Source organism: Onychostoma macrolepis, chromosome 23, assembly GCF_012432095.1.
Source record: "Onychostoma macrolepis isolate SWU-2019 chromosome 23, ASM1243209v1, whole genome shotgun sequence".
NCBI lineage: Eukaryota > Metazoa > Chordata > Actinopteri > Cypriniformes > Cyprinidae > Onychostoma > Onychostoma macrolepis.
In genome coordinates, this window is record NC_081177.1 from 9,180,098 (window position 1) to 9,252,186 (window position 72,089).

Consider the following 72,089-nt stretch of genomic DNA (forward strand, 5'->3'; position numbering starts at 1 on the left):
GAGAGAGAGAGAGAGAGAGACAGAGAGAAGAGCTGGAAGAATGAAGCCATCACTCAGATGCTAGCAGCATGGTGATGCTCAAATGTAAGAGTGAAAAGAGGTGTGAGAGAGAAAGATAGAGTGTGTGTTGGGAGTGCATGGACAGAATGGTAAATAAGCAAAGTCTGTGTGGCAGACACACACACACAAAGGCACAGATGGCTTGGGTAGTCCCTCTGAAAGAGCTCTCAAAACCAGTGCTGGAGGTCCACAATAATATAAAAAAAGAAAGAAAAAAAAAGAAAGAAGAAAAAAAAAAAAACAGCACCGTGGAAGTGAACAGACTGACAAAAACAATAGCCTCAAAATACTGAATGCTAGTTACATATTCATCTCCTTTTTTGGCCTATTTATAAGAAAAATCTCAAGCAGGTGTGTGGATGATATGTGTATGATATTCTTTTCATTTTACTGCACTCTGAGGACATCTGATATTGTCATGTAGATGAATATGAACAGTCACTGGGGTAATAGTTTCAAACAAAACTAGACTTTATCCTCAGCATGTCTTTGAAAAGAACCGCAGAACGTTATTACATCCCAACAGTTTCCAACGAGCAGTCTTAGAACTAAAGTTACCTGTCTGGCTAAGCGTTTACTTGTAAACCGCTAAGCTTATGAGCTTAAGCTTATACTTATACAGTACCTATGCTTTTCTGACTCAAATATACACATAAACTACATACATCTACATATACAATACAAAATACATATAGGCTAATAATTTACAGATGCCATTTAGTAAGAAAAGTTAAATCAATTTTATTTGTATAGTGCTTTTCACATTACGTATTGTTTCAAAGCAGCTTTACAGAAAGTCATGATATTAATGTTATAATGTCCTAATTGATATGCATTTAGCAGATTAGAGCTGGGCGATAGTTCACATTATGCAACTGATATTGAGATTTGCCGTATAGGACTACTACATTGATTTACATGAGTACTACATTTATTTGGTTATATATACACAGTGTATACACACACACACACACATATATGTATATACATATATATATACACATATACATACATATATATATATATATATATATATATATATATATATACACATATATACACACAGTATATATACACTGAACAAAATTATAAACGCAACACTTTTGTTTTTGCCCCCAATTTTCATGAGCTGAACTAAAAAAATTTAAGACTTTTTCCATGTACACAAAAGGCCTATTTCTCTCAAATATTGTTCACAAAACTGTCTAAATCTGTGTTAGTGAGCACTTCTCCTTTGCCGAAATACTCCATCCACCTCACAGGTGTGGTATATCAAGATGCTGATTAGGCAGCATGATTATTGCACAGGTGTGCCTTAGGCTGGCCACAATAAAAGGCCACTCTAAAAAGACCACCATTTGCCTCATGCAGTGCAACACATCTCCTTCACATAGAGTTGATCAGGTTGTTGATTGTGGCCTGTGGAATGTTGGTCCACTCCTCTTCAATGGCTGTGCGAAGTTGCTGGATATTGGCAGGAACTGGAACACGCTGTCGTATACGCCGATCCAGAGCATCCCAAACATGCTCAATGGGTGACATGTCCGGTGACTATGCTGGCCATGCAAGAACTGGGATGTTTTCAGCTTCCAGGAATTGTGTACAGATCCTTGCAACATGGGGCCGTGCATTATCATGCTGCAACATGAGGTGATGGTCGTGGATGAATGGCACAACAATGGGCCTCAGGATCTCGTCACGGTATCTCTGTGCATTCAAAATGCCATCAATAAAATGCACCTATGTTCGTTGTCCATAACATACGCCTGCTCATACCATAACCCCACCACCACCATGGGCCACTCGATCCACAATGTTGACATCAGCAAACCTCTCACCCACACGACGCCATGCACGCTGTCTGCCATCTGCCCTGTACAGTGAAAACCGGGATTCATCCGTGAAGAGAACACCTCTCCAAAGTGGCAGACGCCATCGAATGTGAGCATTTGGCCACTCAAGTCGGTTACAACGACGAACTGCAGTCAGGACGAGACCCCGAAGAGGACGACGAGCATGCAGATGAGCTTTCCTGAGACGGTTTCTGACAGTTTGTGCAGAAAATCTTTGGTTATGCAAACCGATTGTTGCAGCAGCTGTCCGGGTGGCTGGTCTCAGACGATCTTGGAGGTGAAGATGCTGGATGTGGAGGTCCTGGGCTGGTGTGGTTACACGTGGTCTGCGGTTGTGAGGCCGGTTGGATGTACTGCCAAATTCTCTGAAATGCCTTTGGAGACGGCTTACGGTAGAGAAATGAACGTTCAATTCACGGTCAACAGCTCTGGTGGACATACCCGCAGTCAGCATGCCAATTGACCTATCGGTAAGCCCCTCCCCTCAAACGCAGACTAGCCAATGGCAGTCGAGTATCAGTTGCACGGGGAGCGGAACTCGGACATCTTTAGGTTTCAGCGCCATAGAGAAACATTGGAAGATCCAAAGCTCACATCGGTTTTATTGGGTTTATGCTTCAAAAATGGAAAAATGATGTGCCTGGGGTACTTGTAACACTGATTCCAGGCATCCTGAGAGGATGGGCGATATAATTTATTTTATTACATTTCCTGAATCCAAACAAAACAGAGCAAAATGTCCCCAAGTATTCACTCCAATACAAATTAAGACAAAAACATTCATTTTCTGGTTGTCATACACTCATTAAGTTACAATTTGCATCTGCTCAAGCAGAACGTTAATGTTATCTTGTGCTAGCAAGGTATCTCTGGCTAAAACTAGCTAACGATAAAGTTAGTGAGTCCATGCTAATGTACAAACCTAATAGCAGACTGTTCTCGCGTCTTGTACAGTGTAGGTCAAAAACACATAAACGAAGGTCTACATTTCAGTGCCTCTCCATATTAAACTGGTTAAATGTACATTAATCGTACCCTGCCATACATGAACAGTGATGATCCTGCATGTTGTCATCCGCGATCGTGATGACCGACCGTAATATGAGCCAGAGTCCTGCACGGGTCCTGTTTGATAAGCCCGCACCCGCCCCGCACCCGCAGTAGTTAACCGAATACCCGACCCGTTATCCGACAGCAACACTAATTCAATTCCGGACCCGACCCGACCCGTTTGACATAAAAACCGCGACCCGAACCGCACCCGCATTAAATCTACATAAGGCAGACAAAAAAAAACTTTATTTTATTTTTAATGTAACAAGCAATTAACAAGTCATTCTGAGTTAATGCGTTAATATTTTAATAATAAATAATAATAAAATTTAACACACGCAGCCCAACAAGTTAACAGAGAGAGAGAGAAAGCACCATTCAACGTGTAAACAATAAAAAACTATTGCGGACTAAAGCTTTTATTCAAACTGTGAATAGATTAACTACAGAAAAGCGAGCAAAGAGTGCTCCCTTTAATATAATCACTAGACTTACAGCTGTCAATCAATGTCAATACAGCTGTCGATTGGCTACAGTGCTCAGTGTTTGCAAATCCCGCTGTAGAAGCCCGGTCTTCAGACAGAGCACGCGAACACAAGCACGGGACAATTTGAAAGGAGCTGCCTATCAGCGTGTACTGGATTAAGTCGAAATAGTCTTGGTTGTAATTGTACACGCAACCCGCCCGTGCCTGTCACCAGTCCGACCCGCACCCGCACCGCACCCGACACGTCAATATTATTCCACCCGTTACGTCAATTTTTGCAGGACTCTGATATGAGACTTCTCCAAAGCAACTTACAAATGATATGCAAGTGCTATAACAAGTCTCAGTTCGCTTAACGCAGTACATGCAACAAGGTTTTTTTTTTGTTTTTAATATATAATAAATAAAAAGAAAAAAGAAAGATAGAATAGAAAAAGAATAGAGTGAGCTAGTGTTAGAGGCCTTTTTGCTTTTGTTAACTGTATAATAAATAAAAATAAAACAAATAGATAGAATACAAAAAGATTAGAAAAGCTGGTGTTAGTTTTTTTTTTTTTTTTTTTTTAAAGAATAGAATTAGAATAGAAAGTGCTAGAGTTAGAGGGTCAAATAAAGATGGAAGAGATGTGTTTTTAGCCGATTCTTGAAGATGGCCAAGGACTCAGCTGCTCAGATTGAGTTGGGCAGGTCATTCCACGGTCATATATATATATATATATATCCAACTTTAGAGCCTTATGATAATATACTTTACATTTTGCAGTGGTATAAACAATCACACAGCCGAGATTTCACATACAGTATTGCTTTATGTTAGTATACTGTATGTATGCCATTTAAAAGTTGTATTTACTATATATAAATTGTAGATACAACCACTGTAATTGTAATATAGAGTCCAGCATGTGACTGCCCCCTTAAGAATTTGTTCCCATTAATTTAATAATTAGTTTTCTCATTTTGGTTAATTTGTGGCCACGTTGTACTAATTCGTTCTTACGATTTATTAATTCATTCCCATGTTTTAGTTAAACTGTGACCATGATTTACATAAATTAAAACAAGGGAAATTAGTAGTACAACATTTGAATAAAATGAAGAAATAAATTAAGTTGTAGGACTGAATTCTTAAATTGCGGCCACGGTATCTTTTATTTTATTATTGTTACTTACATAGTAACTAGATGTGTATGTAGTATGTAACCACAGTGTAAGTACACATCGGTACATCGTATCTACAACGCTAATGTTTGTGTAACTATACATATGTAACAACACTCTGAATGGTATGTGTAAGTACAAATGTGTAACAGGACATTGGTAACAACACTTTTTGGTAATGAAAGTACAAATGTGTAACAGGACTAACAGCACTTTTTTGTAAAGAAAGTGTTACACTTTATATTAAGTAGACAATTCCTATATGGATTTACCATCTAATTACTTTGCTATTACACAGCAGCAGCCAGTAAGTTTGGCTTTACATATAAATTGTGGTTGGGGTCCAGAATGTTACACTTTATATTAAGTGGACAGTTCCTGAGGAGTTACCATGTAAGTACATTGGTATTACAGGGGAGCACCAACTCCACCAACTCGAGATCCAACTCCTCCCACTTTACATATCCCTAAACCTACCCATTTACACCCCCTGGATCAAATTGTTCTAATTACTCTTATACATACTGTTGTTACAAAATGTATTTATATAATTCCTGTTACATGAGTACTTAGTGAAAAAAGTGTTACCGATGTCCTGTTACACATTTGTACTTACACACACCATTCTTAGGTTTGTTACATGTGTGTAGTTACAAAAATATTACAGCTGTAGATACTATGTACCAATGTGTACTTACACTGTGATTACATACATAGTAACTAAATGTGTACGTAGTAAGTACACAGGTATTAGGGACACAATATAAAGTGGGACCATGTTTTGATTAATTGATTGATTTATTGATTGTCTTATCTTTTATTTTCCCCACATCAAGTTCAGGGCTCAGTATACAGTTTACATTTTGCATTCTTTGCAATCATTTTACCATTCCACTAGGTAAAAATCATAGGTTTTCAAGCATTTATATCACTGCTTTATGAGTTATAAACTGAGCATGATGCACAACTAAAAAAAGAAAATATATGATGAAATATTTATAATTTTGACAACCGTTATCACGTCAAAAGTCCCTGAACATCTAAAGACGTCACAGAATGGCAACAAAAAGCAGAAAACGTCATTCAAAATGGCATCTGTCACATGAACATGGTTGAAGCTGGATGAAGCTGTTTCTCAGTGTTTTCAAAAGGTATTTGGCTCAGTTCTCAGTGGTTCCTTCTACACTTACACTGAGAAGAAAATACGTTTCCACAAGACGAGAACATGAAATGAAACTTTAGAGGTATAATATGCTTTAATTTGAAGTATTTTCGAGCATTATTAGGAATAATTGCCGGATCAATTAGGCTGATGTTGAGGTGTGAGGTGTTGAGGTGATGAGTGGGCACTGCAATTATTTAAACCAGCGCGACCTTCAATTGAAAGGTGTGTGTTTTTTTTGAGTCCATATCTTTTTTTCGAGTGCAGAAGAGCAGGATTTTGCTCCTTCGGCATGCTAGCTCGCTATGCTCTAACGCCCACTCGCGTGCACACACACTTTATACACATACGCAGGCTAACATAAGACACTCTTCAGAGTTTAATTAGAAGCCTCTGTGTTGCTTTAAGAAGCATCTGTAAAGGAGAGTGTGTGGGAGGAGGCTAATTGGCTCGTGGTGCTAATTCAGCTCTGACCCTCAGCGATTCTCGTAGTCTGTGTGTGTGTGTGTGTGTGTGTGTGTGTGCACATGGGCTGTGTGTTGAGATGCAAAGAACAAAGAAAGAGCAAAAGAAAACGATCGGCCCTAAAGGACAAACAGATACTCCCAAAACTCTTTTGAGTCCAACTACACCTCTCACCCACATCAGTTAGCTGTCAATTAGTGCGGCATCCCTGACATCTGTGTATCAACATCAGCCTAATCTGAGTTTTTAAGCATCTAACCTCCTACGTACTGTAATTGAAATCGGGATTCGCCAAATAAGTTACAGACAAATTTAAACAGCTACATTGCAAAATGAGGTGCATCTTAAGGCTAAATGTCTCTCCCACTTCAGAGGTCTCTTTTTCATGAAACAACAGTCTTTGTTAGAGCAAACATCAAATTGAAAGAAGCCCTTTTAGGTTTTCTTACTGGTCTTATTGTGGACTGTTGATCGATGCATGTTTCTCTAATGACAAAATGTGTTCTCTGTAATATTTCATCAAAAAAAAAAAAAAAACATTTTCAACTGACGTGACCAGTTTTCATTGGTCATTTTGCATAGTGTCATTCTTATATGCAACAATGATTTTTCACAAATCTCTTCTTATTTTACTCAGAAATAAGGGGTTGTAAATCAGGATTATTATAGTTAATGAAAACATACACTGAAACTAAAATTAGAACCTAACTAAACTAAGATGAGAACATGTTCATTACTTAAAATAAAATAAATGCTGCTAGAAATAAATATGGGACACTTGGCCACACGTCATGTCACTTTCATTATGTATGTATATATATATATATATATATATATATATATATATATATACAGTGAGGAAAATAAGTATTTGAACACCCTGCTATTTTGCAAGTTCTCCCACTTAGAAATCATGGAGGGTCTGAAATTGTCATCGTAGGTGCATGTCCACTGTGAGAGACAATCTAAAAAAAATCCAGAAATCACAATGTATGATTTTTAACTATTTATTTGTATGATACAGCTGCAAATAAGTATTTGAACACCTGTCTATCAGCTAGAATTCTGACCCTCAAAGACCTGTTAGTCTGCCTTTAAAATGTCCACCTCCACTCCATTTATTATCCTAAATTAGATGCACCTGTTTGAGGTCGTTAGCTGCATAAAGACACCTGTCCACCCCATACAATCAGTAAGAATCCAACTACTAACATGGCCAAGACCAAAGAGCTGTCCAAAGACACTAGAGACAAAATTGTACACCTCCACAAGGCTGGAAAGGGCTACGGGAAATTGCCAAGCAGCTTGGTGAAAAAGGTCCACTGTTGGAGCAATCATTAGAAAATGGAAGAAGCTAAACATGACTGTCAATCTCCCTCGGACTGGGGCTCCATGCAAGATCTCACCTCGTGGGGTCTCAATGATCCTAAGAAAGGTGAGAAATCAGCCCAGAACTACACGGGAGGAGCTGGTCGATGACCTGAAAAGAGCTGGGGCCACCGTTTCCAAGGTTACTGTTGGTAATACACTAAGACGTCATGGTTTGAAATCATGCATGGCACGGAAGGTTCCCCTGCTTAAACCAGCACATGTCCAGGCCCGACTTAAGTTTGCCAATGACCATTTGGATGATCCAGAGGAGTCATGGAAGAAAGTCATGTGGTCAGATGAGACCAAAATATAACTTTTTGGTCATAATTCCACTAAACGTGTTTGGAGGAAGAAGAATGATGAGTACCATCCCAAGAACACCATCCCTACTGTGAAGCATTGGGGTGGTAGCATCATGCTTTGGGGGTGTTTTTCTGCACATGGGACAGGGCGACTGCACTGTATTAAGGAGAGGATGACCGGGGCCATGTATTGCGAGATTTTGGGGAACAACCTCCTTCCCTCAGTTAGAGCATTGAAGATGGGTCGAGGCTGGGTCTTCCAACATGACAATGACCAAGCACACAGCCAGGATAACCAAGGAGTGGCTCTGTAAGAAGCATATCAAGGTTCTGGCGTGGCCTAGCCAGTCTCCAGACCTAAACCCAATAGAGAATCTTTGGAGGGAGCTCATAATCCGTGTTTCTCAGCGACAGGCCAGAAACCTGACTGATCTAGAGAAGATCTGTGTGGAGGAGTGGGCCAAAATCCCTCCTGCAGTGTGTGCAAACCTGGTGAAAAACTACAGGAAACGTTTGACCTCTGTAATTGCAAACAAAGGCTACTGTACCAAATATTAACATTGATTTTCTCAGGTGTTCAAATACTTATTTGCAGCTGTATCATACAAATAAATAGTTAAAAAAATCATACATTGTGATTTCTGGATTTTTTTTAGATTATGTCTCTCACAGTGGACATGCACCTACGATGACAATTTCAGACCCCTCCATGATTTCTAAGTGGGAGAACTTGCAAAATAGCAGGGTGTTCAAATACTTATTTTCCTCACTGTATATATTTCAGCTAGTTGCCAAGTCAATATTTCTTTTTCTTTCTCTCTCTATATATAAACATCTATAACTATATCCAATTTTTATATATTAAAACAAAAGCTACTAAAAATGATAAAAACAAAAAAATTGTCTAAAATTTTAAATAAAAATGAAAAAATATAAATACGAATAAAAATTGATTCAAAATATTAATTACAACTATAATAGGACCTCAATGATACTAAATGAAATAAAACTAAATGAAAATAAACCAATTATGAAAATGTGGTTATCATTTACTCACCTTTGTGCCATTTCAACCCAGTATTATTTTCTTTCCTCTGTAAAACACAAAAGGAGATCTCAGGTGGTATCTCTAAGCCACTATTTTCCATACATGGAGATATGTTGTTTTGTGTTTCACAGAAGTACAAGGTTAGAATGATACGAGAGTGAGTAAATGATAATAAAAATGTAATTTTAGGGTAAGCTACTTCCTATTGTAAATAGTAAACTTTTAGATTAAAGTGCTACAGCTGTGAGGCGAGGCTCTCAAGACCTCAGCACCTGTTCTTCTGCTAAACTCAAAATCGAATTTGTGGAGAACCAAAAGGTTTTGTAATTGGCCCCCTTCACTTTTGCTCCAAGGCCAGCCAGACCTGAATGCTTCAACGGTAGGCTTGCCTAGGTGAAATGTCTGCCAAAGAGATGTTTTCACCCTGGAAAGTCAGGCAACTTGGGGGTCAAAGCTGTCTCCTGTCTGGCTAATTGGATGAGTTTGTAGTCAGAGCTTGGACAGATTGAATCATCAAGCTGTTCCTTTACAAAGCTCCAGGGTTTTCTCTCATTGACTGTTAATGACCACTCCGTCTCCACTGCGAGACACTGCGGAAAGTCTTAGCTCTTCTTTTATTTGAGTTACACAGTCTAAGACAACCGGTTTCTGATCAAAAAAAAAAAAAAAACACACCAATGCATGGAGGTCATTGTGGGGAAGTGGACGCTCGCTAGCTTCAAAGGGAAATTTGGACCATGGCGTCTGTTCTGCTGTGAAGACAGAGCGAGTTCTAGCATGAATTATTCAGTGTTTGTTAGAAATTGGGCGACGTTCACTGTGAGCATACAGATTTCCTCGCCAACTCAAAGTCCCCATGATGTACTGTGCGTTAATGCATCTTTCTTTCTGAACATTATTAGGTGTAAAAGAAGCATTTATTTTCATTCTCACATCTCTTTCATTGCTAGGTTTGTGTAGAATAGAAAAAAAAAATCAATTTGCTTCTTTCTTTTGCACAAAAGGAAACAGCCGGTCCTGGCAGTAGTGCCGGGAAGGAGTGCGACCGCTGTGGCCAGGCTCCCTGCTGATTTCCTGACAAACCTAGCATTACAGGACAATCACTATTCACTGTGTAAGTCTCCCAACTGTACTCTTAAATACAGGGTGAGTACGCACTCAGACACACAAGATAAGACAGAGAGATTTTAAGAGTGATGTTTCGATTCTGGCAAAATCTAGAGAGAAGTAAACTCAATAGAGAACATTTTTAACATGCAACTTAAAGAGGTTAGGCAACTGACAGTGTGAATTAGTGTCTTGTGAGGATGTGCTGTAAGGACATAACCTGATAATCTATTTATAAATAAATATCTATTTCTCAGTTCCATATTGGAGCTCTTTAATCTACATGACAATTTGAACAACAAATAGGGATAGTTGACTGTTACCATTTGCATCAGGACATTGCTTTATAAATTGTAATATCTAAATACAGTCAGACTTCTTTCTTACTTCATAGTGAATTTTTAGCTTTTTTCATGAGTAAATATGACTATACACCTGTAAACTCTGACACTCAAAATTGTATAAATAACCATTATTGTAGCAATAAATAAATAAATAAAATATATATATATATATATATATATATATATATATATATATATATATATATACACACACACACACACACACATACATACACACACACACATACATACATAAAATTTAAATTAAAAATTAATAATTTATGATAACAATAACAGCTCTACTACTACAGCTACAATGCTAATAGAAATAAGAATTACCAATATGGAAAAACAAAAATACACGTAATTAACCCCAGTAGGGACCAATTCTTTTATTTGTTTATTAGTACTTAAAAAACACATATTAAACTATGGCTTTTGCCTCAATAAACTCCTAATGTGCTGCTTGTTATTTGTTAGTAAGGTAGTTGGTAAGTTTATGTATGAGGTAGGATTAAGAGATCTAAAATATGGTCATGCAGAATAAGGCATTAATGTGTGCTTTATAAGTACTAATAAACAGCCAATATGCTAGTAATCTGAATGCTAATAAGCAGCTATAGTTAATAGTGAGAACTGGCCACTAAAATAAAGTGTTACCAGTCAAATCAAGCTCTAATATTATTTAACAAACAAATATTCCTTTAATAATAAATACAATAAATCATATCTAAAATATACTATATTCCAAGTATTTTAAAGATTTAGCTGACAGCCCGTCCTTATTTATTATATTGAAACAAACAACAAATATATTATTCAAAAACAACCTTGTGTATTCCACAGAAGAAAGTAAGTCATATGGAGCAACATACGTGTGAATAACAGAAGTTTCATTTCTGAGTGACCTATCCTTAAAGGCCAAATGTAGTTTTCACAGTGTTTCCAGTCCAGAATCTTCTGTGCATTGTTTTCCACTAGGTCTGCATGCATCCGCATGACCTCTAGCCTACTGCATGTAGCCTAGAGAGAGTTCCCTTTGATTAGGTTCCTTGGGTTTGTTCAGCTCAATACCTGCTACAGTGTTAATGAACCCGAGAATATCCAGTGTGTCCTCTAGAGCCCTATGCCCTGTTCAAACACCCACCTGAACCAACAAGGTGAATCATCTCTCTGCAAACACCTGATGACTTCGTTTGCAGAGAGAAAAGTCAGATTTTTCCAATGAGTACTTGGATGCAATTGCAATACACGTGGAAATTTGCAGAATGAAACTTATAGAGACCTTCAACTAAACTTCAAAAAAAAAAAAAAAAAAATCTAAATATTAATTAAAAAAATAATAGTATATGAATAACACTGCAAATATTTAAATAATAAATCATAGTTTTATCAATTATTTATATACACTGAAAAGAATTGGTGCAGAAACAATTTTCACTCACAAATTGCTAATAAATATCACAATTAATAACAAAGAAATAGCAAGTATAACACCAAATTAAATGTGACATTTTAAAGCAGAAAGACTGAAATAGTATTATCCAGTGTTTCCCCTAGGTTTGGGGGGTCCCTTTTTCCCGACATAAAAATAAAGGGGATTTAATATTGATAATAACATTGAACACATTGTATGATTATTCTTTAAAGATAAGGTTTTAATAGTTTTACTAGTAGTAGCCTATTACGTTCTGCCCAATGTCTTCAAGTAAAAACGAACTTTTAATTTGACGGGTTGCCGCGAATACCTTTACATTTCTGTGTATATGATATGAGGATAGTTTTTCTCAAATGAAACGCTCGAATGCTCATGAAGTGACTCTCAGAGCAGTTCTGGAGATGTTGTTCATGTATTTATGTCCTCATTTAGTGAGAGGACAGATGTTAATATCACGGCAAGCGTCGCGCGCTTCTGTACGAGTAAACAAACCCGCGCGTCTGCGCCATACATTAACACAGAGACACGCAGAAGTCATATTTAAATAGACGTTTTGCGGCTTAATATTTACAGATAGGAGTGGGAGTGTGCTGACTTGTGTGTGCGCTTACGTTTGTGTGTGTGTGCGAACCGGGGCGGAACTCCTTTGTGCGCGTGATACAGAGAGCGCGACCATGTAACGTAGAGACAGAAATGACACGCCGTCGTGTAAATAAGATAAATAACATAAGGCTATTTAGTTTGTTTAATAAAAGAACAAGGTATACACCTGTTCTATAGGGAAGGTAACATTGAATGACTTCTTTTGTGGTCTGGCGCTATAGAGAAAATAAAATTAACTTGACCTTCAAGGGGGCGGGCCGCCCCTAAAATAATGGTAGGGGAAACACTGATTATCTTATAAAATTCCAATAATATTAAATTTTTTTAACTCAATTATGTATTTTTTTTAAATAATATTTTTAGCATTGTAAAATGTTCAACAAATATTATTAAATTATTTAATATTATAATATTAAATATTGTATTTTCACAATAATGCAGAAATATATATATATATATTTTTCAACATATTTAAATACATATTTTAACTGATACATAATAAATTATGTCTGAAACTGTGCTATATTATTCAGTGTAGCACTTTTTTTCCCCTTCTTGAAATCATTGCTGAAAGACACCAGCATTGCAGGTCACTAAGGCTTCTTACTGTAACTAGATAAGCAAGCAAGTCTACCTTTGCCAACCTGTTAAACCAGCAATAACCAGCAGGAACTTGGAACATGGAAATTCATGCTAGTCTTTTCAGCAGGGCTACTGTGTGGGAGGCTTTTGCAAATATTTCTCTCAAAAAAATGACAAACCTACCAAACATCTAATCACCACGCAGTGAAGCTCTTGCTTGCAAAGTTGAAGGCTGCACTTCTTCACCTTGAACTCAATTACTCCACTTTTGTCTTGCGTCAATGAGTTTGAACTTCCCAATTCTAATTCCGTCTTCCTCCTCCTTATCCGCTGCTCCTCTCCCTCCCACCGCCGACAGCTTTTCAGAAGTAGGCCGTGAGCGGGAGCCCCTTTCATATGCAGACAGTTTGCAGGCCCTTCTACTGTACAGGGCTCCCAGAGGGGCCTATTATCAGTGACACCAGACTCCAGCGTAAAGGATCTGCAGAGCAGGGCAGAATCATACTCTAGATCCCAGCGCTGGCTCAGTTATTAATGCTGCTCGTTGCAGCAAAGGGCATGCAGTATGTGATGTCATAACCCTCAGCGCACACACAGCCGCTGGACTTACAAATGTGTTTAATCTCACTGTGACAAGGAGAAGCTCAGAGTCAGAAGGTTCATGGTGCACCTCAGATGACCATCCACATGTTGATGGAAAAGGTCTTTCCTGAACCACTTGAGGTGTGTAGATTTATTTCCTCCACACACTTGCTCCAGGGTGAATCTCACAAAATCTGTCAGGAACATGTCTAGGTCATATTTCACTCAAATTCTAAAGGAAAAAATGAAATACTGAAATGATACTGAATAAGATCTACATGTAGGACCAATACGATTTTGGATAACACTCTACAATAAGGTCCATTGGTCCATTACTGTAAAGTATTACCAGTTTTTTCTTTCAATATAACATTTTTGTTATTTTAAATGAGCTGAATAATATATATACAGTGGTGTGAAAAAGTGTTGGCCCCCTTCCTGATTTTAACATTTTTTGCATATTTGTCACACTTAAAAGATTCAGATCATCAAACAAATTTTAATTTTACACAAAGATAACGCAAGTAAATACAAAATGCAGTTTTTAAATGATGATTTCATTTATTAAGGGAAAAAAGCTGTCCAAACCTACCTGGCCCTACGTGAAAAATTAATTGCCCCCTCCTATTAAACCATGAAAAAACTGTGATTAACCACATTATTTTAGAAAGCGGAGTTAAATTTCACTAGCCAAACCCAGGCCTGATTACTGCCAGACCTGTTGAATCAAGAAATCACTTAAACAGAACCTGTCTGACAAAGTGATGCATGTTTAAAGAGCAACACATCATTCTGTGATCTTAAGAAATTCATAAACAGATGAGAAACAAAATAGTTTACATGTATCAGTCTGGAAAGGGTTATAAAGCCATTTCTAAGGCTTTGGGACTCCAGCAAACCATGGTCAGAGCCATTATCCACAAACGGAGAAAACTTGGAACAGTGGTGAACCTTCCCAGCAGTGGCCGGCCTACCAAAATTACTCCAAGAGCACAAAGACGACTCATCCAGGAGGTCATAAAAGAACCCAAAACAACATCTAAAGAACTGCAGGCCTCACTTGCCTCAATTAAGGTCAATGTTCATGATTCAACAATAAGAAAGAGACTGGGCAAAAACAGCATCCATGCAAAAGCCATTGCTGACCAAAAAGAACACAAAGGCTCGTCTCACATTTGTCAAAAAATATCTTGATTATCCCCAAGACTTTTGGGCAAATATTCTGTGGACTGATGCAACAAAAGTTGAACTTTTTGGAAGGTGTGTGTCCCGTTACATCTGGCGTAAAACCAAAACAGCATTTCATAAAAAGAACATCATACCAACAGTCAAACATGGTGGTGGTAGTGTGATGGTCTGGGGCTGCTTTGCAGCTTCAGAACCTGGATGACTTGCCATAATTGATGGAACCATGAATTCTGCACTCTATCAGAAAATCCTGAAGGAGAATGTCCGGCCATCAGTTTGTGACCTCAAGCTCAAGTGCACTTGGGTTCTGCAGCAGGAAAATGATTCCAAACACAGCAGCAAGTCCACCTCTGAATGTCTCAAGAAAAACAAAATTAAGGTTTTGGAGTGGCCAAATCAAAGTCTGGACTTAAATCCAATTGAAATGCTGTGGCATGACCTTAAACAGTCCATTCATGCTCAAACCCTCCAATGTGGCTGAATTAAAACAATTCTGCAAAGAAGAGTGAGCCAAAATTCCTCCACAGCGATGTGAAAGACTTATTGCCAGTTATCGCAAACGCTTGATTGCAGTTGTTGCTGCAAAGGGTGGCACAACCAGTTATTAGATTTAGGGGGCAAGTACTTTTTCACATAGTGCCAAGCAGGTTTGGACAGCTTTTTTCCCTTAATAAATTGAATAATTATTTCAAAACTGCATTTTGTATTTACTTGGGTTATCTTTGTGTAATATTAAAATTTGTTTGATGATCTGAATCTTTTAAGTGTGACAAATATGCAAAACATTTAAAAACAGGAAGGGGCCAACACTTTTTCACACCACTGTATACACACACACACACACACATATATATATATATATATATATATATATATATATATATATATATATATATATATATATAAAATATAAAATTAAAAACTGAAACAAAATAAGTGAATAAATAATAATATTAATAGTAATACAAATTACTAGTAATAGTAATACAAATAGTAATATTAAAACCACTAATAAAATGAAAAAAAGGATAAAACAAATCACTAAAAATTAAAAGAAATTTAAAAAGAAAACTGAAAATAAAAAAATAAAAAACAATTCAAGATATTAATAAAAACTAAAATGTGACCCTGGACCACAAAACCAGTCTTGTCCATTTTTCGAAATTGAGATGTATACATCATCTGAAAGCTGAATAAATAAGCTTTCCATTGATGTATGGTTTGTTAGGACAATATTTGGCCGAGATGCAACTATTTGAAAATCTGGAATCTGAGGGTGCAAAAAAATCAAAATATTGAGAAAATCGCCTTTAAAGTTGTCCAAATGAATTATTAGCAATGCATATTACTAATCAAAAATGACGTTTTGATATATTTACAGTAGTAAATTTACCTAATATCTTCATGGAATATGATCTTTATTTAATATACTAATGATTTTTGGCATAAAAGAAAAATCGATAATTTTGACCCCTACAGTGTATTTTTGGCTATTGCTACAAATATACCCCAGCAACTTAAGACTGGTTTTGTGGTCCAGGGTCACAAATACCGTTAGAATATTAAAAAAATTGCAGGTTTTTCCCTATTATTTATATATTCCTCACATATGACATTTTTATATACATATACATATTTTGGCATTACACAAAAATTGCCACAAAAACTGTAGGCATTTTTTTTTTAAATAATTATATAAATATCATTATTCGTTTTTCACAATAATGCAAAATAGTTATTACTCAGAATATTTATTTTTCTAATTAATGAAATATGATGCTAATAAAAAAAATATGTAATTTTTAAAAACTGTAAATGAATTATATAACTAAAAATGTCTGGAATTATGCTAATTGGGTTGAAAATATGCTTTGTTTTGAACATAATGACAGTGATTCTAAAAATAGGTGTCATGAATCTTGTCCGTGGACTTCCGTCCGCTTGCCACCAGAGGTCACCCTCCCATTATATTGACTCTCAGATTACACAGAATGTTACGTCACTCCGGACTACATTTCCCATGTTCCATTTCACTGATTACGTTTACACCTGCAACCAATTACACACACTATAAAAACAAACAACCATTCAACGCCAAGTATTGTCCGCATTTATCACTCTCCTAGTGATAGCACTTTACGAAGCCAGTTTCCTGTCTGAGTTTTGTCTAGTTCCTAGTTTTAGTTCAGTTTAGTAACGTCTAGTTTTGCCTGACTGTTTGTTTCCTGATCACCTGCCTGTCTTGGATTTCTCTCTCATTTTATTGTTTGGACTCTTATCTGTGGATTATTCGCTTGCCTCATCTTTGGATTATGTTCGCCTAACATAAGGTAATTTGGATCATTACCTACGCCTGTTTATCGGAGTACGTCTTGCTCTGAATACCTGTATGCCATTCTCCAAGCCTTTCCTGCTTTGACCATGTTTGAGAATAAAGCTTGGCATATGGATCCGTATGTTTCACGCTTTGATTACTCTGTTACAATAGGCTTGTTTTTTCTTTAGATTTTGACCTGAAATGTGACCAGGACATTCAGCCATAAATGTTTCTGCTGTTCTGATTAAAGTTGCTTAAACTCAAATTCTACATTCAGTATGTCACAGTTTGTTTTTCTTCTAATGCCATAATTACTCTATAGAATAAGAAAAGCTAATTCTGTTAGCGCTAAATTGAGTTAATTGCCTTAATTGCGTTTGATCCCGTCATGTGGTGATCCATCTCACTCCGTATACAAATTGTTGACTTTCAAACTGCAAATATGTTCTTTCTTTCCTCTATTTTTTTAAAGATCAGCCATTATCGCACAATCCTTTGACCCAACCAGAGAACAAAACTTCACAAAAGGCCTCGAGGCCTCCACCAACCGTCATTTCTCTCCAATAATGGTGCGCAGTTGTTGAGATGCAGTTATTACGCTGACAGACGAGTCAACCTCAGTACGCAGATGTTGACTCTCCTCGCCCGTCTGTTGGTTTGTCTGAGAGGCAACAATGTGGCAAGAACGGCTCAGAGTCAATTAGCTAAAAGAGAGATAATGATGAGAATAATCATGGTGATGGTGATAACAATGATAATTATGTTGACAATGGTAATGACTGAGGGGGGCAGCGTTTAGAAACGACGAGGACGCTTTCTTTTAAATATCACAGATTTCTCTCTGTAGTTACAAATGACCCATCTTTTGTGCAATGTACCCTTGTCTTTTTGTTGGTTTGTTTTTCATTCTCATGAAATAATTTTTTTGTCAGTTTCTATCCAAAGATTAGGGTTGGTTTAGTGTACCATCGCAAATATTTAAAGAAATGGTTCATATAAGAAGGAAAAAAAACAAGTTATCGTTTACTCTCCTTCATGTAGATCCAAACTCACTGAACTTTCTTTCACGAAAGAAGAAATTCTGAAAAACATTAATACATGGGATGCAGGTTTAGAATGACATGACAGTGAATAAATACTGACAGAATATTTATTTTTGGACAAACTCTCCAGGTCTTTGTAACATTGAGAGTGCTTTTAAAACGCAACATGTCAAGTAACGTTGAGTGTTTGCTAAAGCGCTGATAAAAACCACTCAAACTCTCTCTTCAAGAACTATTTGAGGACTATAAAAAGCATGTGCTTAAACCAAACGCCTCCCTGATATGCTGCAACCTTCTTTCTTCTTTTCATCTCGGTTTCATTAGGTTGTACAGTAAGAGAAAGTGACTATGACAGCTATAAAAACACCTGCTTTGAGCGCTGCTTAATTTATTTAGTTACCATGGCAACACTTCATGGCACGTACAAAAAGCTGTGCTGTTTTATGGAAAAAAGTTAACTTGTTGCAAAACATGAAAGTTAGTGGCAGATGAAAAGTGATACTTTTCATAACACTGGTGTAGAAAATGACATTAAAAAAATACATTTGTATGATATAGGAGAGAATGTGGATAGTCGTCACATAAGTGAATATTTCTCAGGTTGAGTTTATTTAAAAAAAAATCTATTTCCGTTTAAGCACATAAAAAAAAAAATCAAACATGTCTGCTGTTATTAAATGGGGCAAGTTGTCGCACGATATTGAATAAGCAGTCACAATGGAATAGGCATATTATACTGTAGCTAAATTTAAACTCCACACAAATTAATAAACAGCAAAATATAAAACCAGTTAGTACTGCATTTAGTAAATAGTATAAATCTAAAAAATATTCATCATGAGAACAGAATGAACATTAATGCATTAAATAATATTAACTAACAATGAGCAATATATTTATAATTTAATATAATTAGTTTTCACGTTAGCTGAGGTCCATTAAACAACATTATTGTTATTCCTTGAATTGTAATTTCCTTTTCAGTGACAAGCAAACAAAATCTTATTTCATTATGTTTGCCATTTTTAGTTAGCAGAAGAGTCTGTAAATAAATAAATAAATAAATTACCATATAAGTGTCAGGGTTTTGGACTTGTTTTTCCATGTTTTACCCCTGTCCTTCTTCCTGAGTTTCCTTATATGGTTATCTTCCTGTTCTTAAGTTAATTGATTATTCCTAGCACCTGTTTCAGTTCTCCTTGTTTAAGTTCCATGCGTTTATAAACCTTCAGTTCTCCCTTAGCCTTGGTCCGTTCTCGTCTATGCTAAGTTGGTTCTCCTGCTTGTACTATTTGTATTTGAATTTTCTTAATTAAAAGACTTTTCTGTTATCTCCATCTTGATCGTTCCATCTGCATCACCAACCCGTGACAATAAGGTTCCATAAGTTAACTCTGTTTAATGCATTAACAATATTTAACAAAGATTAATAAGTGCTGTATTGCTTATTGTTAGATAGTTAATGCATTATAACAAATGGAACTATATTGTAAAGTGTAAACAGTCATTCATTCATTAATTTTATGAATCAAATCCAAGGACAAACATAATGAAATAAGATTTAGTAAAATTACTCATTACAAATCAAACTTTGTATCTGTTAATATTATTTAGTGGACCTCAGCTAACATGGAAATTATGATTTTTTTATTAACTTATGTTAACAAAGATACTGTAGTGCTCATTGTTAATTAATATTACTTAACAGTTAACTAGTGTTAACAAACGACCTTATTCCAAAGTGTTATCTGTCTGTCTGTAGTAAATTAAGGCAGTTCTGAACTAGTGTAGATGTTTAAAACCAACCATACAAGAAAATCTTTGCTAGAGAAACCGTTAAATGACAACGAGCCCCAGTCTGCTTTACATGCTAGCATTTACCTGCAGGCAGTTGTGCCTATTTGTCCTTATTTTTTTCCTCGAATAAAATAAACTTCAAAGACCTTATAGCGCTGAACTCTCCCTGAGTCGCTTCTATTTTCCTAGATGCATTTGGCTAAGTTTGGCTACGCATTCATGCAAACAGGAAATGGCTTTGGATGATAAGGTTGCGTTGATGACCGGGAAGCGAGGACGTGGCGTGGCAGCTGAAGAAAGCTGAGGGAGGACAATGACAGGGCAAAGCAGGCCCATATGGATGAGGAAAGTAAAGTTCAAACGTTTCAGGTGCCATTTCCCCATTACGATTATCACCCCTACACACGCTGATGATAGAGGCAGATAGAGTAAGCGCGTGTTTACTGCCAATATTGCTTTTAAAATACAGCTGCCCTTCAAGGCCTTTGAAGATGGCCATGACATTTGGAGGGAAAAATCTTAAAGGAATTCTCTTTATTGTGATGGCTATTGAAAACGACAACAGCAGCATATTCAGTGGCACACGGGGAGCGGCAACATCCCGCCATGCAATTTACTCTGTGGATGTCACAGTCTTACAGCATTTCCACAAACTACCCTGAGAAAACGCTGGAAAATATCAGCAGCTCTCTCTGCTGCAATGACATTCCGCTTCAGTAATAGGCAAACTATGTACAAATCTTATTTCATTTTGTTTTTGTTTTTTTGCAGCAGATTCTGTTTAATCACAGTCATTTATAGTGATTCTGTACTATTCCTGTGCTCTAGAGAAGCTGAATTTACCAGACTTGGCAGAGAATGTGAAGCACTTTGTGTGCTCACATGGTGAATGTGTAAATCTTTGAATCTATTTTGATATTTGGATCAGAGTTATCTTTATGTGCTAATATTTTGCACATGCAGTCTCAGTGAAAACATCAGTGTATCAAGCAAGCCAATAACATATTTACAGACTCACGGTTTCTTTCAAATACAAATTCTGGTAAATGTTTATGACACCAGGCCTTCTATGCAAAGATATTTAAATCAAAATGCAATTATTTTTATTTACAACCAAATGTCTAATATGTACAATGCAGCACAATGAAACATAAGTACAATCAGCTCTAATTTATGCATGAAAGGTGAAAATTAAGGTAAAAATGTCATTAATATTAATATCAGTATTAAATTTCATATTTCATAAAATGGAGCTCAAAGTGCTTTGCATACAATATATAATAATAATAATAAAAGAATAAAATTATTAATTATTATTGATGTTGTTGTTCTTAACACTACTAATAATACATTATAATAATAAAAATAATCATTTTAATAATAATACATCATCATCTGTCTGCATTGTTTTTCATGCGGACCTTAAAGGATCACAACATACTTTTACTAAGTTATGTGTAATTGCCTGAACACATTATTCAAGTATCCATTATCCATGTTTTATTCCAATTTACTCTTTTTTTTTTGCTGTAGCAGTTGTCCAATTGGTCAGTTTACTCTTGAACACGTTTTCAGTCTCTTTCACATGAGCCGTGGAGCTGATTGATCCCCTTTCTCCACTCCCTCCATCCATTATTCCACCTGATCCCTAAATGAACTTTTTTCTCATGATCTGTCTGATTGTTGCTCCATCTCAAACCTTTGTCTCTCACTTCCTCTATCTCCTACTTCCTTTCTTCTCCCTTAAACAGCTCCCACCTCAATTAATCACCTTCACCCATCCATCCCTCCACCTCCTCTTTCCCTTTATGAGACACTTCCAGTAATTGCACTGTTAGCTTAAGGGATGGCCAGGACTTTCCAAAGCAATCAGTGTGATTGGACGGGACCGCACCACTTGGCGCCTGTGATTTGATGTGATTGGATGGGGTTCCTGGAGGGCTAACCTGAAGGAGACAGGAGGGGATCAATCCGAAGGTCTGCAGGCTCCTGTCTGAGGCCTCGGGGCTCAAAGTCATTAACGGGAAGAGAATGTGTGACTTTCAACATTCCAAGTCTTCATATCGGTCATTCCAGTGACCTGGAACCAAAAAGAAAGTCATTGACATCTTAATGGTGCATCTTGGTACAGACATACACCTGGAAGAGACTTTTTCATTGTTATATGACTCATAATTCTGATAATTCATGGAGAATAAAATATAGGAAGCTGAAACTATGATATTGTCAGACTGCAGATATTGCACCAGCTGCATAAACCAGCTCCTAACATCTTCTGTGGTCAAGCTTGTTTTGTGTACATCCGAGCTACAAAAACATCTTAAAGTTAGTCTGTTGGTCCACCAAGCTGGTTTACACTGCTCAAGTTAGACCAGCTGGCAAACTAGCTAAACCAGCTGAACCCAAACTTGACCGGGTTTGGTGGCCAAATATAGCAGCAAACCAACTTAGGCTGGTGTGTTGGTTTTTAATACCCACCAAGGTGCAATCTAATGCTCAAGTTGGTCTGGTTTGATGGTTTAGAAGGGGTTTTAATGGCACTTATGAAACTTGGAGACCAGCTGGCAAACTAGCTAAACCAGCTGAACACCTACTTGAATGGGTTTGGTGGCCAAATATACCAGCAAACCACCTTATTCTGGTGTATTGGTCTTGAATAGCCACCAAGATGCTGTCTAATGCTCAAGTTGGTCTGGTTCAATGGTTTAGAGGGGTTTTGGGGACTTAGAAGGCTTGGAGACCAGCTGGCAACTAGCTAAACCAGCTGAATCCGACTTGATGTGGTTTGGTGGCCAAATTTACCAGCAAACCATCTTAGTCTGGTGTGTTTGTCTTGAATAGCTGCCAAGATGCCATCTAATTTCTCAAGCTGGTCTGTCTTGATGGTTTTGCAGGGGTTTTAATGGTACTTATGAAACTTGGAGATCAGCTGGCAACTAGCTAAACCAGCTGAGCCCAGCTTGATGGGATTTGGTGGTCAAATATATCAGCAAACCACCTTAGGCTTGTGTGTTTGTCTTCAGTGGCCACTAAAATGTTTTCTAATGCTCCAGTTGGTCTGGTTTGATAGTTCAGAGGGGGTTTTGAGCACTTGAATCTCAAATTAACCAGCTCTGGGGACCACATAAACCAGCTAAACCACCTTAGTTTAGTTTAAACTGGTTAACATTTTCCACCTCTAAACAGGTTGCCAAACATGACCTACTAAGTTGATCAAAGCCCAAACAATTGAATTCAAAGTGATCAGTGATACAGACAAGCTTGAACCAGTTGATAAACAAATGACCAGGGTGGACCTGCTAGAAACCATGCAAAACCATTTTCTAGAAATCCTTCAAAAACACTCACCTGTGTTGGTGTGCTTTTTCAGACCATATTATTTGGCTTTGCACACTATATTGTTATTTAGGGAGAGTGACATTACCATGCAATTCCCTGAAAAAAATGAAAATGAAAACATGCCTACGCTATACGAAAACATTCCCAGTACTGTTTTCAAGGTACTTGGAAGGATAATAGTGTTGCGTGTGTGTGTGTGTAAATAAGGAGGATGAATCAAGGGAGAAAAGAAATGAGAGAGCGAGAGAAAATAACAAGAGAAGAGTGCAACAATAAGTCCGAGCTGCACAGGCACAAATTGCCGTATCCAGCACGGGCTCTGCCATTATGTCTTAATGTATTGAAAACTGCAAGTGTCCATGCAGACCTCTAAACCGATGCATCACCATGGCAACCAGGCCCACAGTAAAACGACAGTGTCTCTGTGTGTTTAGGAGAAATTGTGTGCAAGTATTGTGTGTGAAGTGCTCGTATAGAACATCTTTACTAATTTGCACCACACCAGTCTCCTCACAATAGGCACAATGTTATTGATGCATTATTTTCCATTTACAGTCTGAAGGACACAGCAGTGCACTTCAAAGATGCTACCAAATCACAGCGCTGAAGGATTGTGTCGAGAGTGAATTGAAAATGGGTTTCTGTTGTCCTTTAAAAACGCAAGAAAACAGCAGCTGAACATAGGAGAGACGTCAAAAGTGTGAAACATGTCAGGAGCTTTGAAAACAACAGCACCTGATCATTTATTCATATTCACGTTTTTGCCTTTTTCTCCAAAAATTCACAAATGAGAAAAAAAAGAGTTCCATTAAAACCCAATCAGGCCTTTCAAATAAAACACATTCAGTCTAACAATGGTACCCAGGAGAAAATGTTATTGTTCAAATCTTTGTCTTTTATAGAGACTTAATGGACTTGTTTAGGTAGGTTTCACATAAGTATTATTTTGACTTGGATGTTTATTTTAAAAGGCCTTAGGAGAAATAAATTAAAAGATATTATAATTTTAAAAAGATATATATAATTATTAAAACACAGATGTTAAAATATGAGCACAAATCCATAAAGATTATAAAATGTAGCACTAATAAGTCTCAGAAGAGTCTGATGAGAAATATTTGGCTTCATATTGAGATCCCAGACTATTCATTACAGACTTTAAAAAAGCACAAGCAATTTATGAGAAAACATACTAGATCTCTTTAAGAACAATGTAAGATTACTCACTTATCAGGAGAAAAATCTGAGAATCAGAAAAAGCTTCAATTTGGTTTCCATTGAGTCGCACTGCGGTCCACGTACACACTGCAGTTAAATTCGGTTGTCAGTTCACCTTTAACTCCTTAATCGCGTTCTGTAGGCTACACATGGCCACGTTCACACAGCAGCAGAATGCGGTTGTCAGTCCTGTATTTGAATCCTTAATACGGTTACGTTCACACACAGTTCGGTTATTTACGGGTGTGACAACCGCATTCTCGAAACACACGCGCTGTGTGAACGGAACAGGACTGGATAACTAGTTGTCTGTCACGTCATACAGCGCGTCATACGCGCGTCTACCGTGTTTCGTGTTTTCACGTGTTTCCGGTATGGAAGGCCGTATTATTAAATTTGTCTTTACACGTAACGTGTACAGACGAAATAACGCCTGTACACGTTATTGCGTCTTCACGCGTTATTTCGTGTACAGACGTTAGTGTTTTGGCCAATGGCAAGGCCAAAGTCATCCAAATTTGCATAAAATTGATTAAACATATAATAGTCACGTAAATCTCAACATAATGACTTGTCATTAATAAATAATACATTTAAAAGTGACGTACCAATATACATACCAACGCACTTGGTAGTATGTCATTCTCTTTCCGGACATGTCAGCGCTATCTATAGTCACATGATAATGACGTTGTATTACAACCTAGAAAGAGGCGGTATTTCAAAATACATGCAGTAGAGTTATGGCGTTGAGGAATTTTGTAAACAACTGTAAACAAACTGAAAAAGTGGTTATAAGCTTTATTTCTGAGGTGCGTTAATTACATACAGTTCATTCGGTTTTCTGGATTTTTCGATGGGTACAATTCACTGTTTTGTTCTTGCGTGTCATAACTTGATTATTTCAGAAGTTCTTAAAAAAAAAAATCCTGCACTACAACATTTTCTGATGTTTTGTTATGGAAATATGACCCACAGAACATAAGTACCTGACCAATCAAATGTACCGACAAAGCATGATGGGCATGTCATAGCTTGATTATTTCAAAAGTTCTCAAAAATGTTGTAATACAGGATTTCGTTAGACAATGAATTTATCTTGCCCTCTCCGTGCTTATTTTTGTTTGTTTTTTTGTTTGTTTACAAAATTCCTCAACGAGAAGATTAAAAATGGTATTACTATAGTAAATGTAGGCTAGGCTAACCGTGTTTTTTGGGCGTTTTTATTACGAGTTGTAGCTTATTACCACAGTTTTACTACAAATACCATGGTTAAACTATGGTTAGTGTAGCAAAACATGTTTAATTTGTTTTTACCATGGCTTACCTATAATAACCATGTTTTTTGGTTGTAACCACGGTTAATTTTCGTAAGGGATATTTTCATGTTATTTTATATCTTTTTATTGGCGTGTATTTGTGAAAATGATTAGGCTATATGTTTAACACATACCACATAATGCTGTGCATTTCAAGGCACTTAGACCTTTAATGTTACCTATGTTTTGTCAATGTTAAAATTATTTTTAATATATCATCTGCTAGCTGCCTCATGTCACAGAAGTCAGTTAATTCTCAGCACATAGAGACTCTTTCACCTAGATATCACACTACAGAGACTGTGTCTGTTCCCCGAACTAGAAGAGCAAACTATCTTAAGAGTAACTATTTAATTGATGTTCAACAAATAAAAAAATTATTCAATACAGAGAAACAAATGATAAAGCTTGACTTATTAAATATTAGGTCCCTTTCTACAAAAGCACTTTTAGTAAATGGTACAATTACTTATCATAACCCAGATGTTCTCTGTATGACAGAGACCTGGCTAAAACCAGAGTATTACATTAATTTAAATGAGTTAGGTGCTTCTTCTAGGCCTTCGTGGGGGTGAGGGGGTGGTTGTGGGAGCGAGTTGTAGTTCCGGTGGTATAAATGGTTGGCTGAATTGGCGATATCCAGCAATGCCTGTCTGTTGCATGTTAGCAGTGCATTGTATTTGTGCACTGCAGAGAAAACAAGAAAAAAAAAAAAAAAAAAAACGGCATTCGAGCAGGGAGCGATCAAACGAGTCTGCCTCGGGGGCGCCATGATTAAAAAAAGGAATTATAAATGAATTAATTTTTTTTTATTAATATAATTATTGTATTTATTAATCCAAAAATGATGTTATGCTACACAATTTAGTATTTAGATTATTTAGGTTAAAGATTAGAAAAAAAGTGTAGGGTTTTTAGTGCAAGTGGACTTTTATTTTGACACCGGAAATCTTGTGTTTACGCGGCCATGCGTAATTGCGCGTCTACACGTCAGAACGTCTGTACACGAAATAACGCGTGTAGACGCAATAACGTGTACAGGCGTTATTTCGTCTGTACACGTTACGTGTAAAGATAAATGTAATAATACGGCCTTCCATATTCCGGTAACTTACAGTGACGGAGAAATGAGCTGCATGTCATCTGAAATTTTTAGATCCCGTCAATTTTCCACCGGAGCCGCTCGCGTCAGTTTTGTGTTCTGCGCGTGTCCGCGCGATCCAAATGCTCGCTCTCCGCCCAAATTTAAAAGCTACCGTCGGTTAATGAAGATTTGACGAATGAACGCGCGGCTCGAAAGTGATAAGACTTTCAGTTTTATGGACGGCGCCATCTTTGATTTTACTTTGGTCACTGTCGCTATGGTTACTGGTGAGGAATACGGGCTTGACTCCCGTTGCACGTTACAGACAGTATTCTAAACACAACTGTAAGCGGCTGTGTGAACGAGACATTTCGAGACTCACACCTGTAAAGAAAATGCGGTTGTCAATTCCAAAAACTGACAGTGTGAACGTAGCCGTAGAGGTAGTGACAACCGCATTTACAGAAATGCAGTGTGTTCTGAACTGAACTGAACAGTTGTTAATGGCGTATTTGAACGTGCATCAGAAATGTGTCTTCGTCTGTATGTGAGATATGCAAGAAAATAACAGTGAAAGAAATCTAAACTTAGCACATTTTGACAAGGGGCTAGCAGCGCTCATGAGCCCTGCGGTGGTGTCAGTGTTGCCAGATCTTCACATCAAAAAACAAACAAACAAGGACAAGCAAAAAAAAAAAAAAAAAACACCCAAATGCTTTAGGTTTTATAACACACAAAAAACTAATTTATCTCATATCCGCAACAGACCACTTTATTAACTCCATAATCTTTATGATATAGCCTAAGACCAAACAACATGCCTAAGCACTTGTAAATATGAGGACATGGCAACACTGCAAGACAGCGCTTTCTAAAGCAGCCTCCCCAGCATAAACACAACGCAGCACGTCTATCAGCAGTAGTTTAGTTAAAATCGACGGACAAAAATAGTCTTTAGCCAAAAAATGACATAACAAACGGCTATTTTTTTATTCACTCCCGCAAGACGACAAAATATTAATATGATTACAAATGCGGGAGTGACTGCTGTTCCATACACACATGGAATGATAATTTACGGGACTCACTCCCGCATTTAAATGCGGTTGTCACTCCTGAAACTTGCAGTGTGCACGTGGCCGAAACAATTGAGAAACATAAAATGTTAACATACATGTACTGTTTATAATATATATAAATGTGAAATCAGGAAATATGAAAACTATTTAGATAGATAGACAGACAGACAGAAATATTAAATGGAATACTAAATATATTATTTTATAAGTTACATTAATTAGCTTTAAAACAATTATAGAGCAGGTCATATGTTTTATGTTTTTTTTTTTTTTTTTTAAAGCGTCCTAAGTGTTTGTGGGCAGGTCAGAGTGTTCATATTTCTGTGGGCAGGCGGGGATTATGCAAATGTGTTACCTAGTGACACAAAACAGTTATTTTTCGAAAACCCATATGACCTGCTCTTTAAGATATGTCTCATTTGTGATCAGTTAATCTTTTGTGTAAGAGACTTCTGTCTGTGATTTTTTTTTTTTTTACCCTACAGCCCCAGGAGGTCAAAGGTCAAGTCCAAGACTGGAGGTCTGAGGTTAGAAAGAGGTAATCACAGTCAGTTAGGCCGGGCTAACCGTGTCACTGCCACCCTCTTTGATTTCATTTTACCCACAATCACACAGAGCGGCCGGTTCCGCGCTGCTGCTTGACCCCCTTGTGCCGGAGTATCAGATCAAGTCACAGCACGACACACATTTCACAGTCATTATAAACGTGGGACGTCCATCGATAGATCTATCTGATGAGGAGGTCTGCGTCTTCAGTGGGCTCGAGAGATGAATTAAATAACCTCATTTAAGAGAAGCAATAGAATTTGGGTTCATCATTTCAACTGGCCAAATAAAAATCGAATTGACCCAGTTCAATCCAGCAGCACTGGTGTGGTTAATGTATTTCAACGAGCCGTAAATGAGCGCAGTAAATGAGCAGGAAAAATCAGTGCTCGCAATGGACCAAACACTGAATTTTCTTCATTAATTTGGACTGTATAGCACGCACGCAGAAACACACACCTGTCCATGTTTGATAGGAGATGCATAAGTGGTAATATAGGAGAAAAAAATGACTTTAGATTAGAAAATACAAAAGCAGCGGGTGGTCTGCCATCAGTATGCGGTTGAAAGAAGCCCCAGACAATTATCTATTGATTACATTTGTAAATCCAACAGTGCAATTTAATGGGCTTTAGCTGGTAATAGGAAAGTTTCTTTGGCAAGAAGGAAACACAGATATTTTGTTGAGAGGATTAGTTTAATCTATTACCCTCTGAAATCACTAGGCAATTACACAATTGTCTCATTAAGAAAGAAAGACTATATAAGTCTATAACACTGGCGATTATAAAGTGAACCTTCTAGTGTGCGCCAGTAATCCCAGCTGACATGTTGACACCATAAGGGAACTTTGAACTCCCTGAACTCATAGTACAGGTCACAGCAACAAGTCAGACTGTAAACATAAACTGCACTGTAAAACATGATCGCAATTTCAAAAGTAAAAAATGCTACAGTAAAAGCCTGTTTGGGATTTTCACCCAAAAATAAAACTTCTGTCATCCTTTACTCACCCTCAAGAGCTGTATGAGTTTCTTTCTTCTGTTAAGCACAAAAGAGGATCATTTGAAGAATGATGGTAAGCAGACAGTTGACGGTAGCCATTGACTTCCATAGTATGAGAAAAAAAAGATTATTAACTTTAATATAAATATTTAATGTAATCTTACAGTACTGTTAAACTTACAAGTTTCTGGAGGTGAAAAAGAACAAGTCATCTTATAATTTATAAAAACCATAAACTGAATTCCATGTGTGTCACATTTGATGATTTTTGATTGAAATAATTGTTTCTTAGTTAAGTACATTATGGTTTTGTGTTGCATCCTATGATGTTAAATTAAAGGAACACTCCACTTTTTTTGAAAATAGGCTCATTCTCCAACTCCCCCAGAGTTAATAAGTTGAGTTTTACCGTTTTTGAATCCATTCAGCTGATGTCTGGATCTGGCGATAGCACTTTCATCATAGCTTAGCATGGATCATTGAATCCGATTAGACCAGTAGCATCGCGTTCAAAAATGACCAAAGAGTTTTGATATTTGTCCTATTTAAAACTTGACTCTTCTGTAGTTATATCGTGTACTAAGACCGGCGGAAAATGAAAAGTTGCGATTTTCTAGGCCGATATGATTAGGAACTATACTCTCATTCCGGCGTAATAATCAAGGAACTTTGCTGCCGTACCATGGCCGCAGCAGGTGCAGTGATATTACGCAGCGCCTGAAAGTAGTCCCCAGCTAGGTACCTATTTATAATATAGCTGGGGACTACTTTCAGGCGCTACGTAATATCACTGCACCATGGTACGGCAGCAAAGTTCCTTGATTATTACGCCGGAATGAGAGTATAGTTCCTAGCCAAATCGGCCTAGAAAATCGCAACTTTTCATTTTCCGCTGGTCTTAGTACACGATAAAACTACAGAAGAGTCAAGTTTTAAATAGGACAAATATCGAAACTCTTTGGTCATTTTTGAACGCGATGCTACTGGTCTAATCGGATTCAATGATCTATGCTAAGCTATGCTAAAAGTGCTATCGCCAGACCCGGAGATCGGCTGAATAGATTCCAAAACGGTAAAATTTGTTTATTGCATTATTTAAGTGTCATGTTTGTTACTATGATGGTGTTTTGTATTTGTGTGCAGCTTCTATATATTAATTTATGGAGGCCTGTTTCCGCCACTGAATAAAAAATTTATTTAAAAAAAAAATTGAGTCTTTATCTCGCAATTCTGACTTTTTTCCTTGCAATTGGGAGTTCACATCTCACAATTCTCACTTTTTTTCTCAGAACTGCATGATATAAATTCACAATTGCGGGTTTACATCTTGCAATCCTGACTTTAGAACTCACAATTGTGAGAGGAAAAAAAGTAAGAACTGCGACATATAAAGTCAGAATTGCGAGAAGGAAAGTCTGAATTGCGTGATATAAAGTTGCAATTGCGAGAAAAAAAGTTGCATTTACAAGGAAAAAAAAAAACATTATTTACTTTATTTATTTTCTATGTATTGACTTTTCTTCTCAATTCTGACTTTATATCTCGCAAATCTCTCACAATTGTGAGTTCTAAAGCCAGGATTTCAAGATGTAAACCCACAATTGCGAGAAAAAAGTCAGAATTTTGAGTTAAAAAAGTCACAATTACATTTTATTTATTTATTTATTTTTAATTCAGTGGCGGAAACAGGCTTTACATCATGTGATACATGTGATGCATCATGTGGCTTTCCCTTTACCATGTTTTTTTATGGCGGCTGTCAGTGTATTATTATAATTGTACAAGGCAGATTTTTGTACCTCAAAAGGTTGGTATATTAGCATTATATCAAGTAATGAAACATAGGTTGTAGATTCTAGACAGAGATTTGTACATGTTTATATGAAAACAGGCTGCTTGCCTGTGCACAAGGTGTTGTGGGTCTCTGTCATGTTCTGCTCTCAACATTTGGCTCCAGTCCCTTCAATGCAGTTGTTTTATCATAAACCTGGAGAAAATCATAAGTTCAATCATTTGTAAAAAGTGTTACGAATGGATTCGTGTGTTGCTAAGGAAACGGCGTATCATTTGTTCATGTGTAGATCTTTTCCTGTGTTTTTCTCTGTCTCTCCCTCTTTTGCTCTAATTGATTACAGGTGGAGCTGATTACGACTGAGCTGGTTGGTGACAGGAAGGATCGCCGTGGTACTTAAGTCATCCGGTGGAAGGAATTGTTGGCTCCCTGCTCTCTTTGTTGCGAATATTGCTGTTGCCACTGTGTAATGTGTGTTGGTGAAAGGATCGCTAATGTAGACATTTGTTGTCAACCATTGAATAGTTTAGTTGTAATTGTATGTTTGGTTGCTTATGTCCTGGACCTTGTTTCAGTGGAGCTTGGTATAGGGAGGTGGGTGCCTGTTTGTTTTCTCCTGTTTATGTTCGCAGAGAGGTAAGAATTTGTATTGTATTTGTCACTTGATTTCTAGGTTAGTTTGTGTATAGTAGTTTTGTTTATTGTAATTTACTTTGGCAATTTGCCCCTCCTGAAGTTTGATGCTCCTTTTGTATCTTTATTTAATAAACTTACATTTACTTTCACTTAAATAAGTGTCTTGTGGTTGAGAAACTGAGAACGAGAGCGAGGACCCCAGGGATCTTTCCTAGATGGATCCCTGTTAATTGTTACAGACCAATTTATTTTCTTTGAGTAGGGGTTTAATTTGTAGTTCGTAACAAAAGCATAACAAACCACACAACAATTTCAGGATGTAGTGCTATGCAGACGTACACTACAGTGGCAGGGGCTTTTGGAAGTACTTGAGCCCGTGTCCTTGGTCGGCAGAAGGCTCCATGGTAACACTGATACACTGTATAATGCCACTTTTTTTTTTATTTTATACTATTGTGCTTGATTTATTCTAGTTAATGCAATGTGGAGGTTAAAGGTGAAGTGTGGCATTTCCATCAAGGCGACCCTAAACCGAGTTGCAAAAATAAGTTACAAACAGGTATGCTGTCTGTCATTGGCCACATACTTTGGAAGGTCCTGCCCCCCCAGCTCACACTATTGGTTGACCCAATGTCGCTTTGTTGCCTGGTTTGAGATAACCGAATCAAACTTCTGTTGGTCAAAAGCTGATTTTCAGCAATCCTAAAATCCAATTGGCTTCATGTCAGTTGACCTGACCAGTTGATCTATATGCATGCATGACAGACAATTTCGTCATTCTGTCTCTAAGCTACTTACAGTTATCCATAATAAATGTGACTGATTAAACTACTTCTAAGGTTTTTTTTTTTTTTTGTCCTCTGGCTACAAATCCCATCTATCTATCCATTGCTTGCAGGCTAAACATTACACTCAAGACCAGCTTTTGAAGCTCAATACAACAGGAGCATAATAGCGCATGAGCAATGTGAATAACACAATTAAGCACAACCTTGAACTTGCAAGCTGGGTTATTTATGACGGTGGTCAGATATAATTACACATTGATCGAGTCTCCTGACAGCCTGTGGTGAGAGTTAGATTGACCCTGCATTGGAATAATACCGTCCTAATGAATGATCAGTGACACACAGAGACGCTAATGCTGCAGAAGTTTGGCTAAGCGTGTCCGTTGAGCATGGAGAAACGGCCGAAGAGAGAGAACGATTAGGCATTCTGTGTGATCGTTCTTTTGAAATTATGGATCTGTCATGAGCGGACAATACCACTGACAAATACTGTAATGGGGTGACATCAAACCGGAATGAGAGCGGGACAGCTGACAAATTACACTTTGGGCTTTCTCTCTTTTTAACTTCTTTTTCTCTCTTACCCTTTTCATCTTTCATTGCACCTTACAGCTTCACATTTTGTTTATCTTCTAAATCAGAGGTTCCTCTAAAATTGAGCATCACGTGTCAATTCAAACACAGCACCAAATTTATCTGAAATTACAAAAATGACATCAAAATCAAACTTTAAAATGTACTGATAATACACAGGCTAAACAATATGCAAAATTATTACAATACTAATCTGAATGTAAAATGTTTATTTGTTGCAAAACAATATATGGTACAGCACGTGTAAGTGGTCAAAAATGACTTCGATTAATGCATAATACATTTACAGTGCCATGAAAAGGTTTTTGCCCCTTCCCGTTTTTTAAATTTTTTTGCATATTTGTCAAACTTAAAAGATTCAGATCATCAAACTAATTTTAATATTGCACAAAGATAATGCAAGTAAATACAAAATGCAGTTTTTAGATGATTTCATTTATTAAGGCAAAAAAAGCTGTCCAAAGCTACCTGGCCCTACGTGAAAAATTAACTCCAGTTAAATCATGAAAGAACTGTGATTAAACACATTATTTTAGAAAGCTGAGTTAAATTTCACAAGCCAAACCCAGGCCTGATTACTGCCAGACCTGATGAATCAAGAAATCACTTAAACAGAACCTGTCTGACAAAGTGGAGCATGCTAAAAGAGCAACACATCATGCCGCGATCTAAAGAAATTCAAGAACAGATGAGAAACAAAATCGTTCACATGTATCAGTCTGGAAAGGGTTATAGAGCCATTTCTAAGGCTTTGGGACTCCAGCAAACCATGGTCAGAGCCATTATCCACAAATGGAGAAAACTTGGAACAGTGGTGAACCTTCCCAGGAGTGGCCGGCCTACCAAAATTACTCCAAGAGCACAAAGACGACTCATCCAGGAGGTCATAAAAGAACCCAGAACAACAAATGAAAATAAATCATTTTAAAACAAACTCCCTTTTGAGGAAAGTCTTTTCACTCGGCGGCCATATTTGCATCGCCTCCGGGCAGCTCATACAAGACCTATCTTAATGAATGAAACCTCAAAAACTGCATGCTGAACTCACAATTAAATTACATATGTCAAATCAACAACAAAAATCTGAAATTAATTGCTGCATGAATGTTGTTTCTTATGCTCAAATAGCATTTAAAAAGCTTATTTTTCAGGCTAGACCAGCCAATACACATGCGGAGTCATAACGTGCTTATACTGCGCATGTGCATCGGCTGGTCTAGTCAGGTTTCTATGGGAACATTGGCTCTTTCATTTAGAAAGTGGGACTATTCCTCCATATTGCACGTTGCAGTTTCTCCCATTCATTAGTATAGGAGTGAACCGTCTTTGTATTTCTATAGTCTTTGTTTTAAATAGTGCTGTCAATCGATTAAAAAAATTAATCGTGTTAATCAGTCATGGACTGTGATTAATCATGATTAATCGCAAATTTAAAGTACTAGGATTTACCTGTAAATGTGTTTAAAAAGAAATGCATGACAAACTAGTTTAAGGAAACCCAACCTTTCACACTTCTGCCAGGTATGAGACATAATCCTTATTATTCTTTTATCATTATTCTTTTGTTTTTATTCAGCCATTATCAGCCTTTAAACTGGCAATAAAACGTTTACCAAGCCACATCGCTTCAATCCCAGTATACATTTTCCCAACTATTATCAAAAGTATTTCTAAATAAATACAACAAAACATTTCTTGCGACCTTACGTGAAGTATTATGACAAAATGCATTATAAGGAAGAATTGGACCTGTTCTGCAGCTGCATTAGAGCTAACATTAACATCATGCTACATAAGACAACTTATGAGATTAATAGTACACTTTTACTCAGAACTCACTTCAAACCACCATCGAGTGTTTGTAATAACTTCCTTTTGCGATCACATGTGGAATTTGGTCATTTACTGCTGTTAAAATATGCTATTTATAGCCTTTTATATCGCTGCACAAATTAGCATTTCAGATGTACACTTTCATCTCAAGAAAATCGCATACAAACCATATCTATCGTAATTGTGTGTTTATTATCTAATATAATCTATAGTGGCTGTTGTCATGTTTATTTCTGCTGTGTAAAAGACATGTATGCTCTGGCTGAAACTCACGTTGTTTGTGATGTTACAACCGCCTCTCCGTTCTTAAGTTGCCAGGGATACATTCCAAGCATAATACACATTAGTAAAAGGATCTATTTTTATTTTTATTTGTCTATATACACTTTTTGCGGCCGCGGTACATTATAAAAGTAGCCCAAAAAACCGCAACCCACAGCTCTCTAATTTTTTCCCACGACTGTATTTTCAAAATAGCCCACTTGTGCCGCGACCCTGGCAACACTGGTTCGCTGTACCCTCATCACACAATGATAGATAACCTTCCGCGCTGCGATGACGGGAAGTTGGGGTCAAACCTTATCAAACGATTAATTTGCCTTAAAAAATATTAACACGTTAATTTTGTTTGGTTAATCGCATGCGTTAACGTGTTAACGTTGAAACCCCTAGTTTTAAATAAACAATTACTATAAAAGATAAAATATTTTTAATTTACCTGCATGCCATGTGATCATTAATCAACATCAAAGAAACCACGAACATGCAAATCTGATACTTAATTATTGAAATATTTATTTTAAAATCTCAGGGGTACTTAAAGCAAATATATTTGGTGAATAAGGTTTAGATGACAAAAAGTTTTGGAATTCCTGGATTACATGTAATTAAGAAATAACGTGAATGTGTGCATTTTAATTAGTTCTAATTAACAATACATGGTTAAAATACCCACTGAGTAATAATTCAAATAAAAATTAATGTGTTCATCAGTAGTTGATGCAATGTTGAAACCCTTCTTAAACCTGAAATGATTTTTGTAAATCCAGTGGTCAAATGCTGTCGACACCTGACTAATCACTGATCTTTGTGTGAATGTCCACAAAACTGGACTATATGTGACCCTGGACCACAAAACCAGTCTTAAGTGTCAATTTTCAATTGAGATTTATACATCATCTGAAAGCTGAATAAATAAGCTTTCCACCGATGTATGGTTTGTTAGGATCGGACAATATTTGGAATATTGAGAAATATTGAGAAAATCGCCTTCAAAGTTGTCCAAATGAAGTTCTTAGCAATGCATATTACTAATCAAAAATTAAGTTTTTATATATTTATGGTAAGAAATTTACAAAATATCTCCATGGAACATGATCTTTACTTAATATCCTAATGATTTTTGGCATAAAAGAAAAATCGATAATTTTGACCCATACAATGTATTTTTGGCTATTGCTACAAATATACCCCAGCGACTTAAGACTGGTTTTGTGGTCCAGGGTCACATATATACATATATAATATGTACATAATCGGTAGGCTATTTTAGAAAGGAAAATTTAAAAGATGAAAAAGAGAAATTAGGGAGAATCAATGAATTATGAATAATTTATTGCTATTGTGTGAATAATACGTAATCATGTAATCCATAAAAAAGTAACTGTAGTCTGATTGCGAGTATTTTAAAAATGTAATGTACTCTAATTACAAGTACTTAATTTTTGGAATCTGATTACGTAATCCAGATTACACGTAATCAGTTACTACCCAGCTCTGTATATACACATACATACAGTATAACTGCAAATGATTTTAAAAAGTTGATTTTATTTTGCTAGCCTAATTACTGTAACTATGCAAAATTACATTATTTTGACATTGTTTTTTATTTTTCTCCTTTTTCAATTTTTGAAGACATCTGGTTACTTAGCTTACTTGGTTTTTGTTTTTACAAATTACTGTATTATCAAGTATCAAGCATGATTTTTAAAATATTTAATAATGTTTTTTAAAAATGCACTTTTCAATGTTTTTGAAAAAAGTCTCTTGATCACCAATTCTGCATTTATTTGATCAAAGTACAGTAAAAATAGTAATATTATGAAATATTTGTATAATTTAAAATGTGTTCTATTTTAATATATTTTAATTGTAATTTATTTATGTCATGGCAAAACGGAATTTTCAGCAGCCAATCTTCAGTCTCACATGATGTGTCCAAAACAAATAAATAAATTAATTAATTAATTAATTTTAAAAATCATTTTATATGCTGATTTGGTGCTCAAATAACATTTCAAAACTTTTTTTTTTCAGGATTCTTTGAATAAGATGTTCAAAAGAACTTTTAATTGAAATTGAAATCTTTTGTAACATTATAAATGTACATCTTTATTGCCACCTTTGATCAATTTCATCCATCATTGCTGAATAAAAGTATTAATTTCTTTTTTTTTAATCTTACTGACCTCAAACTTTTGCACAGTAGTGTACATCAACAGTTGTTTTGTCCAGCCTTTTCGGTGACAAAACAACTGTGACAGTAATGAGAAATGGTGGGGGTCAGATGCTAGCTGAAGGTAACATGAGGTGGATTCCCATTTTGGACACACACTTCACTCACGACTGTGTTGCTTATGGCTGACTGACCGCTCTGTCACTTCTCTGCTCTTCCTCTCACCAACTTGCAGACCATATAGACCACTGAGAGTGGAGAAAAAGGGAAAAACGGCACTGATTGCAAAGCCATGACAAGAGAAGCCATCGATTTCAGAGTGGAATTAATGAAGGTCCAGTCAGCGTTGACAGAGCCATGGCAGCTTCAGAGGAATTATATTGAGCACTTTGCACTCGTGGCTATTAGACTAGAGATAAAGTGTGTCCAGTGATGACAGAATAAAGGATTCAAGCTGTTAAAAAGGCATTCATTAAAAAACAATTTACTCAAATGCTGTTTTACAAGAGACCGGACCATTGTTTGATTTCACCCCAAATCTAATTGAACTTTGTCAAAACTTTAATGTTCTGTCAGCCACGTCCGACCATTTATTTCAGTGAATCTTTTGTGGAACTGAAGTTTATTACATATCTGGATGATGAATCAAACCAAACGTAAGGCTTTATTTTCAGTCAGCCACACCCATGTGACTTGATCGTGACAAAATCCATAAAGAAACTTGTGTATAATTTTCTGTTCAGCTTGACAGCATGCTATTAGAAGTCATATAGCACTTTCTTTTAAAGTAATACTTTAAGTCTAAAGTCTGATAATGTTTTTTTGCAGAGCGGTGGGGTTTAATTCAGTCTTGAAGGTCGAGTAAAATCGACGCATGCCAAAAGAAAAGCAGTGGTTTCATCATACTTTAAAAATACTGATAAAGCTTCAGAAAAACACAACCAGTTGGGAGTCATATCCAGCAAAACAGCAGCTGATGTGAACAGGTGGAATGGGAAAATATTTTCTATTCATACATACTATACATCTTTGTCAAACTTAATCTGCTACAGACATGAACGATTCCTCAAATCATGTAGCTTGTTGAGGAGAGGTATGCTATTAGTTTCCTATGTGATCTGCCTAGCAAAACAGATGAAAAACATCTGAAAGACAGATTTGAGACATAGTTAGGGACCAAAATGCCTCCTTAGACTTGGGCCAGTGTGGGTGACGCAACAAACTTCTGTATTCAGTAAAACAGGTTGCATCACTTCTGCTTCAGGTCTTTTGTCTAAATACGGAGCTGTTTTACTCAAAATGTCTTCAAAGTAGCTACCAAAGATGAGTTTAACCTATGACCATCGCATATGCAGGTTGACATCTAAAAGCTTTATTTTCTTCTTTTTATTAACATTTCGATAACAGCTTAACATGTACAAATTCTTCAGAAGGTGACAATCACAAATAGCTTATACTTTTGGTTAATTAACTTTTTTATTCATTATTAAATCATCCATCCATCCATCTTAACAAATAAAAATCTTATATTGTTATACACTTTTAATACAAATATAGGCCACACAAGGCCACAAACAATACAGTGACTGCATTACATTACATTTGTAAAGTAAAATCTAAGGTAAACTTACTGTAATTCACAACCTTTCATGGCATATTTCTAAATATATACAAGTAAATTCACAAGTTAAATATAATAAATAAATTATAAATACTTGAATAAAATAAAACAAGGACAATAAGAATGTGCATCAGCTTTTATTAAATCTAAATTTTATTTAAATAAATTTGTTTTTATAATAAAATAGTGAATTAACAACTGAAACCGCATCATACAGACTATGATGATGCATTTCAACAGACATTAACATCCTAAATATTTCAAAGTTATTTATATTTCATTATTATTATTTTTAGAGTAATGTACATTTAACACTATACTTTGTTGAATTACCCTGAAATTAAATTACAGAAAACTAGTTCGCACTGCTGCGTGAGTGTTTTTCTACCTGGTCTCATGGCATTTACGTACCTGGGTGCACTTTTTAGCATGACATGAAATACGTACCAATAAGTACATATCACTGCAGTTTCCAAAATAAATGAACACTTTCACACAAATTTACAGAGTCGCGATTAATTAAGCGTAATTTTCGCACACTTACTTGAAGAATATCATGCTATGACTTAAAAACAATATTAATATGCTGGGAGATTTGAAAACTGATGCTTTTGAACGTTAGCATCGCACACATCCAGCTTCATATCTATGGGTTTTCATAGATAATAAGTTTGTTCGGTAGCTCACGGAGTACGAAGATGGAATTAGGAGACGAGAAGCACCAGTTCGAATCCCATGTAAATACGGTTCGACAAAGCAGCTAAAATCTGCGTAAAAGGAAGTTCAAATGGCACAGTTGCATCAGCTAATACATTTTTATAACAGTTTTGCATTTGTTAACACTATCGGGTAGGTTTAGGGCTGGATTTGGTGTAGGGCATATTTTCAACACTATAGAGCATTAACTTTTAGCGACAGTCCCCGGATATTTGAATTCTGAACCGCCGCAATACGTATCTGAAGCAACGTAATAAAAAAAACAGCAATACGTACCAATATCTACGTAATAAAAACGTGCCAGGGTTCACATATTGAACCTGTGTTTTAGCCCCACTCAGTGGACATTTCTATTTGAAACTGCGGCGAAACGTGCAGTAAGGTACGTAAAACGGTGTCGCACAAAAAGTGCGCAGAGGTACGTATTTTTATGAGACCAGGTTGGTGTTTTTAATACAACAACTGAGGGAGTGAAGGAAAAGTTGACATCTTTTTATCTTCTGACCAACTTAATCCCATAACCCCCTTTCTTTTTTTTTGTAAGGTCATAGAAATGCGATTATGTTTTGCTATTGTAGCAAATGTGAATGCATCAATTCTATTTGTTGTAGTTTCCACTCACAACTATAGAGGTTTACTCAACTATTATGGCTTCCGCTTCTGAGAAATCCCAAAATGTGACCTAGTACTCCGAAAGACTTGCATCAGACGGCCTGTATAGGCCATCTGACAACCACAGCCAGCAAAACACCCGGTAACATTTCCATTCCAGGTTAGGGCAACACTTACAACACTTATTATGATGGGTATAAAACTGTTCCCAGCCTGAAAACAATCATAATAGATGATGTTATTAACGTCCAACGGCTATTTACCCCAGCGTTTCCTCACAAACATTTTATATCTTCAGTCTTCAATGAAACGCACTAGCTCTGAAATACCAATAGGATTTTCAATCCCAGCACCTGTCCTTGATCTCCAGCCCTATACAAATGCAAAGCCATGATTTATTTTTCCATTCCCTGTCAGAAAAAGAGCTGCTCGTGGCATCAGCCACAGTGGCTCCACAGCTGGACCTTTCATACCATAAATACATCCTCCAAAAGAAGGTGCCAATACTGATTAAGGAGAAGAAGTGTCCCACTTTGACCTGGATTAGAGAGGTATTAGGTGGAGTGGGCTGTGTGCCGTGAGCCATCTCCCTTCATCGCCGCTGCTAATGCGGAGGCATAGCTCTGCTCGCATCTAAATGTTTCATTACGGCGTGAGCGGAGATACCAATTTCTCTCCCCATCTCTCCCTGCTGCCGACCGCTTCTCCCGCAGAGGGGAGCAAAGCATGACAAATTGAAATAAATGAGAGTGCAGAAAAGGTGGTGGGGGAGGCCGCTGGTCTGAGAGGTTGGGGGAAAGAAGGAGGTGGGACCCTTTTTACATGCATCTCACTCTTTCTCTCTCTCACTTTACTTCTTCATCTTCTCCTTTTTTGTTGGACAAAATAATGAAATACACTTGATTGTTATTGGCCATGACCTTCATCTAGCGATGACAGCGGTGGGATAGACAGGGGCCCTTTATGGCTGAATGGTCATTTGTGTATGCTGAAATCTTTGTAGCCTCCATTTCTCCGATAGTTCCTTTGCTAGTGTGTGAAGATCAAAAAATTATGTTTTTCTTTGCCGTCTTGGTTGAAACTTCCATATTCATATAGTGGACGTGACTAGAGAGCTCACTGGCAAACTTATGCTTCTGATGCAAGAAAAGTTTTGACTCGCTCATGCCTGCAGATCAAAGATGTTCAGTGGGATATAGAGGAAAGCAGTCTGCGTTTGCCAGTAACAGTCTATGTAAAACATTTTTGAAACCATGAGTAAATAATGCATCAAGTCAGTGGTAAAAAATATGAAAGTATAAAATAAGATTTTTTGCACCTAAAGTATTCAGACAGAATATGAATTCTCAACAATCTTTAGATAATGTTTGGGTACCTGAATTGTTCAACAACTGAATCTTGTTTTAGAGCAGTTAAAATTAGGTGCTTGTAGTACAATTCTCTCATACTGGCCACTGGATGTTCAACATGGCACCTCATGGCAAAGAACTCTCTGAGGATTTGAGAATTAGAATTGTAGCTCTCCACAAAGATGGCCTAGGCTATAAGAAGTTCGGTAACACCCTGGAACTGAGTTACAGTACAGTGGCCAGGGTCATACAGAGGTTTTCCAAGACGGGTTTCACTCGGAACAGTGAAGTTAGGTCCTCGTGCTGTGCATCAGGTGCAGAAGCTGGCTTCAAAAAACAGACGCATGAGTGCTGCCAGCATTGCTTTAGAGGTTGCAGAAGTGGAAGGTCAGCTTGTCAGTGCTCAGACCATACGCTGCACACTGCAAAAAGTCATTTTGCATGGCTGTCGTCCCAGAAGGAAGCCTATTTTGAAGCTGGCTCACAAAAAAGCCTGCAAACAGTTTGCTGAAGACAACCTGGCCAAGAGCATGAATTACTGGAACCATGTCCTGTGGTCTGATGAGTCTAAGATAAACTTGTTTGGCTCAGATGGTGTCCAGCATGTGTGGTGACGCCCTGGTGTGGAGCATCAAGAAAATTGTGTTTTGCCTACAGTCAAGCATGGTGGTGGTAGCATCATGGTCTGGGGCTGCATGAGTGCTGCTGGTACTGGGGAGCTGTGGTTCATTAAGGGAAATATGGATTCCAACGTGTACTGTGACATTCTGAAGCAGAAGATGATGCCCTCCCTTCAGAAACTGGGCCGAATGGCAGTTTTCCAACATTATAACGACCCCAAACACACCGCCAAGGTGACAACTGCCTTGCTGATGAAGCTGAAGGTGAAGGTGATGGAGTAGCCAAGTATGTCTCCAGACCTGAACCCTATTGAGCACATGTGGGTAATCCTCAAGCGGAAGGTGGAGAACCACCATGTGTCTAACATCCAGCAGCTCCATGATGCCATTATGGAGGAGTGGAAGAGGATCCCAGCAACAACCTGTACAGCTCTGGTGAATTCCAAGCCCAGGAGGATTAAGGCAGTGCTAGATAACAATGGTGCCCCTACAAAATATTGACTTTTGGGATACAGTTTTGACATGTTCACTTAGGGTGTACTCATTTTTGTTACCAGTTATTTGGACAATAATGGCTATATGTTGAGTTATATTTAGAGGACAGTAAATTTGTACTTCTATACACTCTCTAAGTAAATAAAGGTACAAAAGCTGTCACTGGGGCAGTACCTTTTCAAAAGGTGCATGTACCTTTGTACAAGCTGCACATTGACTACTCTAAAACATATCCAAGTTTAATTTGTGTAGTATTGTCCCTTGAGAAGATATACTAAAATTTTTGATGAAATGTGAGGGGTGTACTCACTTTTGTGAGATACTGTATACACACACACACACACACACACACATATATATATATATTAATATACACACACACAATACTTCCAAGGACCTAAAATGTATATAATATATATTAATTATTAGTGCTGTCAAACGATTAATCGCATCCAAAATAAAAGTTTTTGTTTACATAGTATATGTGTGTGTACTGTGTATATTTATTATGTATATATTTAAGAAAAATGTTAAGTTTATATTTTAAATATATTTATATAAAATATAAAATATAAATTATATGAATATAAATATATACATGTAAATATTTTCAAAATGTACTGTATGTGTGTGTATTTATATATAAATAATAAATATACACAGTACACACAGATATATTATGAAAATAAAACTTATTTTGGATGCGATAAATCGCGATTAATCGTTTGACAGCACTATCAATTATATATATTATTTGTATTTATTTAAATTTATGCAAAAGTGCAGCACTTTAGATGTGCATTAGTTTAACAAAATTCATGCTGTCGAGGGTGTATGTCTGATTATTCCTATTCATGTCCATTTAAGCAAAATAAGCTAATTGTTCTTATTTCCTTGCTCAATTATGATATTTTGGAATAATTGGAGCATTTAGGTGGTACTGAGGTGGGATATGGGGAAGGTTAGGGGCAGGTTTGGTGGTATGGTTAGGTGTAAGGGGGTAATTATAGATGTAACTATAGAAATGAATTACAGATGTAATTACAGTATGGTATTTTCAAATATAAGTACAATGTAAAAACATGTACACAATAAGTGCATTGTATCAAATTATCTTTAAATGTAAGTACACAGTAGTTAAGGACACTTAATATAAAGTGGATCCAAATATTCTGAGACACGTGGCTCTTGATGACCATTGAGATAATTTATATGGCATTTACTGATAGCTGTTAATTCTTTGATCCTCCATTTAAAGCTGGGCCTTATCTGTCTGTACTTGACAGATTTAATGTATATTTCAATTGTTAGTTTAGTAAATGTTTCTGTTATAATATTTATTGGTTTGCCTATACCATCTGCTTGTATCAAAGCCAAAGTTTTAGTACAGAGTCTCATTTACTGCAATATGATATTTTTGGACTTGGAAAGAACCTGTAGATACATCTTTTTATGCTAAAAACTTAAGTTGGTAACAAGCTAGAATACTTGGTGCAAAAAAGGCCTAAAGGATGACCCTAAACCCACACCTTTCTGTATTTGGATAGTGTGACTAACAATTTAAAGGGACAGTACACCCAAAAAAGGAAAATTATGTCATCGTTTACTCACCCTCATGTCATTCCAAACCTGTCTGACTTCTTTACATACAGCAACATTTATTTTGAGAAATGTATTAGTGTTTTTTTTTGTTTGTTTTTTTGTTTTTCATTCCATTCAATTAAAGTCAATAGTAACAAATACAGTTCCTAAAAATATCATCTTTTGTGTTCTGCAGAAAAAAGAAATTCATACATGTTTGGAATGACATGAGAATGAATACATGATGAATGTTCATGTTTGGGCTGAACTATACTTGAAGGTAGTTTTGGAACAGTACAAGCAAACATCAAGGATTAGACCCCTACTTACATCAGTTTGTGTGATGATGTTGATCTAAAACCAGCTTTAGCAGCTTATCAGTCATCAGAACTCAATCCAGATCATCATGTGATGTGACAGCTGCAGGCAGAGATGCTGGAACAGTGTGGATGGATGGACTGAATTGCATGGATCAATCCTGCCAGACTGACAGTTATGGGAAATATTATAGTTAAAAATAACATTACAGTACATTGTGTTATTCCTAATTTCTATTCCATTGTAATTTGTCAATAAAGAAAACAATAAATAAAAATAATGGGTTGAATTACAAATGTTACGTCAAAAGTAATGTTTTCCTCAAAAGTAATTTAAAATAGAATAGTTCATCCATGAACGTTTCATGAAAATTGACTCACCCTCAGGCCATCCAGAATGCAGAGTAAGTTTGTTTCATCATCAAAACAGATTTGCAAAAAAAAAAAAAAAAAATCTTACGTAAATTTGGACTCTCACTCTGACGGCACCCATTCACTCCAGAGGATCAAATAATCTACATCTTGGATGGCTGATGCCGAGTTCATTTTCAGCAAACTATTCCTTTAATGGCAAAAAAAAAAACAAAGAAATCTGAGAAATCAGGGCTACAGAGGTTTCAGCATACACAAATATCCAGCTATAAAGGGCCTCTGTCTATCCCACCGCTGTCAGAGAAAGGTCATGGGCAATAACAATCAAACGTATTTCATTATTCTGTTGAACAAAAAAGAAGAAGGTGAAGAACTAAAATGAGATAGATAAAGGTAATTTAGTCATCACATATTCATAAACGTACAGAAAATCCTCCCTCACTCATTATAGCATCCACTTTGTTCCCGAGCTCATAGAAAAATAATCAAATCGGTAATATTTTACTGACCTCAAATATCACTGCATCAAAATCTTTGAAAGACTGCTCTTCTGCAATCTAAAGCTTGTTGCTGTTGTTCGTTTTCACTTTTCACAGAAAAATGGATCAATTCCATTTTAACTTGTTTACGGGAATGTTTTTCATCAGCTACAAAAGAAAGCGATCGCGTTCAAATATTTATCGAAAAGTCTGTGTAAAGAAAGAAAAAGTTGCTGCGTTGATTTAGATAATACATAAGCACTGAGCCAAAGAGAGTCTGATTGTTTGAGCAACTCATATAAAGACGTTTATCTGCGATTCTCTTTGAAAATATTCCTATTAAGCCTGTGAGAAAATCATTCCCTGTAGTGTCCACTATCTAAATATATGATGTCTATGTTTTTGTGTTGCACAGCAGATAAAAGGCATAGTGAATAAGTCTGAAGTGAACAGGGCTGGGATTAGTAAGCTTTATGTGTCTGAATTGAGCTTTTAATTATTCACAGCCTGTTACTGAGAGTGAAACATGTTGAATTCACATTGTCAACGGCCCCTTTGTTTTTATAGTCTATGCGTGTGAGAGACAAACAAAACATGAGTGAAATGTTCAACTAATCCGAAGAAGATTCCAGAGAAAACATCTGTCAACGTTCAAGGCTTAAAAAGAGGTTTATCTGCTAAACGTTGTGCCGTGTGTTTTGTTTTGCTTTGCTTTGAATCAAATCGCGTCGCAATTCATTAGACGGCGAATCAAACGAAGCTGTGCTGTGAAGCGCTAGCTCGCTCACCGGTTCGTTCCGGAGTCCTGGGAATCGGAGTTATAAAAATATCACATATTGGTATGCTGCGCAGACAGATCCAGGTATAATTTAGGATGTGCACTGTCAGTATTCACTGACATCAGCCCTCCCACATCCCCAAAGGTCTCTCGCTCTTCCGTGGAAAGTCGCGAGCGCACATTCACGCTGCGGTGTGCTCTAGTTACCACAGCAACCGGGCCGAGGCAGTTTATTGTATATTCCGCGCACAGTTCCCGACCCCTCCGTCCTCAACAAGTCAATCAAAAACACTTTTTTCCCCCGTTTAATCCCTTACTAAAAACATGAAAAGAGTTAGCATCTGGAATCGCATAGACGAGTGTCAATCAGCATCAGCCTCCTCTGAATGTAAACAACAACGACTACGACGACGATGCCACAAAGGTAAACAATTCATTCATTTTCAGTTGCCGTTCTGGTAATGACAGAATGATGCAAGCATCTGAAAGGCCCATTGAAAACTGACATCTGTGACACATCAAACAAATTTGACACAACAGATCTGCTGTTTTATGTGGCGTACACATGCAGTGGTTCAGCTGGAGGAGTGTATGCTGTCAGAAGTTGAAATGGATGCGTAGAGTCACTTAGATTAGGTCACAAGCGGGGTTCTGAGGCATGAACGGCCGGTCACACTGGCTGACGAAGGCAATTAGAGTTTTGCTAAATGTGTCACGTTGCTCTGACAAGGCTGACCTATCTGGAAGACTCATAATTGGGATGTCAGGTGGAGGTAAAATAAGCTCAACAGTTAAGGAAAGTTCTACTGAACTTCTATACGTCTAAATTTAGATTGAAGAATCAAATGTCTGAGAAGAATATGTGGCCCTTTAGGAGTGTTTAATTTCTAAAAGTCCACAGGGCACTTTTTTTTAGAGCCTAAAGCATGCACTAGATTATTTGTTTAACATTATGCATCTGTACATGCAACATGACCTGTCAAGCTACAAAAAAGACAAAATGGGAACCAAAAAAAAAACCCCCAGAAAGTAACTGTGAAGAAAAAGAATTGTCCATTGCATTCAGAGAAAGAAAGAAAGAAAATGTCATTACTGCCAAAGACTTTGTATCATAATTTTTTTGTTGCGCCATTGTGATATGCAGAATATCAAATGGCATTTATTAGCTTAAATGCTTAAACCAAAATGGGTCTTTTTCTTCTTCCATTTTCTTTGGTGTTCTTTTTGTAACTTAACAGTCATGGTCACTATGACAGCTTAAAAATTAGCAAAAAAACTTTTGCGCTGGGTGAGTAGAGAAAAAGGCAGTCAAGGCCTCGCTATGTTAGATCGCTGAACACACTGTGGATTTAAAGCATGCCTTACGGTATTTTTTAGAATAGTAGATTTTATTCCATTCTTCACTTTTCAATAGGGATTCTCATTGCTCTCCATAAACAGTGAAAATGTGTTGGTGGAGAGAGCCACGACCTTGCTCAGAATTCTTCTTGCTCCAAAAAGTTTTTCTTATACCCACTTACGATTTTGAATTGGTTTCCTTTTTATTCATAAATATGCATAAACATAGTTCTCCCAGTCAGCTCTCAGTGCTGTTTAAAAGAAGTCATATGCCCATTTTTTGACTAAGATTTCTGTAAGATTTTTTTCTTTTTAACTTTAGTAAATTAAGTTTGACTAAGTTTGAATGGAATTTCACACAAAAGCAAATCGTGCAACCAAGACTGAACATAACTTGGCTATTAAAATAACAATTACCAAAAGGTAAGTGCGCAAGAATGTTCACTGAAAGAAGTGTTTACACATCATGTCTGTCATGAACTTCCCACCTACGTTCTTGGTAAAGAGCTTAACTATTCATTTATATTGTATTCAAGGTCTGTGATTACTTTTATTGTAAGCTTTGTGAAAATGTTCACCCAATTCAAAAATAATTTTTCGAACAAGTAACAATTTTTGAAGGAGTTTCAGGGTCTACCACTTCAATATTTCTATACCTTTGAGGTTTTCCAAATCCCTCATATGTTTGAGAAACAAATTATTCATAGAAACATTGTCAAGGTCACAATCTTTCCCATTTGTGCTTGCAAAATTACAAGAATATTATATCTAGAGCTTTTCTGTATTGATTTTTTTTTTTACTTTGCATTGAAATATTCCTCCACTTTTCTCAACTTACAGAAAATGTTCTGTCTGTCCTCACAAAAACAGTGAATTTTCTTCCCCAATCTCTCTCTCGCTCCTCCACAAGATTCCTTTCCACACACAAATACAAACATTTTCTTTTTATTTTGATTTACTGCATTTTCATAGCTCAAATTGATGTCTGCTCAGCCGTAAGATTGTATCCTCTCTGTCTTCTCCAAAATAATTGGCCTGTAAAATACATCTACCTACTGTGATAACGACATTTTTTAAACAGAAAAACATTGTTACAGAGCTTCGTTTAGCTGGAGAATGAGAATGAGTCGCTAGTTATAGCTGATCTGTGGAGATGGTTAAATGTGAGAAGCTCAGGGCAGGCAGAGAGACATTAGCTGTCTGCTTCACATAAAAGGCTCAGTGCACATCCTAATTGCTTGCATTGTAAATGTTTATGCTTTTTTTGTGACATGATTTCGTAACACGGCAGAGTTCTGTCACTCAGTTTAGTCTACATTCTGTTCTTTAAAACCAAAGATTAAAAAGTGTGTATGTAAGCACAGGACAAAATACATTCAGATTCTTATGGCTATAACATTGATGCTAGCAACAGTTCAGTCGAGTGATTGATTCCCCGTGAAAATATCAACTGACTAAATGTACACTTTGAATATAAGTCATTATTAAGTCTCTTATGGATAAAATCATCAAAAATAAAGACCATTTCCAAACAAACAGGCAGTTCTGCCTCAAACGTATGCCAGTTAAGCCAAAGATGCTGTGTTGGGCCACTCAAACAAAGCAAGCAATGTGTTTAATGCTACATAACCTTTTTTTGTTGTTGTTTCTTTGTTTTTTGTAATTGTGAACAGTTTTTAAAAGACCCATTTTTGTTCTTATAGAACATTTTAATAATCTAAGGCCCTGTTTACAATAATGCATTTTCGTTTTAAAATGGCATTTTAAAATTAAAACGATCCTCGTCTACACTGGCGTTTTCACTGCGTTTCAGAAACAATCTCCGTCCACACTACACAACTGAAAACGCATGTCACATGACCTACGTACCTACAGTCTACGAGCTTGGAGCGGTCGAATGGGGAATCTACTTAAATCTATGGGTACAATGAGCATGATGTTATTGTTTACACGGTCGTCAAGGATACGCAGAGCGAATGTGGGCAGCCACGCCATCGTTTTCAAAAGTCTCTGTTTTGGTCTGTTTACACTGAAATGCAACCCTGGAGTTTTCAAACTAAAATGGGGTCTGCAGCATTTTCAAAAGTCTCCATTTTCAAGTGTCGAAAACGGCGGAGTAGTGTAAATGACAGGTATACCTGTAGCAAAAGTTATGCATTTTAAAACGAAAACGCACTGGTGTAAATGTAGCCTAAAGAATTGTTTTTTCCCACTATAAAAACTATTTTGTTCAATGGAAAGACTCCATGGATGTAAAAGGTTCTTTATGGAACTATATTCCAATAAATAACCTTGATTTTCAAGAATTTATGTAGGCTTACTCAAAGTTTTGGCCCTTCCCCAAGAGCTGTACTTGCATAACTACAAAAATAGTGAATGAATTTGCCTCAAAAGGACTTTGACTCTACTTTAGCCCCACTTCTATGTCTTCTTTCTACTGTACCTGTCAAATAAGTGACAACAAGTCAGAAAAACCATTGCAGTCCTCCATGTCCCTCATGTACATGTTGTGGACACACTTCAAAAACGGAGTGGAGAGCTTTTACACCACCTGAGGAGCTCACACATATTAAGTGAAAAACATTTTTCCGATGACAAAAGCACGTGAATTTGACAGTGTGGTTGCGAGGTGTTGCAAATCCACTTCTCACGGCAGAGAGGTCTGGTGCCGTCCACTCCCTGTGTAGTGACCACAAATCCAGGATGAGCAGCACCTCAAATGCCACAGCAATCCGTATAGCTTACACCACCGTGCTAGGGATTTATCATGCATCCAGTACATCCAAACAGCAGCCGGACAAGCAATTCATCCATTTTCACTGTGAGAATTATCATTGTGCCTGTGGGAAAAGACCCGAAACTCGAGCTCAGTGCCATGGCAACTGTTAACTTATGATTCTGGGGCTCTTGTGCGTGTTTGAGAGGCATGTGGATGTAGAATATGAAACGCAGAAATGGGAAGGACACAGAAGAGCCCGGAGTGCTTAGAGGTGAATGTCCAAATAACTTTCTTCCGCGAATCCTTCCTTCCCTCTCATTTTCTCCTTCCATTTTTCCTGACCTCGCTCTTTTTTTTCACCTCTATCAAGTACGGGCCAGCGGTTAGCAACACAGGTGGTTAAAATAAGTGTCTGCGATGGCGTCTCCTGAAATGGCAAGGGATGAAAATGGATGGAGGTTTTCAGAAGAACGATGACCCTTCTAACTCAGTTGTTCTCGAGGCTAAAGACTAACTAAAGACTTTAGGGAGCATTTGATACAAAGCAAGTGGATTATCAGGGTTTCTGCATCATTACCACTGAGGTCAAAGATGAATCTATACTAGATTGAACATATCAGTAATATTAGTCGTACCAATTATCAGTCTTAGTTTGAGATTACCAGTTTAATAAATCAAATTACCTTTAGTCTTGCTAAGACATTGGGCCATTGCATTGAGACATACGGAGTATAAAATAGCTGTTTCTGTGTAAAACTTCAATGTAAATCCTATAAATAATCAACCATTTTAAAGGGGTGGTTTACTGCTTTTTTTCTTTGCTTGATTGTGTTTATGGGGTGCAATATAACATGTCTTCGTGTTTCGTTTGTTAAAAAACGCCTTATTTTTCATATATTTCACCTTTATTGTAAGCCGCTTTCTCCTCTGTCATTTGAACGACCGGTTGACTTCCTGATTCTATGAAACCACTCCCTCAGAAACAGGCAATGGGCTCAGATTGGTTAGTTGGGCCGGTGTGTTGTGATTGGCTAAACTGCGTACTGCACATTGTCCGGAAACTTCACGCCCATTACCTTTACAGGCGACAGCTGCATGTGCTCCGGTCAAATGTAAATAATGGTGTCAATATTGCCGTATCAGTTTGAACCAGAATCAGACCCAGAAAGCGGTAATGAAGAGAGTCAAGCAGAACTTTCGCAAGCACGGCTCTTACAAAACGTTTCTGAATGGAAGTTTGCTGTTGTGATTACATATAATTTTTTGAAGTTTGTACACGTTTGTCTTATACACACAAAATAGCATCGAACTAACTGGCCACTATAACCAAACAGCGTTGGCTTGTGTTTACGGTCTTGATCAAATCGAAAAATTACGTCATAAAGTATACATGGAAAATACATTTACAAAATTAGTACATAATTACAAATTCGGGTCCAAAATGTTTGTACGCATTTGTCATAGACACACGAAATAGCATTTAACTAACTGGCTACTAAAGCCAGCGTTGGCATTTGTTTACGTCCTTGATAAAACTAAAACATTACGTCTGAAATTATACATGCAAATGCATTTAAAATTATGAAATCTTACTTACAGGTTGTGGCCCAACAACTGCTGCCTCTGGTTTTAAAGTTGTAACTGCTCCATGTTTTAGTAATAGTTTCTGTGTGAATCCGGCATTGAACTCGTGTAGATTCTGGAAGCTGTCTTCCGTTAAATGCGCAGCACAGAGAGCTAAATTAGGATTGTAATTGTCAGGAACATAATCAAACATAAATTTTAACCATTGTTGACGAACTACAGCGTCCGTAGGAAGCCGAACACAGAAGACCTGACAGCTAGGTGAAAATAAGACCGTTTCGACGTCATGGCTACAACTCTCCACAATAACTCTTCCTCTTCTACAAAGCCGCAGAACATGGCCTTGCCCCCTTTTTTGCATGTTCCGGAGGGAGGGGTTGATGCAAATTTATGGGTTTTTTACGTATGCAACCCGGGAAGTATCTCGTTGTAGTCCCATATGAGTCGTTTTTGTAGGCATTAAACTTCCTGATTTTTAAAAGACGATATCTCCGCTTACGTTGAACTTTCAGCGCAGCAACTTTGCAGATACTGTTCATGCACCAACAGCAACATCACACACTATTTAAAATGAAAAAAAGTGAAATCACAGTAAACCACCTCTTTAATACAATTAGCAAATAATATTAAATAAAAATCATACATATAATGAAAATGTATATGATAGATTGAATGACAGAATGGCAAAACGATAGAATGACAGAAAGTTAGATAGATGGATGGATGGATAGATGGACAGGCAATAGATAGATGGATAGATAGACAGACAGACAGACAGACATAACTTTAGACATAATATTGAAAGACAGACAGACAGACATAATTTTAGGCATAATAATGAAAGACAGACAGACAGACAGACAGACAGATAGATAGATAGATAGATAGATAGATAGGACAATAGAATGATAGACAGATAGTAATATACATTTAATTATATTAAAAAAAGTTTAGAGTCTGCAAATACATTATAATTTACAATTTTAGGTTATGTGATACATTTTTGTATAAATTCAAAGTTCCAAACTCCTCCTATCCTCATAAATGACAAATCATTGCATAATTTTTAATTCCGACAAGGTTGTGCTGCTCAGACTTTTCCATTTGTACATCTCAGGTTCATTGTAGGGTTTGCAGCAAACCCCCAATAGGCCTTATTAGATACATTCAGCTACCATTGGTCTTGGGTCAGTGCTCAGCTCGCCCACATTGTCCGGGGTTTGAAGGCTGCTGAGATCTGGATAGGAGTCACACCAGGGTCAAAACACCTATTGAGGAGATGGAGACAACAAAACATTCTCTCAAGAAGACAGCTGAATGCGAGGAAAACCGGCCTGGTTGGGATCACATCTCTGAAGACACATATGAAAAATGTAAGTAATACACATGATATGATTGATTAAAGCCAATGATGAATTGCAGACCTGAAGAACCACAACACAACTAAAGGTGAAAAAAATAGCTGCAATACAACTGAACCGTTATCAGAAACCCAACCAACCTTATGATTGGCTGTTTAAGCCGAACAAACTAAAGCTCTCTGTGTCACAACTCAAATAACACGAATAAACAGGAATACGCTTTGAAGATTAGTTTAAATGAAAAAGCTTTGATGGAAAAACATGAAAAACCCTTATCGCTGCAATTGTTTGACTATATTTCTGAATTAGACTATAAACGGCTAAGTGTAGCAATTGTGAAAAGTTCCTTATCAGCTAATCCAGGAGAGAAAATTACTGCTTTTCAGAAGTTCTTCTCGCGCCATCTAATTGACACTCAAGAGTGAAACAAACACTGTTGTGAAGTGCTAACTATGAGAGCCACCTAAATGAGACCAGTCTCATTAGCAAACGCTTTTTTTTTAGATCGTCCTCATATCTAACTAGCACTTCATCCGATCTGAATTTGAATAAAACACATTTATGGATCCACAGACCTCGCTTTGGTCTCTTTAAAAGAAAAATTCATGATTAGATTCTCATTCATCTACAGAAAAGCAACAAATGAATGCTAGTTAGTCTTTTGATGACAGTTTTATTGAACTAAATGGAGGTATTTATGGCATTTAAAATGGGATATGGAGGTTAAAGGTTAATTAGAGGAACAGAAAATTCCACAGCAATGTATTATTGATAAATGTATGGCTTAGTGTAGACAAAATTATTCAACTTTCCTTTTTAAGTTACACTAAGCATTTATGAGTAGAAGTGCTTGGGGAAGTGGTAAACTTCTATTAACATAACCATAGGCATATCTTATCATTAGCTAAATCTTAGTATATATGCTAAATGTCAATATGCTGTGATGCTCTATACCAAATGTAATGCTGTTCAAAAAGCTTGGAGTCAGTAAATTTTTATTTTATTTATTTTTTTGTTTTAAAGAAATGAATACTTTCATTCAGCAAGGATGGATTAAATTGATCAAAAGTCAAATTAAATCAGTTCATAAGGTTACAAAAGATTTCTATTTCAAGTAAATGCCATTATTTTAAACTTACTATTCATCAAGCATCCTTAAAAAGAAATGAATAAATAAATAAATAAGTACGTAAGTATGTATCCCCATTTTCAACACTGATAATAAGATGAAATGTTTCTTGTGCACCAAATTAGCATATCCCAATGACTTTTGAAGACTGGAGAAAATTCAGCTTTGCTATTGCAGAAATAAATTACATGTTAAAATATACTGAACAAAATTATAAACGCAACACTTTTGTTTTTGCCCCCATTTTTCATGAGCTGAACTCAAAGATGTAAGACTTTTTCTATGTACACAAAAGGCCTATTTCTCTCAAATATTGTTCACAAATCGGTCTAAATTTGTGTTAGTGAGCACTTCTCCTTTGCCGAGATACTCCATCCACCTCACAGGTGTGGCATATCAAGATGCTGCTTAGACAGCATGATTATTGCACAGGTGTGCCTTAGGCTGGCCACAATAAAAGGCCACTTTAAAATGTGCAGTTTTACTGTATTGGGGGTGGGGGGGGCGTATCTGGTGTGACTACCATTTCCCTCACGCAGTGCAACACATCTCCTTTGCATAGAGTTGATCAGGTTGTTGATTGTGGCCTGTGGAATGTTGGTCCACTCCTCTTCAATGGCTGTGCGAAGTTGCTGGATATTGGCAGGAACTGGAACATGCTGACGTATACGCCGATCCAGAGCATCCCAAACATGCTCAATGGGTGACATGTCCGGTGACTATGCTGGCCATGCAAGAACTGGGATGTTTTCAGCTTCCAGGAATTGTGTACAGATCCTTGCAACATGGGGCCGTGCATTATCATGCTGCAACATGAGGTGATGGTTGTGGATGAATGGCACAACAATGGGCCTCAGGATCTCGTCACGGTATCTCTGTGCATTCAAAATGCCATCAATAAAATGCACCTGTGTTCGTTGTCCATAACATACGCCTGCCCATACCATAACCCCACCACCACCATGGGCCACTCGATCCACAATGTTGACATCAGCAAACCGCTCACCCACACGATGCCATGCACGCTGTCTGCCATCTGCCCTGTACAGTGAAAACTGGGATTCATCCGTGAAGACAACACCTTTCCAAAGTGCCAGACGCCGTCGAATGTGAGCATTTGCCCACTCAAGTCGGTTATGACGACGAACTGCAGTCAGGTAGACACCCCGATGAGTACGACCAGCATGCAGATGAGCTTTCCTGAGACGGTTTCTGACAGTTTGTGCAGAAAATCTTTGGTTATGCAAACCGATTGTTGCAGCAGCTGTCCGGGTGGCTGGTCTCAGACGATCTTGGAGGTGAAGATGCTGGATGTGGAGGTCCTGGGCTGGTGTGGTTACACGTGGTCTGCGGTTGTGAGGCCGGTTGGATGTACTGCCAAATTCTCTGAAATGCCTTTGGAGACGGCTTATGGTAGAGAAATGAACATTCAATTCACAGGCAACAGCTCTGGTGGACATTCCTGCAGTCAGCATGCCAATTGCATGCTCCCTCAAAATTTGCGACATCTGTGGCATTGTGCTGTGTGATAAAACTGCACATTTTAAAGTGGCCTTTTATTGTGGCCAGCCTAAGAAACACCTGCGCAATAATCATGCTGTCTAATCAGCATCTTGATATGTCACACCTGTGAGGTGGATGGATTATCTCGGCAAAGGAGAAGTGCTCACTAACACAGATTTAGACAGATTTGTGAACAATATTTGAGAGAAATAGGCCTTTTGTGTACATAGAAAAAGTCTTAGATCTTTGAGTTCAGCTAATGAAAAACGGGGGCAAAAACAAAAGTGTTGCGTTTATAAATTTGTTCAGTGTATATTAAAATAGGAAACAGTTATTTTAAATTATAATAATATTTCACACTATAACTATTTTTTAACTGTATTTTCGATCAAATAAATGCAGCCTTAGTGAGCATAAGAGACTTCTTGTTGAGACATAAAATAAAATTTCACTAACCTCAGACTTTTAAATTGATGACCAAATGTACATTTTTTGATAAACTAACCCTTTAACTTTATTTTATGTATAATTATATATTGTGTAACTTTTGGTTTTCGGGTCTAATATTCCTTTTAATGTCATCAGTATCCAGCCTCTTCGACTGCTCATAATTCAAACCCTATTTTGCAGCACTACAGTAAAGTAACAAATTCATCCTAGATCCGAACACTCATTTCCATCCACCTGGCCAAACATGTCAACACACCTCCCGGTTTTGAAGACTCAGCCTCGCCTTGGGATGCACATCATCACAGAGCTGCTTTCACACCCTCAAAGGCAAATGAAGGCATTGAGGATTTCTTGAAATGGAAAACTGGCAGCCACTCTAAGGTGACATGACCCATGCCTGTCAGGGTGCTGAAATCTTCTTTAATGTTTCCATCTTGTTGGCTGTGCAGTGGCGTGGGGAAAGGGCAGGAAGTGAGATATTCAATAACCCTGACCTTTCTGCCTGCCAGACATGCACGGCCATTTGCCTTTTAAACAGTGATTGCGCCGTGGCGGATCGGTGGCCCTGAAACTACAAGTGTTGAGAAGATGAGGGTTATCATGGACGATCGGTAATTCTAGGATCTTACATCTTGGATTTTACTGAAACTAGATGGCGTGCGACGACAGCAACACTGTTTATATTTGTAACCATGTCCATTTTGTCCATTTCAAAATGTTTGCCAGTCAGTTATTGAGCTCTAGCAATTTAATTAATTGCTGTGGGAGCCATTCTGTCATGAATTTAATTAAGGAGCATTCTGTATTTCTTGTTGACATAAACCAGAAAGTCAGGAAAGTCAATTCATTACTTTAAATTCTTTCCTGCGACACTTTTAATATTATTTAAATCCATTTACACAAAGCTTTAATTTCGCATTTGACATGTCAGTGAGTGATATGACCAGTATGATATGTTCTGTCAAATTGGTTTTAACTGAAATAAGCCAATAATTAAACTGAAAGTTGGTGCTAAATTAAAATGCCAAATATTAATAAGTTACAGACTCGTGTAGTATAGTAGCAAGGCAGAGCAAACAGCAACGGTTTTTGATTTCATGGTCTTTAGGAGACTTTAAAAATAAAACTTTCTTAAAGGAACACTCCACTTTTTTTTGGAAATGGGCTCATTCTCCAACTCCCCCAGAGTTAATACGTTGAGTTTTACCGTTTTGGAATCTATTCAGCCAATCTTCGGGTCTGGCGATAGCACTTTTAGTATAGCTTCATTCATTGAATCCGATTAGACCAGTAGCATCACGTTCAAAAATGTTTTCTCAATATTTTTCATATTTAAAACTTGACTCTTCTGTAGTTCTATCGTGTGTTAAGACCGGCGGAAAATAAAAAGTTGCGAATTTCTGGGCCGATATGATTAGGAACTATACTCCCATTCCGGCGTAATAATCAAGGACGTTTGCTGCAGCAGTTGCAGTGATATCACACAGCGCATGTGGAAATAGATATCTACATTTCCTGAAGAAAATGTGAGTGGTACTTGCCGTGGCAAGCCCCTATTATGCCATTTTGAATATTGCCTTTCATGGAGTGTGTAACGTAGCTTTATGTGAATGCAAACGATCTACAAAGTTGTAAAGCCGAAAGTGCATGATAAATAAAGTTAGTGTCCCAAAAGAAAGAATCGACTCAGAACAGCGTAAACGAGTTGTTAGTAATTCGAATGCCACTTCTATGATGGCTACACGTTACGGGGTAACACATTTGCATAATGTGCGCCAATGTTCTGTGTTAGTCGGCCGTGCACAATTTGGCCTGCCCTCATACACGTCATTTTACCGACGACTGCTTTTCTAATCTCTGGGAGTTCATCACTGTCATGAGTCCGGGTCCTGCGGTTCTCCCTCTCACCACAGGAGGTCGCCATCTCCCTTCCTCCCGGACTCAATTTTCCAGATTCCATTCACCGGTGACTCATTATTACACCCTCAGCTGTTCCCCATTGTCACAGACCACAAGTTCTCCTCTCACTCACCATTCTGCCCAGCTGCTTCCTCATTTACCTGATTGCCTTTTGCCCATTTAAGCTCCCTGTGTTTGCTGTCCGGGGTTGGTACATCTCACTATATTTCCCTGATGTCTGCCTGGAACCCTGCCTGCTCGCTCCCTGGATTTTCCCTGTGTATGTTTATTGAGATTTTGGTTTTCCCCTTCGGGGTGGTTTGATTTGTGTTTATTTTCCGTTATTATAAGAATAAAACCCATCTTTTGCATTTGAGTCTTCGCCTCCCATTCGTACCGTGACAGAACGTACCAACCAAGAGAAGACTCAGCAGGATGGGCTTTTTTTATTCTGACATGGAACAACACCTTGACCATTCCAAGCAGACCCTAGCCTGGAGGCCGCGTCATGGCCAACAGCACGGCCGCCCATTGGGCATCTACGCGGAGGGCCTTTACGACGCAGTCCAAGGGCTAGGGCTCACGGAGGCCAGTCTTAACTATCACTACTTGGCCGGCTTGGATACGCCCGTTAACTGGGACGGACTGGGCGATCTGAGAACGTGGTACTTCTGGGACTTGGTGGACCACGTGATTACCCTTAAGGAGCTGGAGCTCGAAATGGAGGTATTGGCCTGTCTTTCTGCGAGGCCGGCGGTCCCAGAGGATCCAAGGATCTGGTCAGCCGCGCCCAGAACCTCACGCTCATTCCCGGGGTATCCCTGGTTGAGGCGCAGCGTGGAAGACCCTCCGCTGACATCGGTGCGAAGGGCGGTACCTGCGTCTGCTCACGAAGCGGCAGTTCCCGCTCTCAAAGCTCTCCCTCTCACAGGGCTCCCGAAGTGGCGGTTCCGGCTCACAAAGCTCCCGAAGCGGCGGTGTCCGCTGAGTTTTCCTCCGAGGGGGCAGGGCTCATCTCAGGCCTTCCCGAGGCGGCTCCCGAAGCGGTGGTTCCCGCTCACAAAGCTCCCGAAGCGGCAGTTCCCATTCACAAAGCTCCCCCCGCTCACAGGGCTCCCGAAGCGGCGGTTCCCACTCACAAAGCTCCCGAAGCGGCGGTGTCCGCTGAGTTTTCCTCCGAGGCGGCAGGGCTCATCTCAGGCCTTTCCGAGGCGGTGGCGCCCACTCACAAGGTTCCCAAAGCAGCAGTGCCCGCTCACGATCCTCTCGAGGCGGCGGTGCCCGCTCACAAAGCTCCCGAGGCGGCGGTGCCCGCTCACAGTTCTGCCGAGGCGGCGGTTCCCGCTCACGATCCTCTCGAGGCGGCGGCGCCCGCTCACGATCCTCTCGAGGCAGCGGTGCCCGCTCACAAAGCTCCCGAGGCGGCGGTGCCCGCTCACAGTTCCGCCAAGGTGGCGGTGCCCGCTCCCGATCCTCCCGAGGCGGCGGTGCCCGCTCACGATCCTCCCGAGGCGGTGCCCGCCACGATCCTCCCGAGGCGGTGCCCGCTCACGATCCTCCCGGCGGCGGTGCCCGCTCACGATCCTCCCGAGGCGGCGGTGCCCGCTCACGATCCTCCCGAGGCGGCGGTGCCCGCTCACGATCCTCCCGAGGCGGCGGTGCCCGCTCACGATCCTCTCGAGGCAGCGGTGCCCGCTCACAAAGCTCCCGAGGCGGCGGTGCCCACTCACAGTTCCGCCGAGGTCGCAGTGCCTGCTCAAGATTCTCCCGAGGTGGCGGTGCCCGCTCACGTTGCTCCCAAGACGGGGGTACCCTTTTCAGCCCCTCTCACTAGGGAGGCTGTCTGCCCTGTCTCAGCCAAGATAGCCGGCAATAAATTTCTACCCCCCAATCTCCTGTGGTCTGTACTGCCCACACCACCCTGGCCATCCGCCGGGGGTCACTATTGGCGGGAGCCCCCCTGGTGTAACCCTCCCGTCCCTCCTTGGTCATCTGCCACCCCCCCCCCCCCGGTCGGGCGCTTGGGAACGTCTGGAAGCCGTTCCTTAGAGGGGGGGGTCCTGTCATGAGTCCGGGTCCTGCGATTCTCCCTCTCACCACAGGAGGTCGCCATCTCCCATCCTCCCAGACTCAATTTTCCAGATTCCATTCACCGGTCACTCATTATTACACCCTCAGCTGTTCCCCATTGTCACAGACCACATGTTTTCCTCTCACTCACCATTCTGCCCAGCTGCTTCCTCATTTGCCTGATTGCCTTTTCCCCATTTAAGCTCCCTGTGTTTGCTGTCCGGGGTTGGTACGTCTCACTATATTTCCCTGATGTCTGCCTGGAACCCTGCCTGCTCGCTCCCTGGATTTTCCCTGTGTATGTTTATTGAGATTTTGGTTTTCCCCTTCGGGGTGGTTTGATTTGTGTTTATTTTCTGTTATTATAAGAATAAAACCCATCTTTTGCATTTGAGTCTTCGCCTCCCATTCGTACCGTGACAATCACGGGATTCATAAAACACTTGCTCTTGAAAGATGGCTCAGTACTCAAATAATAGATGTTTATATTTTCTATTGAGCGTTCAAATGACTATGACAATGGGCGTATCGTTTACAAGTGCTGTACGTGGTAGACCAATCACAACAGACTGGGCCATTTGACCAATCAGAGCAGAGTAGGTTCACGGAAAGGAGGGGTTTAAAAAGACTGAATCTTAAAACTGCTTCAAATGATTCGTTTGAGAATTGTTGGAAAATGAGATGATATTGTTTGACCTTGCATGCATGTGAATCTATTGTAGGAGACTCCTAAAACAATATTAGGAACCTTAAAATGGCATAATAGGGGCACTTTAATCGAAAAAAAGCAAGAATGTGATTTTTGCGAGTGATTGTCAGTGAATATAATTTAAATTTTGGACTGTTGCTCAATTTAGAAGACTTCTATAATGATATGATGCTGCTTTAATTCATCCTTTTTTGAGGTTGGAGCTCAGACACTCAGACACTGTCCTTTTGTGGTGCATAGAAGAAAAAGCGAAACAGGTTTGGAATGACTTGAGGGTGCGTAAACAATCACAATTTAAAAAAAAAAAAAACTTTTTTATATAAACTAGTCCTTTATCAATCAAAAAATCTGTATCTCCATGGGTTCCTCAGGAGTTGTCACTATTATGAACTGCCTCACCCAGTATTTCTCCTCTAGGATTCCACATCTCTCAGCCCTGAAATCCAATGAATCGAAACCTCAAACAAAGTGAGACAGGCTGAGAGAAAATGAGAGGGAGAACGAGACCGATCTCATTTTCTTCCACTCGCGTACCACATTTGGTCATCGATTGCCACCGCAGGTGAGTAGTTAGCATCTGCGTCTCGAGTTCGCAGCGAAGGGGCGATGACTGATCTGAGCAACACATTTAGAACTGAAACGATTTTTTTTCCGGCAAATTATCGATCTGCGCTTTTTTCTTTCGCTCAAACCGACGCAGCAAGAAAAACCTCCGATTAATAATAAGTGTGGATAATGAAGCATGAGCCTGAAAAGAGAATTCAGGAAGATAGTGGGAGTTGGAAAAGGGGAAAATGAGGGAAAGAAAGAGGAAAAAGACCCCCCGCCGGGCTTCAGTGGCTTCCTGGCTGATCTTTCCCATAGATACCACACATTAACCCCAAGACGTAAATGCTTCTCCCTGCTGAAATAGACCCCTAGTCATTCTGCCGGGGAGGGAGACCATTACACTTTAGGAGCCGCTCAGTAACAGAGAATAATTAATGTGCCCCGCTCCCCAACCCCCAGCCAATCATTCACAGCCTTTTGAAGTATGTTTATTAATGATAAAGACATAACCCAGTTTGAGAGACTGTTGGCGTGTGCTTTGAAGGTTACGTTTCTCTGGTGGTGATTAAACAGAATCAGTGTGATGGGGTGACTTCATGTAGTTGTGTATTTTAAGAACTCATTTTTTGGGGCTTGTTACATTTATGAATTTGGTAGATAGGTTCATTAAAATTGACTTACAGTGCATTCAAGATATATATATTTTTCAGTATATGTTCCTTAGGGATCAATCCCACAACCTTGGTGTTGCTAGCACAGATTTAAACCTGTATTTGAACTCAATGGCTCATATAGTTGGGAAAACTGCTGTGCCATGGCTCTGAACACACTTTGGGCCAGCTTTACTAACAGGTTGTGCCAGAGCAAACCATCTTTTGTCGTAAAAATAGTACTGTCAAGATTTACTAAAGATGCGCAGTGAAGAATTAGCGCTGAAAAGGCCTGGACAGTTATTTTTGCACCTGACCTTATTGAATATGCATTTGTTTCCCTTTCAGACACAGAATTTATGGGAGGAGAGTATTAAAATGAATCACGCAACGTGATTTACTAACATTTGCGCTCGTCAAATTACTGGTATTTGCGCCATTATTTAACACCCCCAAAAAAGCATGCCTTAAAGCAGGCGGTAATTTGTGCTGCTCTTGGTAGATTGCGCTGGTCATTATGGAAATGATCTGGCTGCATCTGTGTTCTTTAATGTGCGCATTGTCAGTAATTCACACGCAGAATTTTCCCCTCCCATCGGCACTTTTATGGAATTGCGCTCCAATGCTAATTTGCCCTGTTTAGTAAATCTGGCCCTTTGTCTGAATGACATTTAATAATTCTGATTTTAATTCCACTTAACCATTCTAGCTTGTTAATGATTCCAATAATGATTTTTAGTGCTTTTATAGAATAACAAAACTTGCTCCAGTAAGTAAGTGCAGATCAGTGAGTGAGTCAAGAACTGTTCTGAACTATTCAGTAATTGAGCGAGTCATTAAGCCAATTCCAAAAGCTCATGAGATTAATTTGTGAATCGTTTTAATCAGTTCATTAATATACACCTTGCTTTTAAGGAACAAAATAACTTGCTCTAGTAAATCAGTGCAGTTCAATGAGTGAGTCAAGAACTGTTCTGAACTATTCAGTAATTGAGTGAGTCATTAAGCCAATTCCAAAAGCTCATGAGATTAATTCGTTTTGGTCAATTCATTAATATATATATAAACATAACTTTCTCCAGTAAGCAAGTGCAGTTCAGTGAGTGAGTCAAGAACTGTTCTGAACGATTCAGTAATTGAGCGAGTCATCAAGCCTGTTCCTATAACAAATTAGATGAATTTGTGAATCTTTTTGGTTGATTCATTAATATACTGAATACATATGCCATGTTTATAAGGAACAAAATAACTTTCTCCAGTAAGACAGTGCATTTCATTGAGTCAAGAACTGTTCTAAGCGATTCAGTAATTGAGTGAGTCATTAAGCCAATTCCAGCAACTCATGAGATTAATTTGTGAATTTATTGGCCGATTCATTAAAACAATTCAGTTCACAAGAGTCATTTATTTGCCAATCGGACATGCAGCAATAACACATGGATTGTTTTGCCTGTTTATTGTCTTAGTATCATTTCACAGCATCCATCACATTCAGTTCTTTCTCTCGGTCTGCAAGCTCACGACTGTAAAACATCATTTGTTTTGTAGTTCAGAAGCACACACACTGTCAGAGTATTTTATTGTATTCTGACTGCATGTAAGTAACGGAACCGAACATGATGAAAATCACTCACTAAAAATATTGAACCCATTCAACAAGACCCCACCAACCCTAGTCAAGAGGCAGTACAAGCTTCACAGAAATATTTGGTTGTAGTACCGTCTCATCACCAGGTGGAGGTGCCATCAAACAATCCTATTCCCCAAAATGCCACATCCCACAGACCTGTTCCACCCTCAGCTGGAGTTCATTCCCATCCTTCCCTCATCTCTCCTCCAGCTTCTATAGCTCATCCCTCTCAGAGCGAGCAATAATCGCCACTTTCACAGGCATTCACATCCACATGCTTCACCAAACCATTATGCACAAAAGCTACTTCAAATCACGAGTAGCTTCTAGATTGACCAAGTTTAAGAGTAGTATAGTCAGGATACTTATTTGGAAACAAGCTACATGCTTCTACAAGAATTACAAAATACTAACAAAAAGCAACAAGCTACATTCAAGCTACTAAGGCAGCAATACAGTTTATCTGATCATATAACAAAAGTAAATGGTTAAATCTACAGAAAACTGTAATAAAACTAACAAGATATTTGATGTAATTTTACAGTAATATAATGTCAAATTTACAGCATTTGGAAGTGAAAAAAATAATCCAGTCAACAAGTAATCTGAAAATTTACTGTGAAAAATGTAATGTGACATTCCCAGAATTTTCATGGGTGACACTTGATGGTTTTTCATTGAAATAGCATTTTTTTCTTAGTCGTTTCTTATCTATTGTGTAAATTATGTTTGTTTTTTTGTTCCATCTTATCTTATTAGCTTAATGTTTATTGCATTATTTTAGTGTCATGTTTATTATGATGTTTTACATATTAGTATGTACGTAAGTTTGTGAAGGAGCTACTTGTAATGAGCTTGTAATTCTCCAAAATGGCGCTACGCTGATGCAGAGGAGACGAATTGTTGAATAAAGTCGTTATTTTTATTTTCTTTGCATATATTCTCGTCACAGATTGAACCACTGATGGCAGATGGACTATTTTGACGATGCCTTTCATACTTTTCTGGGCCTTGACAGTGTTATTTACTTGGCAGTCAATGGGACAGTCACACGCCTTCCGGTTTTCATCTAAAATATTTTAAATTGTGTTCCGAGGACGAACGCAGCTTTTATGGGGTTTGGAATGACACGGGGGTAAGTGATTAATGACAAAATTTTCATTTTGGGGTGGAGTAACCCTTTAAAGTAGCATAAGTGTGCATTTAAGTTCAGTCTGTAAAACCTAAGATGTTTGGCATAGATTTCACAGATTAATGTAATTTTTTTAATGAGCTAAAAATTTTGTTAAAAACATGTGAATGGCAGCATTGAAAAAGAGAGACTTCAATGTCATGTAAGGACTTCCTCAGAAAAAAAAAAAAAAAAACTTAGAGAGTAAATCAGTTCTTTTTTAAATGAAATGAATGAATCAAGCCAATTCAACATATTAAAGAAATAAAAACATTGAAAAAACTTTTCAATTTATTGTTTTGAAACACAAAGCAACGAAAGGGAGGGGGGAGTTACTATGCTGTAAACAGCTGAGCTGCTGTTACTCTACTGAAAAATGAAGTCAAGTTAGCAGTGCTGCTACTTAAAGTTAGTTATTTCCTCAACGTGGATGCACACTCACAGGTTAGGAAGCACACTAGATTCACATATATCACGCATACCCTCGGTTCAAATAGTGCATGGGTGGAAAGTGTGACAAACACAGTCTCAATCTCCTCCGGAGCTGCCTGGAAAAGCGAGTGATGAGAGGAAAGATGCAGCAACCCCCGGCCTAGTTAAGCTCGGAGGAAGGCGAGAGCGGGGAGAGAGAGAGAGTAAGAGAGAGAACGTGGTTCTTTTCATTAACCGCCTGATTTTTGAAGCCTCAGTTTCCCCCTGGTTGGAGCCAGTCTACTTTAGCTCGCTCTAAACAGCCAATGCATAATTCAAAGATTCTCTTCCCTTCAAAAGGAAGCTGCTTTGAAATACTAAACTTTGAACTGCTGCATACGAAAAAAAAGAGAGAATGGGGGGGAAATGTAAAACAAAATACTTGTGTAGGAGAGGAAGACAACAGCCAGTCAGAGATTCATGGAGTAACCCAAGTAAACGCTCAGAATGCTTCTACAAAGAGGGGGAATTGCCAAAGAGTTGTAGGCCATTAAAAGCATAATGACTGTGTTGGGTGACTGTATGATTCTGAGCATTTTCAGTTAAATTATGAACTGAAATGTGACAGGAATGACAAAATATAATGCCAAGCAAACCGGCTATTAGCACTGAATGTCCAGCTAAGCCCATTCAGTTTAATACATAACCTGCCAAATCATGGACAGGAGAGAGACGCACATTAGCCTCTTAAAAACAAGGTGCCCGACAGAATTTGAAAGGAATAGTTCACTTAAAAATTAACAGGCTGCCATTTTTCCCCTCGCCCGTTTTTTATATATATATATAATATTACTATAATATTTAATATTATAATAAAATAATAATAAATGAAATAAAACTATAATTAAAAATACAAGTGCTGTCAAATCGATTAATTACATCCAAAATTTTGTGTTTACATAATACATGTTTGTCTACTGTGTATATTTAAATGTAGGGGGCAGTCGTGGCCTAATGGTTAGAGAGTCAGATTCAGGGATTGTAGGTGGGGGGAGTGAATAACCAGCGCTCTCTTCCACCCTCAATACCACGACTGAGGTGAGACCCTTGAGCAAGGCACGATCCCCCAACTGCTCCCCGGGCGCTGCATCAATATGGCTGCTCACTGCTCACTGTGTGCGTTCACGGTGTCTGTGTGTGTGCACTTGGATGGGTTAAATGCAGAGCACAAATTCCAGTATATATATATATATATATATATATATATATATATGTAAGGGATAATCAACGGCTAGCTGTGCATTAAACTATTTGAATGCATGACGTGGAGGCGAAGAACCACCCGACACGCACCATGAAGTGCATTCAAATAGTTTAATGCACAGCTAGCCGTTGATTATCCCGTTTATGCCATGGTCATTTGCCAGCATTCACATATTAAAGATGTTAATAATATTTGCGCTGCAATATTTGACCGGAACGATAAAAATGATGGTTATTTTCGTCTGTATTACTATTCAACTGTAACTGTATGTTACTATGGTTACCAATGTTTATAGGAAGCACATTAATATAGAACGTGATTAAACTGACCTGGAACTACCTGTGCAGTTAAACGAATTTAATCAACACCTGCCAGCCAATCAGAATAGACTATTCAGACAGACCATGGCATAAATATATATATTAGTGCTGTCAAACGATTAATCGCATCCAAAATAAAAGTTTTTGTTTACATACTATATGTGTACAAAAACTTTTATTTTGGATGCGATTAATCGCGATTAACCGTTTGACAGCGCTAATATACATATATATGCAAATATTTCTTAAATATAAATGTGTATGTGTGTATTTATATAAATATACACAGTACACACAGATATATCATGTAAACACAAACTTTTATTTTGGATGCAATTAATCGTGATTAATGGATTTGACAGCACTAAAATGTACTACTACTACTACAACTATTAATACTAATGCTTTTATTCCCAATACATTAAATTGATAAAGACATTGTTAAAAAAAAAAAAAAAAAACTAAAATATTTTAAAATATATTCAAAATAATAGTTCTTTAATTTTATTATATTTATTATATATTATATTTAATTTTATATCTCATACTCTGTCTATAACAATGTTTGTGTAAATCATTTCGAAAAATCACATTTATTATTAAAAGCTACATATTTAACATTTACAACAGTAATGAACTAGACAATTTTCCTTGAATTTGATTCTATTTTAATTCCTTGACTTCCTTATATTCAAATTCAGCTGAAAATACTGCATGTACTTGTCATTTCAACTAAGTGTCAGTTAAAATTTTGAAATTTAACTGGAAATTAAAAGGCATTCTCAATTCATTTCTGAATAGCATACAACCCTGGCCCACACTGAAAAGCAGAGAAAGATAGTGAACAGCACAGTGCAGAAAGAGAGAGACATCACACAGATCAAAGCCTTTCTGGGCTTTTGCGAGCTCCTGATTGCAAACAGCAGGAGACCTGTGGTGCAGGCAGCTAAAAAGCAAGCAGAAAATTTGACTTTGGTGTCAGTTTGGAGGGATGGGGCTCCCCAGGGCCTCGTGAGTCCGACTGAAGTTTGCATTAACCAGCAAATAACCCGACTTTGAGAGACAATGCTACCTTGAGATCACAAGCATCATCACCGGAGTGCTCTCAGAAGGATACTATTTGCCTAAATTATTCTTTTTTTACATGCAAATAACTCTAAAGTTGACAGAATTAAAGGTTTAAACCCAGGCCACCAGCAAGCGTGACCACATTTGAGCTGAACCAAGTTAAACAAAGAGAATTTATTTATAAAACACCTCTTTTTGTAATTTGATTGGGGTTTTTCAACACAGTCTGGGTTAATATGCTTCCTATAACATTTCAGCTCGACTCCCATATGGCACCCAGGGCTGATTAAAAGTTACCTGCAATCTCTGATTACCGATGAGTGCCCTGACTTGTGCTGCAGAATACACGTGGCCTTTTACTTAGCGGCAGTTTAATTAAAAATCCAGTCAAATGAGATTTCTGGGCAATAACAGATGATAATAGGTCACTAGACAGATAGTTGCAGTTGTCCTCCCTCATTAAAACTCTCTGGGCACCATTTATCTAATGAAAGACTCAATCTATTCATCTCTGTAGGGAAGAAAGGGACAGAATTAGTGCGACGCCAAGCCGGCGTCCGTGGAGGCCAACCTGACCACTATTAAACACAATGGTGTTTTTGCAAGATGAGACATTTTCTCATTGCATGCATGAGATCGATGCGATTTCTCCTTGGCCATTGATTTGACTCAAATGCATTGTTTGGCTAAATGGCACTTAGCCGTAACACAATCTAGACCGGGCTAATTGTTACAATTGATGTAATTGTCCAAGTGGCAATGGGGAAATGGTTAAATGTCACCAGAGAACTGGAAGAAACTAGGTTTAAAGAGATTTGCATTTCGCACGAAGGCCACAATTAGCATGTTTTGAGTTCAAGTCCAACCCGAGGCTAAAAATACAGAAGGTTTTGTTAATTGGCCTCGTTCTTTGTATGTTTATTGAAACCAGAGCAAGACGCTTTCTTTGAGGAGGCAAAGAGAGCAGCGCCTCTTTCAACTTTGGACTGCATGTGAAAATAAAATAAAACAAATATTGCGAAATACAAGATTGAATAACGTGTAAACCTACACAGTCCAACAGCAAAGCCAGCAGAGTTTCCATATCTCTTAAGCTTATGGCGTTCCCAGTGATATGAACTGTCATATCAAATGTCACATATGAAGAGGAAGTGCCCATCTGTCATGTTCTCTTCATGACTATGATTGGCTAATTACCCTGTAAATGCGATAAAACATGTTCGTATAAAATCTGAATAGGTCAAACTGGTAAACAAGGTCATCACTGTCAGTCACGTTCGAATTGACAAGAAACTGAAATTACTTGAAGATGATCCATGATCGGTACCTCTCTGTCTAATGATCTGAAAAGAAGGTGATTATTAATAATGATAACTGAACACCAGTGCATTTATATATCTGAATATATACATTTATATATATGAACACCATAGCATTTATATATTGTTCTTAATATTTTGAATTGGCTTTTATTTTTATTTATATTGTCAACTTAATTTTAATTTTAGTCAAAGTTTTAGTAATTTTGCTATGTGCATTTGTCATTTTCATTCTTCCTTTTTAACATTTCAATTTTTCAGAATTAGTTTAAGCAATTTTATTACTTCAACTTAAATTCATTCCAAATAGTTTCACATTTTTAACACTTCAAAATTTTAACTTTTATTTTCCCCATCTAAAATTGATATTTTATTTCAGCTTCATTTCAATTACCAAAAACTATTTTCAATAATTTGAGTTAACATTAACAATACTGCTAAACAATAGTTAGCTGCAACAAATAACAAGCTACGCTAAATGCTTTTTTATTGTATTAGTGTAAAAATTATTTTTAATGCAATTAAATACATAATCATGATGAGTTTTCATGTGACAGTTTTAATAAATATTATGTTAAAATAAACATATAAAACTATTATTGGCTACTCATTTAAAACCACCACATGCTGATTTCAATCAAACTTTGTTTTTCAATTCAAATTTTTAATTGCTTTTGAAAGATGTTTGTTTAACCTTTCACCATAATTTGATTCAATTATTCATTTCATAAATGTTTGAAAGGAGAGATTTCTTTAAAGAAGATTCAAGGTCTTAGAATTTCATTACCTCTAAAGCAAGCTCTCTAAACAAGAAAGGTTTGATAAGTCATTACTGAAAAAATGACAGCCCTTGACTTATATGTCCACAGCCTGAACATATTGTTAATCTTCAGTTCTATGTATCCTGTTTAAAAAAATGTCTTTTAATTGCTTTAGGTTTCTTTTAAACTCATTGCAGAACTCTTTGACTGCTACAATTTATATGTACGTATCTATAATACAAAGCCTTCACCCTGCTCTCTCCTTAATGCTTGCCAAGACTTCCTTGACAGATAAAGACTAGATGAGCACCTCTTCATGAAGAGGATCTGTAAGAGCATGGTCAAGGCAAACGGCAGATGTGTGTTTTTATGTAAGCACAATCTTCTATGTGAGAGAACAGAATATGTGTGGGCCTGAGTCATTATTATATTCTTGATAAAGTCTCAAGGATGCTGTGCTGAATTCACAAAGTGTCACAGGGTACATTCAGCCAAGTAAAGAAGTGAAATTACTTATGAACTTACATAAAACCAAGAAGTTTTTTGTTTGAAAATATATCAGCAGAACCAAAAGTAGACCTCACTTAAAAAACAAAAACAAATTATCTTCACTAATCTTGTCACTAAGAAATAAGAAATTATATTTGCCTTAAAGGAAATGCATTGTTCATAAAATAATACCACAATGTAATTTTGTAATAAAATACTATCTTTAAAAAAATATATATTGCAATGGAAAACAAAACAAAAACCTTTTCCAAATTTCCAAGGCTTTATTGTCTTTATGCAAATGTCATTAAAATGTTGCATTGCAATTCAAAGAATAAATAAATACCTTTTCCGAATTCGAAGACTTTATTTTCTTTATGGAAATTTAATTAAATATGTTGCAATGCAACCATGTAAAACAAACAAATAAATATATTCAAAATAGAATTTCTAATTTTTACCTGTGATTTTAGAGTGAAATGTGACCTGGACATTCACGTTAACAGCCCACATTCATATTTAGACTAACAAAATATAAATGGCCTCATGAATGGAGCCTTCTCAGCCTTTTTTGCAATACAACACAAAGCGAATCATAATTGATTACAGAAGGCTCTTTTGCGCCGATGGAAGATATCAGTGAAGCCATGAATCTATTGTCAAGAGCATACCTGCTCCTAATGCATCAAAGAGCTCCTTTGTCCCTCTAAATAGTGTGGTTTCTCTAAGACCTCATTACCATAGTATAGCTGACTTGTGGGATCACTTTGGTCCCCAGATACTGGTTTTATTCCAACCAGACCACACTGTATTTCACCCTCATTAATAAGAAATCTCATTACGCAGACTTTCATTTGATAGACTCTGCCATTGGTTTCCTGGTGGGTTCGGATATCGTTACATCAAAGGCTACTGCGCTATTAAGCTGCTTATTGATATAGTCTTGTGGGATTTGTATAATATGAATCCATAACATTATGTACACAATGAAATTGATGTTTATTTTCTTTCATATCGCAGTTGGAAAGGCCTCAATAAAAGGCTAAACACTGCTTGATCACTAGAAAAATGCAAACTGATGAGAAAACTATGGCCAAGGC

General features: G+C 37.7%; 2 long non-coding RNA genes across 2 annotated transcripts; one reads left to right on the forward strand and one right to left on the reverse strand.

Annotated features, from left to right (window-relative positions):
* Positions 1-26,854: 26,854 nt before the first annotated feature.
* On the forward strand, positions 26,855-32,069 carry LOC131532679 (uncharacterized). The gene is made up of 3 exons (XR_009268943.1): positions 26,855-27,210; positions 28,488-28,540; positions 31,689-32,069. It is a non-coding gene; the product is annotated as an uncharacterized LOC131532679 (long non-coding RNA).
* Positions 32,070-44,895: 12,826 nt separating this feature from the next.
* LOC131532635 (uncharacterized) lies at positions 44,896-45,970 on the reverse strand. The gene is made up of 3 exons (XR_009268932.1): positions 45,848-45,970; positions 45,348-45,528; positions 44,896-45,135 (listed from the first exon to the last, which is right to left on the reverse strand). It is a non-coding gene; the product is annotated as an uncharacterized LOC131532635 (long non-coding RNA).
* Positions 45,971-72,089: the final 26,119 nt, after the last annotated feature.